The 72,089-nt window shown below is 39.3% G+C and overlaps 2 protein-coding genes and 1 long non-coding RNA gene across 4 annotated transcripts; 1 reads left to right on the top strand and 2 right to left on the bottom strand.

The window, feature by feature from the left end:
* Nucleotides 1-313: 313 nt before the first annotated feature.
* LOC144018112 (uncharacterized) lies at nucleotides 314-2,018 on the bottom strand. The gene is made up of 3 exons (XR_013283338.1): nucleotides 1,530-2,018; nucleotides 583-826; nucleotides 314-482 (listed from the first exon to the last, which is right to left on the bottom strand). It is a non-coding gene; the product is annotated as an uncharacterized LOC144018112 (long non-coding RNA).
* Nucleotides 2,019-40,118: 38,100 nt separating this feature from the next.
* dsc2l (desmocollin 2 like) lies at nucleotides 40,119-62,309 on the bottom strand. 2 transcript variants are annotated; one of them, XM_077520201.1, is made up of 17 exons: nucleotides 62,284-62,309; nucleotides 54,646-54,943; nucleotides 54,469-54,559; nucleotides 54,172-54,368; nucleotides 52,849-52,947; nucleotides 51,851-52,006; nucleotides 49,892-50,036; nucleotides 49,650-49,804; nucleotides 49,431-49,565; nucleotides 48,729-48,914; nucleotides 48,406-48,653; nucleotides 48,179-48,321; nucleotides 46,408-46,632; nucleotides 46,102-46,323; nucleotides 44,374-44,489; nucleotides 44,051-44,296; nucleotides 41,816-42,011 (listed from the first exon to the last, which is right to left on the bottom strand). In XM_077520201.1, the coding sequence occupies exons 2-17, from the start codon at nucleotides 54,682-54,684 to the stop codon at nucleotides 41,964-41,966; spliced, it is 2,451 nt and encodes an 816-aa protein (XP_077376327.1). In that variant the 5' UTR covers nucleotides 54,685-54,943; nucleotides 62,284-62,309; the 3' UTR covers nucleotides 41,816-41,963. The 2 variants fall into 2 exon arrangements, with proteins under 2 accessions (XP_077376318.1, XP_077376327.1); XM_077520192.1 differs by lacking the exon at nucleotides 62,284-62,309 and having other exon boundaries at nucleotides 40,119-41,986; nucleotides 54,646-54,936.
* On the top strand, nucleotides 60,729-70,066 carry LOC144018054 (desmoglein-2-like protein). The gene is made up of 14 exons (XM_077520166.1): nucleotides 60,729-60,917; nucleotides 62,290-62,403; nucleotides 62,852-63,007; nucleotides 63,092-63,233; nucleotides 63,385-63,548; nucleotides 64,141-64,275; nucleotides 64,347-64,532; nucleotides 64,748-65,025; nucleotides 65,110-65,252; nucleotides 65,421-65,642; nucleotides 65,966-66,196; nucleotides 66,292-66,413; nucleotides 66,492-66,806; nucleotides 66,924-70,066. Exons 1-14 carry the CDS (start codon nucleotides 60,867-60,869, stop codon nucleotides 68,007-68,009), a joined length of 3,345 nt encoding a protein of 1,114 aa, XP_077376292.1. The 5' UTR covers nucleotides 60,729-60,866; the 3' UTR covers nucleotides 68,010-70,066.
* The last annotated feature ends 2,023 nt before the right edge of the window (nucleotides 70,067-72,089 follow it).

Here is a 72,089-nt window from a genome sequence, read left to right as displayed (position 1 = left end):
TTACCAATACGCTGTGCATTTCAAAATATGGAAAATAGACATACAGGTTTGGGCCAAAAGTAGTGTTACAGAGCAGGTATGTGTTGTACACAGCTAAAATATCTGATTAACTCAATACCATGATGGTTTTTTTTGTGTGTGTGTGTGTGTGCTGACATTGCCCCCCATTAACATTGCAACATTCCTCAAACTCTCCCGAACACAGTATGATCTGTAACACTACTTTTCGCCTACTCTATGATGTTATTGGGGCAAAATTAAGGAAGGCTTGTCCATTGATTGTGTGAACAGACTGCAGTAAAAATGAAGTCACTTCAATGTTTGCTGGTTTTATTAAGTTTGACATGCTCCTTGACTGCACAAGTACATGTTATGGAGTGAGGGCATGTTCCCACCAACGATGATATCATATTCTTCAAAGGCTTGCTGAGGAAAGTGAGGGAGGAGTCACTCCATGGCTTCAGACACCTGGTCAGCAGGTCCTGTGTAAAACAAGTGGTGCTTGTACATGTGACCATTCCGTATTGCTTCACACAAAAAGTTCATGTAGTGTGCAATGCCGTCCATATGTAAATGACATACCAAGACGTCGGCTGACTTCAGTTTGTTGCAGCTCAGATATGGTAGGTGGAGATACTGGTGGTACAACACCGAAGCCTTCTGGGGTCCTCCATTCAAGTGTCCTCATTCGGGGCATTCCAATATGGCTGCTGACTCTCCCCTTGATATTTTTTTTTCTTGCAGGTCGGTGATGTATTTAAACGGTGCATGAATGCTTGTATACATCAGAATATGGTTCTGGAACCCCTCAAGTTTGGCTGTTGATCTAGTGTGACACAAACAAAAACACAATTATAAAATAAAATAGAATAATTGATGATACTACTATATGTCACCAACTTTCCAACAAAGCCCCCAAAATAGAGGTAAGATCTTTAGTTTTTGGGCCCAAAACATTGTATTAGCTAGATAAAAGTAACTTGACTGCATACTGCATAGAATATGCAAAGGCTGCTTGCTTGTCGAATTTCCGTGGAAAACGTGGCAGCCTGTAAATTCTTGTGCACCCAATTACACAATGGACCAGTACACACTTGAGTGAGAGAGTTCAGACTCTAGCAGTGCTTACGGTACAGCCAGCATTTAAGTCCAGAAAGTTATTCCCTGCCGAAAATTAATTTCGAGAACACTATTTTCACCAACCACAACGAAAATAATTTTCAACTCCTCCACTAATACAGTATGCTTTAGATTCTCTATTGAAGTTATGGGCAAATATACCTCCGAAATCACAGTTACATTACATTACACAATAATTTGCGCATTTACTCTAAATATAACGTGCCAGCGGGAATCTTTTTTTTTTTTCAAAGCAAGTAGCTACATAACGAAATCGTTCGAGTGGTGCGGAGTTGCTAATCAACAGATACAGTGATCGTAAAACAAAGGTACGAACATCGTATTAATTAGTACGGAGTATACTTTTTCTCTCGCTCTCAAAACGTAAACACAAATGTACTCTTACTTACCGGTCAAGTAGAAAGCAGTCGAAGGCACCGGCACGTCCCAAACCTAGTCTGTTCCTCATTTCGCTCCATCTGGCAAATGCGGCTACAATATAAACTCTTGTTTTGTCGCGCTGAAATAAAATAAATTCCCAAAGTAAGTGTGATGCTTGATAATGCTCTCTTCGGGGACCGGAAACTCTTCTTCTTCGTGGACATGCGGTCGCCATACAAACCGGAAGTGCGTTCCAAAAACGCGTTAAGAAATGGAGCGCTGAAATTTGTCTTTGACGGCACCCGTAGCAGAAAGATGGCGGCGAAACATGGCAGACACTAGCAGGCGAGGCGCGGACATGTAAGATAATTTGCGATTTCTAGACTAACCGTTATATTTTAAAAAAGTACGTTTATGCGATACAACATATCTTTTTACATACTACTAACACAAACAATTGTTTTTTTTTTCCGAATGATTTATTATTTCACCACTAGATGCCACTGTATAATACTGAGTGTACCTTTAAAATGTAATTTCATTTTCTCTCATCTTTTTGTTGAAAAACAACCTCATACACAATTACAGTATATCAACAAGTGGCTACTATGGCTCCATGCTATGAGCTAGTAAATTAGGTAGCATTAGTTAGTGGTCAGATTAACGTTATTGTTGGAATGTTACACTGTTGCATTAATGTTACGTTATAAACAACCATCGCTAAAATTATTTCAAAATCATATGATTTTTGTCTTATTGTTGTTCATAAACTAAAATGTCCATCGATTTTAGTCCAGTTTTTATTAAGTGAGCAACATTTTCGTCTCATCTTCATTAGACAAAATGCATACGGATTTAGTCCCAGTTATTGTTTATTAATGGGGGCTTTAGTCTATTCTAATCTAGGTTTCGTCTGGTGAAAAATATTAGTTGACAAAAACACGACAGACACTATAGCCACTAACAGAGATAGACAATGTAGAGACTATACCAGTAACAAACATTTGCAACAAAATTTTGAATTTATTATTGATAGATTAATTGCCAATAGTAGCGGTGGCAAGTGGGTTGGCAAGGCATTTGTTGAACATGGCAGCTGCCACCCCTTGCCCTTGAGTTTCACGTTTTTTGGGTTTTTTTATACGTTACTTCTTGTCAACAAAGTTTTCTTCATTCGCCTCCACGCCCTGTCCTGAACTGTCACCTCACTGCTTGCACACCTGACAAATGAGCGCATCTCATCAGTACCATGAATTCTCACTTTATGACCGCCTCTAATTATCTGCGCTTCACCTTCACTTATGAATCACGTCGCCTTCTCGTCTTGAAAAATGCTCGGTTAATTTACGACGCTTCTCTGAAACACTAAAAGTATAATCTGCTTGGTCTGGAAAGTAACAGTGTTGATTTTGACAAGAAATATTTATTTAGTTATATAGTCTTTTGACTAAAACCAATTAGTTTTAGTCCTAATTTAGTCATCTGATTGTATTTTAGTTTTAAACCAGTTTTAGTCGCCGAAAATAGAACAATTTTAGCCAACGAAAGACGACTAAATTGACAATTTAGTTAACTAAAATTACTCTTTATTGACAATTTAGCGGATGTGTTCCTTCAGCATTAATTTCAATGTTTATACATAAAATTATAAAACACTTATATGTAACTGTAGTTTAACACGCAATACACATTTAACGCAAAGGTGTCTTTATTCAACTTTGTTTCAATGAAACATGTTGAACTGACAATAATATGCCATGTCTAATTGCCTGATATTAATTTTACAGCTGCACAATGAATGGAAGCATGTTTGAACATTACATAAAGTGCAATGAACAGTTTCAGAGTAGTTCTTTTCTCCTACCCGCGTTTCATTCCTTCTTCTGATCGGATTTTGTGAATTTTCGTCACTGTGTTGAGTTTGTTTTAATCCTTGATGAAACTGTCAGTCGATTTCGTTATCGGCATCGTCTCAATTAATGGCTTCTATTTTTATTATTTGTTTCAGTTTCATCTGAAGAAATTTTTTTGTGACAAAATATGACGAAAAATTTTCAGCGACGAAATTATCACTGTATGAAACAATATTAATAAATCCAAAAGATTTTCCACACACATTTGTGGTAGAAAAGAAAATCTTTTTTCGTTCATTTTTAACACATTCACTCCCAGCCCAGAAAACTACATCATTTGACGTCTTTTGCCGTCAATGGCAGTGAATGAGTTAACAGGAGGGATGGTTGTCTAAAATTTTGGAATATTTACAGCAGACTAAATTCCATAGTGTACCGACGTGAACTGTTCCGCTGGTCAAAACAGGCTTTTGGAACCATTCACAACATACAGTATTGTTTCAGTAGCCTGGCAAGCCACACCCACTTTCTTGAAACTCTGTTCGGCCTTGATTCCAAATGAACCGTGCATTCAAATTTGTTTGTTTGCTGGAACGTATTCTTCCTCACTCTTCGGCGCGGAAGTCCATTCAAAATGGTGCGTGGGAGAGAAGATAGTTTGTCTCCTCTTTCATTAAACTCAAGTTTTAAATGGCCAGAAACGCACAGTCATTTAAAAAAAATATCACTGAAAGCATTTATTTCAAAAGAAGTGTCAAGATCACAGATTTATATGAATGGACTTAATGACGCCTACTCGCCGTCATGAGAAGTCAAGCCACCGGTGACCACTTCTCTTCTTGCCACTAGCTAAGGCCGCCTAACTTGGATACATTTGATTTCTCTGTGACGTTTTCACATTATTTTCTGTCTCTACAGGGAAAATGCCACCGATAATACTGGGAGAAGTGCTACATGCACGTTTCAACGGTACAAATATATGTATAATGTTAATGGCTATGTTTCTTGGCTAACTACGGCAAGTTGACTAGGTCAAAATACATTGCAAGTGCCCAGAACACGTAAATTCTGGACTCCGCTGATTGGTGCTTTCCACTGTCTGTTTGGTTAGGTTTTCTCTGCCTCAGAAGTGCACTTGATGTCAACTGTGTCTAGGTACAGCAATAAGTATCAGCCCAGGTATGCGCACTTACATTAGAGTCAACCAATTAGCCATATAGCGTACGTGCTGCTAGTACTTTGAGGAACAGGAATCGATTGCTATTTTCTACAAATATGTTTTTGTCAGGGTTAAAACCAAAACAAAAGAACTGAACCAATCCAAGACCTTTAAAATATGTGTACCTCGAAAATAAATTTGAACAATGAAATTTATGTTACAATTCAAAGTTCCTGCACCCCCAGGTTGATAACACCACACATGCAAACTGCAAAAAATGTGACAAAAGATGACGCAATCAGTGTGAACAAGTGCTTAAAAATCAGTTGACACTGCTGGGGCTTGAAATGGACGAGGTCATCTTAAGAACATTACCGGTTTCTCTCTGGAGATGTGCTCGTTAATTCAAATGAGTCATTACTTTAAGTCTCCATCACTAAATAACAAGTCTTTCCGCAGCTCCTGGCCTCCTCCTCCTTTTTTTTTTTTTTTCTAATTTCTCAATTTCCGCTCACTTGCACGCATGCATGCTTGCTTTCACGAGCCTGTTTTTAGCAGCTAATTACTTTAAATGAAAAAAAAAAAAAAAAAAAATCTCCTTTGGGGCACAAATTTCATCCAGTGTCTGATGAGCAGAAATTACATCTCTAATGGAATGGAAGAGTGGAGTAAATTGAAGAAATGACCCTTTTTTTTTTTTTTTTTTTTTTTTTTTTTTTACGTCACCCCAGAATTAGATTTTAATTTGGCCCGCACGCACTCATAATAGAGTGTGGTAAGCTTTCTTTGGCACCTTTCCTAATGGCCTCTGGCTCGTCTTACGCCTGCAGGGTGCCTGCTGTAGCCATTTTCAGCTCCACTGGACCGTCCTTTTCGGGCGGATCAGGCATGTGACGGAGAAAGTGAGTAAACTCAAACCCAACTGTAAGGATGGAACGACTGTTGTTAAGTCATTGCTTCTTCCCTGCTGGTCTGAGCTTGGAAAGAGAACCTTAGGCTAGTGCAGTTTTGCCATAGAAATAGACAAGTTCATGCATTTTTTTTTATTTTTTTTTTAACGCCTCTGTATTTGCAGAACTTTCTCCACAAATGCCCCTCATGGCCTCAAGGAGATGTACGTGTCACTATTATCTCACAAAAGGAACACGTATTGGTGAAATGTTCATGGACCAGAAATATCTCACAGGAAATTTTACATGGCAAAGGCCATAGGTTAGACTTTCTTTATGTTAGATTTAAAATGACAAATATTATAGGCTTGTCGGAGAGCGAGATAAGCTTGAAGGGGAAGTCAACCTTTTAGATTTTGTGCCAATATGTTACATGTGACCTCACCGGTCTAAAGATGACATTCTGATTAATATTACATTTGTGGAATATGAGTTAAGCAGCAAAACACAGACGTTTTTATCCATCAATCTTACTACTTTGCTTTCTCTTATCCCACAGAGACTCTCTTTTGATGTCATCAGCCTCTGATTTCATCAAACAGCTTGTGACCCCTGACGCGAAACATACTCAGGTGTTTAATCAGTTAATTATTAAGCATGTCAGGAATTTTTAAGGCTTACAAGAAAATGTACCCAACAATACAACAAAATCAATTGTACATTTTTCATAACTTAATGTTGAGGTCAGGTACTTTACAAAAATGTATTTTACCCCTATAAATCTAAACATATCAAATTAAATACAGTCAAACCTCGGTTTTCGAACATAATCCGTTCCAGAACCCTGTTCCAAAAGCGAATTGTTCGAAATCCGAAACAAGTTTTCCCATTACAATTAATGTAAATAATTTTAATCCGTTCCAAGTCTTACAAAAAAAACATTTTCCAAATTGCACTGTATACTGTTTACCATAAATAGAAAAGGGTAGAAATAGACACTGTTTTATCTTAATAGAAGATATCCTATCTAAAATGATTAAGAAAATAAATAAAATGCACTTACAGTAGTTCTTCATACATATGTTCATTGTTTGCAGCTTTTGGTTTAAGTTGTTTGTGTCGGTGTGTGTGTGTGTGTGTGTGAGTTTGAGTGAGAGTGTGTGGTTTCCTAAAGAAAGACAGAAAATAGGCCAATAAGTAAATGTATAAACGTTAAGTTAAGGCACTCACATTAAATTAGCGCAGTTAAACTAGCGACATTTAGAACATCACTTCAGGTATGCGCTCTTATTGTGAAACTAAACGGTGACACTTCCGGTTTCGGGCTTAGCAGGGCAACATCAACTTACGAGTGCTATGTGGTAACGTGCGGATGAGAAAACACAGCCCAAACATTCGTAAAAAAACATTTTAGAAAGAACAAGCTATAGCTGATTCTGGCAAGAAGGTTACAGACAAGAAATAAGGACAACAGGACCCACCAGTCATTGACGCACACCACTGGACAAACTCACGACACGGCACACACGCTAGCGCCAGACTTCCTGCTGCTATCGCTGCTGGCGAAGACTGATTCTGTTCAAGCAGCCACACGCACGAACGCGAGGGTAAGTTGTGTCACGTGAACTCGCTTTCAAAATGAACAGACTATACATTATGCAAATTAGGATTCGTCTTAGTTACGCAGTTAACAAAGTTGACCATATCAGACTTAAAGGGATCGTTCGGCTTTTTTAACATGAATCTCAATTTGATCCTCACCTCCCGTGTGTGCGATCAGCACTGACTTACCCCCGACAGCGTTCTGTGACACGCGTTCTGGTCCGGTGTTGGACGAGAGGGAAATAGTCCAGCAAGCTGGCTGGGGTGTCGGAAATAAAAGCGTTTTTCTTCTAAAAACTATTTGTTTTCAAAAGTGTGATACATTTCCATCACAATACTCCTTTCCTGAAAAAAGTCAGACGCCATTACCGCCAGCCACTACTTTTCTGTTTGTTCGTATCACTGCGCGGCGCCCTGTAGACAGCGAATTGACGCACTGCTGCCAGCTGATCCTTCCGCCTGAAGTTGTTTGCCTTTTCGGCGGAAGTATCATCTAGCTGGCTGCAGTGCGTCGGTTAGCGCTCTACAGGGCGCCGCGCTGTGATACGAACGAACAGAAAAGTAGTGGCTGGCGGTAATGGCGTCTGACTTTATTCAGAAAAGAGTATTGTGGTGGAAATGTATCACGCTTTTGAAAACAAATAGTTTTTAGAAGAAAAACGCTTTATTTCCGAGACCCCAGCCAGCTTGCTGGACTATTTTCCTCTCCTCCAACACCGAACCAGAACTGGTGTCACCGAACGCTGTCAGGGGTAAGTCATTGCTGATCGCACACACGGGAGGTGAGGATCAAATTGAGATTCATGTTAAAAACGAACGATCCCTTTAAGCAGGGCCGGCCCTACATGATTTGGTACCCTAGGCGAAATGTACATGGTAGCCCCCCCAATCCCATTAAAAAAAAACACACGAAAAAATTTTGAGATATATTATATTTAATAGCACACCACACAATAAATACCAAATTCCACAAACAAATAAAAATAAGAAAAATAACAGAAATACAATGCAATGCAACTTTTGATTGCAATTTTTGCAAAATGACAGTATTTAAAACCTCAAAATGTTTTCACTATGTACATTAATAATTGTGTAAGATACAAAAAATAGTAAATGTATCAATATACAAACTTTGATATATCGTAAAACTTTGGCAATAAGGTGATTCACAGATAATGTGAATAGTGTGCAAAAAAACTTCACTAAATAACGTAGGAACATAACGGCAAATACTTAAAATAGTGCACGCCGGGACCTCCTTGCAGCAAAGGCATCAATTGGTGCGTCAAAGGATAGCTGCCTGGATACTTCTTGATTGATGCTGATAAGTGCCAGTCCAGTTAGCCGTTCTTGTGACATGGTAGACCTTAAATAGTTTTTTATTAGTTTAAGCTTGGAAAAGCATCTCTCAGCTGATGCTACAGTCACTGGTATGGTCGCGGCCACTCTGAGTGCTACCCACATGTTGGGATAGATTTCTCTTAAGTTTTTTCTCCTCTAGAAAAACTAAAAGTTCCATGCTTGACATATTGGATTTTGGCCAGGTAAGAAATGACTGCATCTCTGCTAAGAGTTTTTTTTTTTTTTTTTTTTTTTTTTTAAATTTATTAGAGTACATATTGCACAAATAAGTAGACCCCGAGAAAAAGGCTAATTGTTAATTCCAGGCCTAGCAGACATGTTGCTACCCATAACAGTCATGGAGCTCATAGAAAATACGAGATGTAGTCGTTTTTGTTGTGGGTTGCTTTTTTTTTTTTTTTTTTTTTGCATTAGTTAATTTGATTAAATTGAAGATTTTGTAATCTATGCATCCTATTACAACCTTACTTTCATGTTGTGAGTCAAGTGCGTATTCTACAGAAAACATTTTGTCAATATTTTGGAAATTATTCTTATGTTTATTGAGATATTGAACATCCATCCATCCATCCATCCATCCATTTTCTTGACCACTTATTCCTCACAAGGGTCGCGGGGAGATATTGAACAAAATCTTTACATTTTTCAAAGGTGGTATACTCATATATGCTGAGCACTGTACATGATGCAGCAATAGCTGATATAACTGAAATAGTCACCTGGATCTAGAAGATCGAGCTTTGTGTCACTCAAAGTACTGCTGATTGGTGCTTGACTGGCTGTTGCTTCAGCTGTACATTAAACAAAATACATCACTTCAAATTATTTTGGTGTTAAAGCAGGGAAAACAAATCCATTTGCATTATGATAGAATACAATGTCAGAAATTATGGCTGTTTGTATTAAATGCACCATCCATGCACTTACATTCAGTAGCCTTTGGTGAAGATGACACTGAAGGATTGTTTACCACAGCTTCTTTTTGTGTTTGTGTTTTTTAAATTTTCTTTTGTTTTCCTTTCTGCAATTTGGCGCCCCCTCCACAAGATGGCGCCCTAAGGAATAGACAGCTTTGTAGCCTTTTTCACTCCAGCCTTTACACTCGGCTCTTTCTTCTGAGTGAGTCGCGTTCAAGTATGCTCGGCTTTTTTCAGTATGGTCGAGAGCCGATTTTTTGGACGAGTTCTGAGACATAAAATTCTCGAATTTTCTGGTCGAAAACCGATTTGGTCGAGAACAGACGCCGTTCGACAACCGACATTTGACTGTACAAGATATTTTGAGCCCTCTATTTTCCCCATTAAAACCCTGACGAATATGATCTGACACATGCATTGCACGCTTAATCCATTAAAGGGCAATATCACCCATCTGATGGCTTTTCCAGCAACCTTGCAAGATCACCCCAATTGAGAAAGGAGAAAAAACTATACTTATTAAGAGTAGAAAATGTTTTTTTTTGCCTGATTTTTGGAATACTAATACCGGTATTTTTGATATTTATGTTCATTATTATTTTTGACAGTTATAAATGTATGAATTTAAAGCGGTGAAGCGGGGTGGTGAGGAAAGAGTTGAGCCGAAAGGCGAAGCTCTCGATTTACCGGTCGATCTACGTTCCTACCCTCACCTATGGTCACGAGCTGTGGGTCGTGACCGAAAGAACAAGATCCCGGATAAAAGCGACCGAAATGAGTTTCCTCCGCAGGGTGTCCGGGCTTTGCCTTAGAGATAGGGTGAGAAGCTCGGTCACCCGGGAGGGACTCAGAGTCGAGCCGCTGCTCCTCCGCGTTGAGAGGAGCCAGCTGAGGTGGCTCGGGCATCTGGTTCGGATGCCTCCTGGACATCTCTGGGGAGGTGTTCCGGGCATGTCCCACCAGCGGGAGGCTCCAGGGACGACCCAGGACACGCTGGAGAGACTTTGTCTCTCGGCTGGCCTAGGAACGCCTTGGGATCCCGCCGGCGGAGCTGGTTGAAGTGGCTGGGGAGAGGGAAGTTTGGGCTTGCCTGCTTAAGCAGCTGCCCCTGCGACCCGACCTCGGAAAAGCGATAGAAGATGGATGGATGGATGGATGAGTTTAAAGCATTGTGACTGGGTGTAACATATATGATCAATCAAACGTCATATGTGAAAGTTGATTTAAAAAAAAAAAAGTTTTTTCAAAAGGACCAATAAATACTACATTTAAGAATCAGAATTTTCTCTCATATATTTCATGGTTCAGGCTTTATACGGATAAAGAAGTTACCGTATTTTCCGCACTATAAGGCGCACCTAAAATTCTTCAATTTTTTCAAAAGCTGACCATGCGCCTTATAATCCAGTGCGTCTTATATATGGATCAATATTGAGCCGCAACAGGTCTCGCTGTCAAGACGCTATCGGTGACCCTGCACGATCGGTGACGCGCATGCGCAGAATATCCCGCCATCTTTGATCCCTAGCTAATACTAATACTTTACCTCAGAGAAAATAATAAAACAGATGTTTATTCATTTTGGGAGTGAATGGAGTTGTCAGAAAGCTCGTTTGTAATCTATTAATAAAGTTTGACTGACCTATCTGACTGTTTTGTTGACATTCCCTTCAGCGCAGCACCATCTAATGGATGCATAATGTAACCTCAGCCTCTACTGTAGCGCCTTATATATGGAAAAAGTTTGAAAATATGTCATTCATTGAAGGTGCGCCTTATAATGCGGTGCGCCTTATAGTGCGGAAAATAAGGTACACTAAATGAAACAAAAGTAAACCTATTCATTCACAAAATGCTAACAAACAATAAAACAGAGCAGCGAGGGCCCCGGAAAAGGTTATTGGTCATCACTGGTTTCCTTCTGTGGTAGCGAAGTACGATCTAGTGCCGTGTTTTCTGCCATTCTTTGACTGTTATTTGTATGCACTCACAACAGCGAGCAGTAATTGTATTTATTGAACGCCTTTATTGGTAACCTTTAGGATCGTGACTCCTCACCTCACAGTTTGCATGCCAGATTACCTTCAATCAACATGGCTTATCTTTCATCAGATTCAAAGGGGCCTCGTGCTTCATACATACTAAACAATGACCAATTCTGTTTTTGCTTTCATATTGTTTGTGGAAGATTAACGGCATGCAAAGTGTGTCGTTATTGGTGTCTCTTGAAAAGTACAAGATTTCGGCCCGGCGCCAGCGATAATATATATTTTAGTCACCTCTATAGTAGTGCGTTTGACGGGTGTGATAAATCAACATTAGGTTCTGGTTAAAGTCTCATAACAAAGAAAAGGCCACTCTAAAATGTGCAGTTTATCTTTAATATATTTATTATAGATTGAAACTTAGCCTCATGTGTGGCATTTTAGTGCAAAGACATTTTCAGTATCTGACGTGAATACCGTTTTGTACAAGTTGCTGTACTGACAGACACTTTGCTTACCCTTAAGGCAAGGCAAGGCAAGTTTATTTGTATAGCACATTTCATACACAAGGCAACTCAATGTGCTTTACACAAGGAAAGACAACACATAAGCATCAAGAAACAGTAGTTAACATTCAGAGGAAGAAAAATAAATGAAAATAGGTTACAAAATTTACTAAAAAGAACATACAATAACAATCTTAAAACATTATTCAACAAACTTTAAAACATTTAACATAAACAAGTTTAAAAAAAAAAACCAAAACACTTAATTAAAGCTGTATTAAAGTCCCTAATCAAAGGTATAAAAAAAAAAAGTTTTTAACCTGGATTTAAAAGCATTTACACTCGGGGCTGACTTCACTTCTTAAAATGTCTCACTTTAGTTTGACCAGTCCAAGGCATCCATGTGCAAATATCATACTCTTTGATCATCAGACAACAACAAATGTAATACAAAAAATAAAAATTATACTTTTATTTATATATTTTAGGTTTATATAGTGTCTCATGGGCGGCACGGTGAACGAGTGGTTAGTACGTCCGCCTCCCAGTTCTGAGGACTCGGGTTCGAGTCCAGGCTCCGGCCTTCCTGGGTGGAGTTTGCATGTTCTCCCCGTGCCCGCGTGGGTCTTCTCCGGGTACTCCGGTCTCCTCCCACATTCCAAAGACATGCATGGCAGGTTAATTGGGCGCTCCGAATTGTCCCTAGGTGTGCGTGTGAGTGTGGATGGCTGTTCGTCTCTGTGTGCCCTGCGATTGCCTGGCAACCATTCCAGGGTGTCCCCCGCCTACTGCCCAGAGCCAGCTGAGATAGGCGCCAGCACCCCCCGCGACCCTTGTGAGGAATAAGCGGTCAAGAAAATGGATGGATGGATGGATGGATGGATAGTGTCTCATAAACTGTACAGCTAATCTGTTACACATCCTGTACGGGGGTCCTAATAACAAAAATCCAACAGACAAAAATAAACATTTTTCTAAGTGCAGTGTGAAAAGTCCTTAAATGTGTTTCTACGTACTTGGTCAATAAATATGCTTCTTTTAGAAGCTGTTCCCATGCCAGTAGCCTCTTTACAAAGTGACATCGCCATCTACTGTCATGGCATGCATATGACAATATTTCCAAAACTCAAAGGAATAACCTTCCAGTTTTTACTCAAACGTTATAGCCTAAACACGCCCTTAGATTTGGTGTCAAGCATCCCTTCTCGCTTTTTTTGTGAGTGCCTCAGAGTGCTCTCATTTCACTTTAAATCATCTTGGACTTTTCCGTATGACAGACGCTTGCTCAAACTCAAGAGGAACCGCTTAAAAAAAAAAAAAAAAAAAAAAGCCTTGATCTTCACAAGTGGTCATGCAGACTTGTTTGCTTGGAGCGTGCACACTGAGCAGGCTTCACTCCCCGCTGTGCAAGAAGCAATCAGTAGTTGCATAAGAGTTCTTTTAAGAAAAGCCTGCAAGCTCGCTGAGACCGTCCAACTGGAGTTAGCGTTTACATTGACACGCTGTTCTATCTTCAACATGCCTCCGACATATTGTCAACAGTGTTACGCTGCGCGCGTGCTACCGGCCAGGCTGAGCTTAGCGTTTAATAGCGCCGTTCATACGATACAACCGCTTTTCCGAATCTATTTCCACCTGAGCGGGCTTACTGAAATCCTTTCATTGTAAATGTGTGCACCAGAAGAACTTGTTGTGTGGAATGTTTGCCTCCTCCCTTCCGGCTTATCTGTCAGATTCGCCCAAAGACGAAAGCGAAAGAAAGGACAAGGTGCAGCCGCTGACGTTAAAAATAAATAGAAGCGGCGCCCATGGGAGGAGAGTTGCCAAGAGCTTTAGAGTGCGCTTCAAGAGGCCAAAACTAATGGCCCCACAGGTCACGCTTCTGTTTGTGTTTGCAGAGGAAGTTGAAAATGTCAAGCAAATGAGTTTTTTTAAAGCTGCTCAAAATAAATAGACTCTTAGCTATGTCATTTATTATATACGATGTTTATCCTGTGAAGCAGTACAGGGTATCTAGTAGGGGTGTGAATTGCCTAGTACCTGACGATTCGATTCGTATCACGATTCACAGGTCACGATTCGATTCGATACCGATTAATCCCGATACGAATTTATAAGTCGATTGTTGCGATTTTTTTTCATTCAAATTTAGAAAATACTAATCAGTAAGCTTGTAGAGTGTAAGATTTATATGAAAATGTATTATTTATTTATCTGAAATTTCAGTCTTATAGAGGTTGTAATCTGTTTCATGTTTGAACAGCATTAAAATAAAATATTAAGGCTTAATGTTCCGTTCATATAACATTCTTCCATGCTCAAGGTGTGAATCCTAAAAAAAAAAATAAATAAATAAAAAAATAAAAAAAAAAAATAAAAAAAAAAGCTATTCTGCCAATTATTGAATCGATTCGAGAATCGCGCGATGTGGTATCGCGATATATCACCGAATCGATTTTTTTTAACACCCCTAGTATCTAGCAAGGTTACATCGGAGATTCAGATCTCTATTGAGGAAAAGCCCATGTAGAATTTGCATTTTTTTTTTAATCCAAAACAAATCTTGTGGAAGAACATTGAATTGTTCTCTGTCACTAACAACAAACAACATTATTTGTATAAATAATTTTCTGACCAATTAAGTAAAATTGGACAATTTCATAGAGCACACTGCATGGGAATCATTACTCTCAACTGGGTGCATCATGACTCAAAACAAACACATGCTTCAATTTGATACCTCCTTTTATCCGCCTACAGAAAAAAAAGAAAAAGAAAAAAAGGATAGCAAGTACGTAAAGTCGTTCACATACAGACATGAAAGAATGAACTGTTCAGCCCATTTGAAGTCGCTAACGTTAAATGAAGTTCTACTGCATGTCGCACAATATAAAAGAGGCTCTTATAAGCTTTGTGGAGAAGTCGTCTCGAACAACAATAAGCATTTTCCAGTAGACACTCACATGGTTGCTCCACTCTGTTAAGTGCGTCCATTAGGTGTCCATCTCGGTTACTCCTACTTATTTGTATTTTTTCTTACCCTTTTTCTTTTGTTTCAACTCCAGTTTTCACTTAACATAGAGCACAAGCCTAGCGCAAAGTGCTAAAGTGTCTAACTTGGTGCCTGAGTAGAATTTTCTTTCTTTTGTATTTTTGTAGGCAGAAATGGGTTTTTGTGTCGTTGTAGGAGTGAACACAGATGATTTAATTCCCAGACAATTGAAGATTATTCCTTTTAAATTCAGCGCAGGCGAGGTGTGCGGTCCACATGGAGGAAGCATAACGGACTTGCTGGAGTCTGTGCGGGAGATGGGCTCTCACAAAGTGCATCTATAACCCCGGGTTTTCACCGGTTGCGGTTGCGGTGCGGTTGCGGTGCGGTCCGGCGACGCAAGCAATTAGATTCCATTCATTCGAATGGTGCAGTTTACACCGCTTGCGGGTGCGTTGCGTGTCGACTGCGGAAGGCCTGCGGCGTGCCGCAAGCCTTCCGCAAGGATAGACCTATTTTCTATTTTTGCCGGACGCCGCAGCGGTAGGCCTCCGGCAAATGGCAAGCTAGCACAAAACACATCGAGCGGGACAGGAAGAACGAGGCAGTTTCAAAATAAATTTCCGGTTACCTTTCAGAATAAAACACTCGCCAGCTCCTATTTCGCAAGTTTTTCAGCAAAACGTGACGTGGGCGTCGCCGGGCCATGTGCTCATTCACGGTTTAGACACCAGCGAACATGGACGAGGAGAGGTTTATATTGGAGGTGGAAAACCACAAAATAATATATGACACGGCACATCCTTTTTATAAGGACTGTAATGTATTGTGAGTTTGATGTTCGCGATTGCTTGTTGTGCCCGTCTCGCTTGCCGTACTGAGCGGCAGCCGGACGCGGAAGACAGAAATAAAGAGTGGACCCGCACTGACCCGACTCTCGTTATTAATATACTTTACAAGGACAACCAAAAAAAGGATGCTGCATGGAATCTCATAGCAGAAGAAGAAGAAAAGGTTAAATCAAAAGAAGTCCACCTCTCGTTGTGAAATGCCACATGATCGCGCGCGTGCGGTCCCGCGAGACACGTTGGGAAGTGGGCGGCGACGGAGCTGCCGGACCGCAGCTGTGCGGAGCCGGTGTGGATTGACAAAAAAATTGACCCGTCCGGAGCACGCAGTCAAGACGCACCGCACCGCAACCGCATCCGGTGAAAACCCGGGGTAAGGATCTGCAAAAAAAGATTTTCAATTGTTGATGATGTCAAGTTGGCTGTTGCAAAGTGGGCACTTGGAGAGCAACTTCCACCCCCTGATAATGTGTCTGTTTGTGACTTAAAAAAAGTAAATAAATAAAAATGTTTTGATACCTCCTGCACCAGAACTTAGACCTGGTTTCAACTGGTCTGTAATTGGATAGCTTCAGATCAGAATCAGAATCAGAACACCCCCTGTGGAATTATGAACAATTAAAAATGCTACTCAAGACTTGTGTTTTAAATCAACTACTAATCGCCAACAGAAGTCAGTGGAGTACTGTGGAAGTTACCCTCATTTAAATCAATGGGGAGGAGGCGTCGTCTCAGGTCAACCTAACGTAATGTAATCTTTTAATATCTTTTGTCATTGTTTGTTTCAGTGTTGTCGATGCCTGGTTCAGATCCTTGCGGAGTTATTTGCATGCAATAAGTGTGTTTGTGCATGCGGGTTGTTTCAGGTGTTGTTTATGTGAACAGTCATACAAGAGACAGTTCAAAGTAAAAATCAGCTCTAGGCATTAAATGGAAAAAGGGGAAGTTGACCTGCAGTGTAAAGCCAGCCACAGACTTTCAGTTTACACTTCAGACTTAAGCTTTTTATTTCATGGTCATTATGTGCACTGATTCCACATTTCCCACAAGTTGAACGGCTCAGTGTTTTTCCCCCGCAATTTATACTCATAAGCTTCAATTCTGCAGCAGCAAGTCGAGCGTGTTTTTAATCCGAACCTTGGACCAGCCAGTCCACCAAAAGTGATGTATTTTTCTTTAACGACAGCGTTCAGACAGGAACTCCTACGGTGCTGTATCACTTTCTGCATCTGGCATCTCAACCCCAGTGCGAATGTTTTTCAGCTCTAGCAACGGAATGTAAGCCTTTAAATGCCTCCATTAGAGCTACAGACTTACATCTTGCGTTAATACACATTTCAAAACTGGTAAGGTCTTGGCGTCAAACACAACCGTTGATTCTCAGCATGACCCATTCAACCGTCAACAAATGACTTTGTGAGATTATAACTCAAAGCCATACCCTCAAAATCATATTCCAGTGAGTCAGAATTCATCCTGTAATAAGGGCTTATTCCACAATTTACACAATGTGTTTTTTTAAAGGTAAAGTGCTGTGGCTGATTTTTCTGAATAGAGGAATTATTGTGGCACAGGCAGTTACCGCTCATTGTGGGAATCAAACCTTTAGAAATGAAAGAACGCTTGTTAGAGAAGTGTATGCAGAGTACGCTTGTTAGGCACTATCACTTGAATCTTTCAAGATTATAGTGGAAGGTCAACGGTGCGTCATATTTCATATTTTTTACACAGCTAATAATAGAAATTGAAGACACTCACCATCATAAAACCTTTAGAAAATGTTTAAGTCACACATTTTATTAATTTCAACAAAATGAACCTTCACCTTCTGTCATTGTTCCCCTGTTCTGTGAGCAAAAAAACAAGTTTTGCCTCCAGGTAAATGTCATCCTAATGAATAACGTTCTTTAAAGCGATAGAACACTTATAACTATTTTTCCAGTATTGGATTAGGCAATGTATGTACAGAATAAAATTGCAAATATCTCTGGCATCTCCTAATGTGGGCTAAAGCGAGCTTAGCACACATTTCTTTTATTTATTTATTTTTCCTGCTTAGCACACAAAATGTAGCATGGCCTGGCAGAGTAAAAGTCACCCGGATGTTTACCATCCATGTTAGGGGCCATTCACGACTTACGTTTCCAGAGTGAACAATATCAGTGGTGACTTGACTGGTAATTTGAGCCTCTGTAACACACAACTTGCAGACGCTCCCCAATTTCGACTCGGCCGGTTAAATGAGTCCTCCTTATCGGCCAGTTTCATCCTGGCTTTCGGCTGGATACAAATCTTTGGCAAGTGCTTTTGAAGAAGTGCTTTTTTGCTATAAGGCGTAATTCCACCTTTGATGTCCGCCGTGGGACGCAATAATTTCTTGTGTGTGTCTTTGTTGTCACTGGCAGCCATGTCATTCAATGTGAATTTTACGCACGTGATACGTCACGATGATCATGTGACTGTCCAAAATGGCCGATACTGTGTGTGTGTGTGTGTGTATATATATATATATATATATATATATATATATATATATATATATATATATATATATATATATATATATATATATATATATATATATATATATATTAGGCCTGGGACGGTTTTTGAGAATTGTTAAAGGCGTTAAAGGTTCAATAGTTTCGGTTCGGCCCGTCTGCCTTCCGTTCGGTCGTTTCACGCAACTTTTTGTACCACTTCATGAGCGCGAATCCAATATGGCGGCGTCCATGGTTACAGAGCGCGTCATGGCAATGCGTCATATCCTTCCAGCGACGCTGCAGCCAATCATATTGCAGCGGAGCGGGTACAGCCTCGGAACAGCTACAAGCTAGCGTGCTACATCACACCACTCGGCGGCGTGTTTGCAATGTAGGCAATGGACTTCGGAAGGAAAATGTGTGGAGTGGCGTGGAATCATGACAAAATGTATCATTTGTTACAAGCTTTGAAGAAGGTAGAAACTTGATTAATCGCAGAAAATTGTATGATTCATTAGTTTAAAAAAAACTAATTGCTCGACAGCACTAATATATAGGGCCTACAGTGTACAAAGAAGCTAATCACTATCTGGAGTGAGACATTTTTCTTCATTTTGCCAGCACCAACTATTAACCCAATTAACCTCCCCAATATATTGAAAAGCCGTCCACAGTCAAAGGATTGTTGAGCAGAATACATTCAGATGCTTTCGGGACAAAGGGAACGTTACGTTCCAGATACAGCGTCCAATTCGTCGCATTGAGAATTACCTGCAGTAAATGAAAGCTGGGGAAGGGTTGGGGGAGATAAAGTGTGAGTGGGCGAAAATAGAGGAACGCTCCCGCCGCTTGCCGATTTGTTATGCGAAATAACCGTCCATTATCTAGCTGGGCCAGGATGGTTTCGCACTGTGAGAGGAATGCTAAGGCGTGTGTGTGTATGTGTATTTCGTGTGTGCAAGTGTGCGCATCCATTCTCACATGTAATTAACAGATAAAAACTGTTGGTTCATTAGGCGCGTATGTGCTGTTATGCATTCAATATTGCAGTATTGATCACCTGGACATCCCTGCTCACCGGATGTAGTGACTACATCCATCACGCCACCCACCTTCACCATAGTTATAGAATTGTAATTAGCTGTATGTGCAAGCCAACATCATTAGCATTTTTTCCCCTTTTCCACCCTTCCAAACAGCCGTGCGTGGTAGTAACGGTGCTCACAGTTTAAAGCGACGGGTATTTAGAGCAAGGACGGCGCAAGAGAAACACAGCGCAGGAGTAAAGCTTGACAGTTTAAAATGACAAAGAAAAATGGAAACGGCGGAAGAATGAGGGGTTGGCTGAGCACAGTGTAACGTGGAATGCAGGCAATAATGTCACCTTGGAATAATTCCAGTGTGATTAAATGAGCAGCCAAGCCGTTTCTCTGTGATGACAGTATCTGAAAACAGTCAATAAAATGGAATCCCAAGTCCGTACTTGACCACTTGTACATGCTTCAGATAGCTGGTAAATATTTCCTCAAAGGAAAACTGGGAGGAATTGTAAAATCCAAGTGGAGAAAGATTGTGAGGTCACTAATTTCCCTTGTGGATCTGCAGTGCTTAAAGGAGACAAATTATGCACCTTTTCACAATTTAAAACCGTTCCTAGTTGTCTTGATAATATGTATGAGACATGCCAGGGATCAGATATGATACAATTTACATCCTATTTCTTGTCTTGCTGAAATGATTCTGTTTGAGGCAGCCCAGTCTCATGCAAGTGAGTGATTGTACGTATACACCACATACCGGTACATACTGTACATTTTCTGCAAGGCTGATGTTGAGTCAGACTTTCATTAGCTGTTAGCGGTTACCAGTGGTGGAGCTGTGACGTTGCCGCTAGATTGGCCTCGACTTGCGGGAGCAGATCCCAGTGGAGAAAAAGCCAGAAACAACAATACAGTTAAAAGTTATTTTGAAGTGTTTGTTTTGTGTGTGTGTGTTTGGGGTATAGATTTAAATAGATAACACAGTAAACAACCCCCACCATGTATACATATATGTGTGTATATATATATATATATATATATATATATATATATATATATATATATATATATATATATATATATATATATATATATATATATATGTGTGTGTGTGTGTGTGTGTGTGTGTGTGTGTGTGTGTGTATGTATATATATATCATAGCACCTGTTGTGGATTCTGCATGATAGTTTTTCCAACAGTCCAGCAGGTGGACAGTGGCTGACACTTCTTGAAAGTGGCTTTGGATCTTTGCCCAGCCTAGCCTCCAAGTCAGAGAAACCTGGTGTGGGGGGCGGTTGTTGTGTAAATTAGCTCACTCCTCAATTTGGCAAAATATATATATTTTTTTTAATAATGGAGCCAATTTCCATTACATCTTATGAAGAAAACAAATCAAGTTTACCAGTGTCCCGATTGCGTTGGCCCCTTGAGCTTTATTTATCTTGTAGGAAAAAAATGCATCAAATTGACTATACAAAGCTATTGCTTTTTACACCAGCACACTTGGGCTTGTCAGCTGTTCTGTGAGAGAACGCAACACACTCATGCGTTATGCAGGAGAAAGACAAGCGCTATGATGATGATGATGATGATGATGAAGATGAACGTGTTCAGGCTGCATTATTAGCAACAATCCACAACTGTGCGGTGTTTTGTCAGCTATAATGACTCCACGCTCATCTGTTGAGAAGACAGACATGACAGTTCGGGTAAACAGTATGCTTAGTAAGAGTCTGAAACATGCCTGTCAAAACATGCCTGTCAAATCAGAACTTGCATCATCCCATATGACGCAAATGAAGACGGCTTTGTAAGCGTGTAGCATTTAACTATGCTCTTTGTAAGACGTTAAACCGCGTTCTGTATGTTCTCATTCTTCACACAACAGTGACTTGAAGGTGATCTAATTAAGCCAAGGGGTAGATGTAATTGCATGCAACCTTCATCCGCCCTGTTCTCTATTGTTATGGCCACTTGCTGCCTATGGTCAAAGCCATTGTATAATACAGCTGGGAAATAAACACCATTTATATGAATAAACATACAGTATTTGTCAGCCCAAAGCCTATCTTATCTCTCCGTGCGTATGTGTATGTAGATCCCATTAGGGCCTCATCACTTAGTTTGATAATGGAAGGTTATGAAATAATTATTCACATGAATAATGAAACGTCTCCTTGTGTATTTTAGATGAGCAACAATTTCAAGTGGAATTTTCTATTCACTGGCGCTACACGTGCTCTTAATGAAGCTGAAGATTGCTATTCAGGTGAAAACAACCATTTTAGAGCACTCTGGAATGTTCTTCAGAGGTTAAAAGCAGATTATCTCTTCAAGGTTTTACTTACACTTTCCAACAACTTTGCTCTTTAGTATTAGCAGGAAAGCTTTTATGACTGAAAAATGCTTCTTCGAACACAGACTTTGATTTTTTGTTTTGTTTTTGTTTTTTTTATTATCCCACATTTCTTGATTCATATTAGAAGACCTTCGTCCACAATAATGATGATGTTATTCGCTTTTTATGTCTGGCCTGTCAGAACTAGAAATGAATGGATGTAGTCAATATCCTGATCCATTCTGCAATTGGTTCTGAAACAATCCACCAATACCTACTGGTACAAAACGTGCCAGCTCCTGGCATGACTCAGAAGGTCACACCTCTTAACCATCGCAATAAGGGTCAGGTCTATAAATAAACACACTTTTAAAAATATTACCAACATGTTTTAAAGGAAAACTCCAAATTTTCAGTTTTCGTTGATTATGGCGGCGCCATATGGACAAAAGCGGTAGTGTTTTGCCTAAAGGAAAACCACATTTTCCATGAGGACCCGCGCATAGCGTCGTCTTTGAGTTCAGGCCAGTGAGTGAAAGCTGGGGCCAATGCTGTTCCTTTGTCTATCCTTTTATTTGGTAGCCTTACAATTTCTTCTTTTTTTGTCTCCTTAGACAAAACTTTTCATTTCTTTCAGTTGTTTTGCAGCTTCTGCCATGTCAGTAGTAGATATCAGTAATCGCATGTAGACATTCTAATCAACTTCGGTCTTTGTAACGAATGGTCAAATACATAAGTGACTTATGTTGTAAAGCAGTTGGCACATTTGTAGTTTTTTGTGTCAAAGTTGCTTAGTGCCAGTACAAGCAGTGCAGACCCCCTCAAGCCATGAGGTGTATATATCAACTTGTTGTAAGTAATCAGAAGTTATGAAAATATTTGATGAAGGTTGAAAAATTCCTTAGACTTGCTTTAAAACACAACATATTGGGAGACAGCAAGAAAAGAGAAAATTATTGAACAAACTGTTACAGTATACAAATCCTCTTTGTTCACAGTAAACAAATAAAATTTTCCAAACAAACTTCACACAATGTACATCAAAAATCCTACTTAAATATGTACATTATAAAACTAACCCACAGTTATGACTTTATAGGTGTAAAAAGCAGGATTAAGGAGGATCTGACATTCAATAATCTTCAGCAAAAACTAGGCTCAGTTAGAAATACTTCGTTTTCACTCTTCTTCTTTCAAATTTAGTGTCAAATAAAATAGTATTCCATCTAGTGGCCAATGGTGGAATAACACCGAAAATAAGACTGAACAAAAAGATATGTAAACCAACTGTATTTAAAAAAAATAATAAAATAAAATCTGTGGACCTGTGATGAAGCAGGTTTGACTGCATATTTTTGCATTCTCTCTTATGTTATATAATAAATTGCATTTCAAGTAACTTCAATGGGGGAAAGTTATATTAGTTGAATGAGTAAATTGAGGTATGAACTATGAACTTGGTCATGGTGCAAGTTCAACTCCTAAGTCTAGGCACCTGTGTATTTTCAATTATAGTACTGTCCACCAATGGTAATAGCCAACAGTAACTTCTTAAGTGGGTCAGTACCTTAATGCATGTTAACTTTGGACAAACAATCTTACAAAAAATATCACGCTCATATGAATTAGCTCCGAAGGGATCTCACATGCACAAAGAAGCAGTATTTTCTTTTCACTTTTATTGGTCCATTAGTGTGTTTTTTTTCCCTCACTACTTCTGCCTGGACCTGCTAATGGCTGTGTTATTGTAAATTAATAATGTTGTTTACAAACTCGTCAAACCTGGAGAACATGATCGTGGTTTTGGATCAATAGAACAGAGTCTCCTTAGATAGGAGCAACACGCATAGAATATCTTTACACTGGTGTTGTGTGTGACATTTCCACATTTTGTTTACAATTAGTGCTTGACGTGATCGTGGTCTATCTTACTGGTCAGAATTAATGACGTGAAGGTGAAATTTATGTATTCATTCCTTTTTGTTTTTTAATCAGGGAATCAATCATGAATTAACTGTGACTACAGAAAACTTCCAGGAGAGAAGCTCTAAATCAGGACTGTTTGAGTTATGGCAGGGTCCGACGATGGAGGTCACCGATAAGAAATGTTATCACACAAGCTGTCACCCATGGCAGCCATTTGCTGTTCGTAATTAATCACCAGCAGGAGCTAATACATTCATTCCACCTAAAAGGGATTCATCGTGTTGGACCCTCCAAAGGTCAAATTCCGAAAGTGGCTTTGACTTTTGGAGCTCTGTGTTTGTAGGATGTCAATATCAGTTCATCACTATGCAAAGAATCAACCACTTTCTGCCGCAATTGACTAGCTTGAAGATCTTTAAGGTAGTGGTGGGACTTGATTAAAAATTGATTAGAGACTTTGTTTATTAATTGCATTTAATCAAATAAAAACACTGGACACAGGAAGCTATGTTTCTAATTTGGTCAACGAGTAGGTTCTGGAGTCGGATCCCAAGCGCAGAGACAAATTCAGTTTTAACTATTTATTCACATAGAAAGGGGAGAAACGACGAAAGCTGCACAGATGAAGAGGAAGTAATAATCCGGCGCAACACACACACTTCTCAGACTGCACCTACACAGTGAATCGATCTAGTTGGTTGCAAGTAAAAGACTAAAGAACAACATCACAAAGGTCTAACATCACCTAAAGGATTAAAGATTGACATCACATAGCCTAACACTAGTTGAAACTAGATGGTGGTTATATGATAGTTATATCAGTACAAAACAGACACTTGACCTCACAGTCGTGAACCCAACTAAACAGGTCATGACTCAAACTTAACCCTGGCGTGACCCCAGACATGACAGACATAAACGTGATCTTAAACAATAATTGTCAACGTTTCACTTAAAGGGGAAGTCAAGTCAACATTTTTGTTACAACAATATGTTCTACACAAGCATTCTGTTTAATATTGTGTTTGTGGAATGTGAAGTAAGCAGCAGGATCCACTCATTTTCATCTATTTCTGGGAGTGGCCATTTTGTCTTGACAATGACATCACAGTTGCTTAGGGCTCAGGTAACAACCAATGACGGCTTACCCGTTTTATGAGTTTGGTCATGTGACGTTTGCAAGCGTAGTCCTTAGGCGCTGTGAGGTCATTTTCAGTCGACAGCAAGTGAGACCTAAATAAAGTGGCCCTACAAGACAAAATGGCTGCCCCCAGACAGACAAAAACAATAGATTTTTACTGCTTAATTCATATTCCACAAACATTATAACCATGTTTAGACTTGAGGGGACACATAGAACAAATTGTTGTAAACAATTGTTTAGACTTGACTTCTCTTTTAAGTTTACAACGGTTGCTGAATGTCGAAACAAATCAAGAATAAGTCATTTTTAGATGAGTGAGCCTCATGATAAATATAATAATAATAATAATGATAGTAATAATAATAATAATAATCCCATTTGCTTCTCTTAACAGTTTGACTTCATCTGCAACAATGTAATCACTGACTAACGACCCTTATTTCTTCTCCTCGTTCAGCCATTTACTGAGAAACTAGCCTGGCTAATACTAATCAATGCTAATGTTAGCTTGTTTGTATTTGCTGCAACTTATTTTTATATATAAGTAATGTAGGGCTTGAAGTGCTTCTGGAATAAGCCGCCATTGTCTGTGTGACAGGAATTTGAGGCGCTGAGAAAAGTTTGTGGTAAGTTTTTTTGTTCTTTACTTTAAATTAACACATTTAACTCCCAGCCCTACTTTAAAAATACCTCACCAGAACTATTACGATCATACTGTCTAGACATATTTAATGCGTCGGAAAGAGCGATGCTAAGACATGCAGTGATTCATTTCTCGTTGTGGGAATTGGAAATGACATCTCTTTGATTTGACCTCTCCTCGCTGAGGTGAGGATTAAAGGTCAAAGGAGAGGAAAGACTGGAATGTTCATGCATCGATTTCCCTTCCTCCATCACTCCTTTATCTGCCACTCAAGATGGATGGAGAGGGGGTTTGGTGACTGGGACACAGTGTGTCACTCAGTGGAAAAAAAATAGCACAACACAAGAATTTGGAAGGGAGAAGAGGAGGGGGAAAACAAACAAACATTCATACTCTCTCAAGCGCATTTTGGTGAAAAAGCAACATCAGCTGTCTTGGTCTTGTATTCTGACACCACTTTTCCTCAAATGGTGACATTGTGTGTGCATTTTTGCCTTAAAATCTGCACTCCTCTGCAAGCTACCAGGGAGCCTGGGAAACAATATGAATGGCTATATTTTTATAATCGCCCGTGCCTGTTAAAAGTCACACTTGAAATGATAGAAGGACTCACATTCAGTAGTGATTCTTTTGTGTTTATTTACAACTTGACTGTTTTTTTTCATTTGTTTTTTAATGTGAGACCTTTTCCTCTAGTAGTATGCATTATCCAGAGGCTCCCATTCCCAGCTATGATTAACATGGAGATAGTCACAACAAAGCTAACTATAATAATAATTGTCAGAAAGTTAATTCAAGTAACAATAATTAATTATTTGCATTTTTTTTTTCCTCACGATTCGCATCAGGGTTCACTACAGGCTAGTTGCTCAGGATAAGCTTTTAGTGACATCCAATATTTAGGAGAAAATTTCTCATATACGGCCTGATAATAGAATTAACATTTCAAGTGTAGGTGTAGATAATACATGAAATAATACTGCCTATTTCAATAACACAAGCCAAAAGAAAACAAATATTTCCAGTCTACGCACACTGAAGATGACATTTTGGAAGATCGTTTTTTTTTTTTTTTTCCCTGGCCAGAATTTACTGCCAGCTCCATTTTTAGGAACAGACTCCTATCCTTGTATTGTGTTTACATGAATTTTATTTTCTTCGACTTTGCTACAACTTCAGCGTCCTGCAAGCACAAGACTCATAGCAAACCTGCTAATTTATGGAACAGAATGAAATATTTAAATAGAACACATTTCATTTCACCACCATCAAAATGATTTGATTGATTTTGGAAGGTCCGTGTGTCTATCCTATACACGGGTTTGATCCATAGCGGTAGAGTGTGCCGCTGTGAGTCTTTTGTTTCCTATTGATAATTCAATACACCCACTCAGTTGAATCAGATTTTCACTGGCATCTATCACTCGACTGCCAATATTTGGGGAAAACAATCCAAGTGTGCTCGCTGGGACTTGGCTTGGCGCAAGCACGGGTTTTTCAGTGCCAGCTGCATGACATACAGAGGGTCAAAGCCTCTGTTTTCGACAGCTCATATTGTCATTTGCAGTCTATTTGTGTACTGACGGCTGCATTGTGAAGTGCTCAACCTCCTGATAGGAGAGTTGCTGAGCCAAGACTGGCGGTAAATCCATCAATTTTATTTCCACGAGCGATCTTAGAAGCGGTCTTAGAATCTGGGTTTTGAACCTTTGCATCTTAACAACAATATAATGTGCACATAGATCTTGAATTGGTAGCTGTGCAATATTTTAGACGGCATAATGCATATACCAAATAGTTTTTGGGGAAACTGTGGATGTCGCGTCAAAGAAGACAAGAACCATCCAGAGTGTTATGGACGCAAAGTTCAAAAGCCAGCATGTGTGATGGTAATGGGGTGCGTTAGTCCTGAAAGGTGCATGCACGTTTTGGAGAAACTGCCATCCAAACAACGTGTTTTTCCATGGATGCCCTTGCTTATTTCAGCAAGACAATGCCAAACTACATTCTGCACGTTTTGACTTCGGAGCAAAAGAGTGCAGGTTCCTGATTGGCCTGCCTTCAGTCCAGACCCCTCTCCCATTGAAAATGTGTGGCACATTATGAAGCGTAAAATAGAACTATGGAAGATATTGAGGTAGAATCATTCAGAAATAATCAAGGCTTTGGCCACCAGGGGGGTTATGTGTTCATGAAGCTTCACGAGCTGAACCTTCTTGTGAACCAGTTGCATGGAAAGCTTCAGTGGTTTAAAAAGCTTCATCTGCCTATCACTAGAAACTACATTTTACGTTACGAAACTAACTAAAACTACAGTAACTATAATGATACCAAGAATGTCCTTCGCTTTCGTCATTGGTAATTAAATTAAAACATGAGCATTTGAGGTTGGTTTTAAATGTCTTTATTACAGCATTAACTGTAAAGAGGACGTTCGGAAGTGTGTTGCTCAAAAGTGTCATCTGCAAGCAGCCAAAAAAAAAAAAAACTCCAGATGACATTGCTCGTAGGCGACGGTTTTGTGTTTAAATTTTGGCCCTGCCTTTGTCATTTAACTCGGCCCGAAATGCAACACCGGGTAAGAAGAGTGTTCCTTTTTGATTCATATACAAAAAAAAATAAAAAATGTATAGAGCACAGTACACTGTACAACCAGGTTTAATACTTATCAACAGGAACTCAAGCCCCAAATCCACTTTAGAAGTTGGCAACTCGTCAAAGCAGGTGTCCTAGCTTTATTTCATTTGGGCACTGTTATCATTTGAATTCAAAGTCTTTGAATTGTTATACATCATCTGAATTTGATTTGTGGATAGACGGTTGTTTTTAAAATGGTTTTTTTTTTTATATGTTTTTGTTGAATTTTTACTACACAGTACTTACCATGGTGGGTTTTTTTTAAATCTTGCCCACAATATACACATTTTTAAGAAAGAAAACTAATAAAGCCCACAAAATGTAAACTAAAATCAAGCAAAAAAAAACTAAAAAAACTAAACTATGTTTTTAATTAAATAAATGAATACTAAATGAATGAAATGAATCCTTCCCTCTTTCCTCTCTTTAGTTTTTCCTCTGGTCTCTTGAGATCTCCTTAATTTGTTGGAATTTAGAGGTTTCTGGGGTTGGCGTAAGACTGGTTTTGTAACCATGTGGATGGCAGGAGGTGTTTAGTTGGTGCTGGATTTCACTTTGATTTATCTTTCTTTTCTTTGACCTTTCCTCTGGTCTCCTGACCTTCTGAACTTCACAACTCTGGCGAGACTCTGAAGTATCCGGTTAAGGTGAAGGGTAATGGGATTTTTATTAGGTTTTAGGTGAATTAATGAGTATAGAATTACACGTATTTACACGCACGCGCATATGCACGCATGCACACACATACTCGCACTCGCACACGCACACATACGCGCACACACCCGCACGCACACAGACACACACATACACATAAAAAAAAGAGGGGAGCAAAGTTGATAAGATGTTGAATCGGTAAGACCACCGAATGAACAATTCTGAGCTCTCTCCTAATAAAAAAAGAAAAGAAATAAAGAAAAAAAGAATACTAAGCCACTGTGAAAACTAATTCAAGCTATCTAAATTTAAAAATCAAAATTAAAAACGAAATAAGACCCACCTATAATGAAAATTCCAATCAATAAAAATGCTGCTCTGAACTGTACAAACAGTCTTTTCACTCTTCTCTCCGGCTGTGTTGTAATTTACTTTTCTACTTGTTAGTCTGGATGGGATTGTTCACCCAATCACCTTCCGAGTTATTTTCAGCACCTACCCTTTCTTTTTTTCCATTTTTATCAGCTCTTTCCCAGATGGATTTGTAAAACAACCCCCCAATCTGTGAAACCAACCATCTGGTGTGTCGTGTTAGTCAATCGTGGCCTTTTTTGTCCACAATTGTACTCATCTTTTGTTCTGGCAGTCAGGTCCAGGATCTAGACCTCTGCTTCCACCTGCAGCACCATCCCTTATTTTAGCTCCGACTAAGTGGGGAAAACCTTGAATTTTAAATGTGCAAACAGCCAATTAAACCCCACACATAGCCTGTGTGGTTATCCGGCCACGACCCCCGTGTGAGACGACAGGTTGTCGTCTCTCAGCCTCAAAGTGTTGCCAGAGAAGGCAAAGCGGCAAGTCGCGCAGAAGGTGGTCTATAGATCCTCACGGCAGGGGGAACACGCTGAGGCCGGCTGACTCAAAAGCTGACATCGAGCTCCGGATTCAGTTCACAAGCCCACACACCACTTTTTTTTTTTTTTTGCCCTCCCTCCCTTGTTCAGCAGGTGCAAGACACCTTTCATTGAGAGGAAAATATTGGATCTGTTCTTCTGATTCTGACTAGGCACACTGTGAGGCGTTTAGTCTTCGCGCCGCCCTTCCGACATGTCTGTTATTGCCTCTAATCTTTTTGTCAGCTACGCTTTTTGGTTTGAAGTTTGTTTTATAATCCTTCCAGTGCTCTTTTTGAAGTAATTTGAAGTCTTAAGTGCAGTGGTACAATTTACACCAGGGATGGGCAACGGAAATTATACGGGAAGACGCAATTTTCCATCAGCACTACTGGAGAAGCCACAGAGTATCACACACAAAACTGCCGTTTTAAATCTGGACTATATATATATATATATATATATATATATATATATATATATATATATATATATATATATATATATATATATATGCATATATATATATATGCATATATATTGGTACAACCGTACGCCACACACAGAGGTATTTTCACAGTAGGAGAAGAAAATCGTGGAAAATTCAATGTATTCAACTTCCTGTAGGTGTGTCAATGTAAGATGGCCGCCACTGGCTTCACTTCTTGCTTCAGCATTAACAGCTCAGGTTATTTATTTATTTATTTATTTTTTACATCCGTGATGTATGAGCTTGCAAATCCACCTCAGAGTCTGACTTTTTTTTTTTTTTTTTTTTAAGCTTTGAGCCAGGAAATCATGGTAGTGTTTTCATTTAATTTTCTTAACTCAAGAGTTATGGTTGGACACATGCGGCGGCTAGTATCGGGCTTGCATAAAGTTTACAGTGAGTGACTTGAATGACGTATGCGCAATTGATTCGTAAAGCACAGATCTGCGAGTACTGGAGTAAGCGTGCGGATGGTGATGTGTTGAGAGCAGGACTTCCATATATGTGAGTCCTTGGATGAGCGTCGCTTGTCGGAACAGCTTTTGGGGAACGAAACATGGATTGTTAAGCCTACCGCAATGCCGACAGTACGTTCTTTGCATGTTGGGAAGTACCTGAATACTCAAGGGAGGTTTTTAGAAGTGCCAGAGCTCCGTACCGCTGCGTTGCGACCCACTTAAAACACTGTGTCTCCCAGAGAATAGCAAAATTCCATGCGTGATTGAAATAAGAAGACTGAGGGAAAAAAAATTGGGGAAACCAAAAAAAATATTCAAAAAACGCTGAAAACCCCCTATAGACCTATGCATTTTCCACAGAAAAGTGGGTGTTGGCTTCCTCCCTAAAAAAAACACATTTTTTTCTAACTGAAAAAAAAACATTCAAGTCGTACGCTACGTGCATGTCTCATAAGTTTCTGAGTTTTTTTTCTTACAAATCTGCCACTTTATAAACTCGCAAATTTGCCACTTTAAAAATTTGCAAATTTGCCACTTTCTAAACTTGCAAATTTATGAGTTTTTTTCTCTCGCAAATTTGCCACTTCATAAAGCTCAAATTTGGCACTTTATGGATTCGCATATATTTGAGATTTTTTCCTCCGAATATTGCCCTCACCCTTTAAATAAATATATTTCTATGTGGCCCTAATACGTCGTTGTAGAATTCCAGGTTCACTATAGTAGAGGATACATGTCACCAACCCCCCCCCCCCAAAAAAAAATAATAATAATTAGCACTCAAAGTACCACCATAATGACCAACATTAAAATACAGTAGTATAATGTGTTCCAAAAAGCACATTTGTTATATATTAAAGGTGTAAAAAAAAAAAAAACTGGTGCTGAGTGTATTACTTTCAGCAAAGCCTTGGCAAATCAGCAGCCTTCGGCAATAGTCCGCTCTGTGATTTGGTTGGAGGGAAAACCATAGAGTCTCCGCCCAGAAGTGTCCCGGTCAGGTCAAAAGAACAACAAAACGCCAAAATACAGGCGGGGTTTAGATTGAGAACAAAATTATCACCACACTTTAACTGAAACTCACCGGTGTTGATTGAACCAGATTTCATTTGTATCTATCCAGTGGTTATTTAGTAGTGAACTGTACTGGAAAACTAAAAAACGTTATACTTTTTTTGCATTTAATTCAGTGGTTCTTTCGCATACCAGTAGAGTGTTGCCTGTCTGATTAATCAAGGTTTTATGATTGCACAGCCTATTTGACTTAGCCTACATTGTGTCTTTCAGAGGGTCACAATGGCAGCCGTGAAAAAGTAATTACTGCTAAAGATTTTTTTTTTTTTTTATCTCACTATTATTCATCGCATCAGTTTCTTAAATGAATTGCGCTTGTCTGTGTTGTTTGGTACTCCGCTCTAGGAGAAGTTCCAGGAAAGCACTGGAGAAAAAGGGAGTGCGATCTAGGGTTGGTGCCTCACCTTTCATTTTTCTCATGTTAAAACAGCACTGGGTCCAAATCACGCTGCACTGGACTTTAATCGTATCTCTCAGAACATTGCTGCGAGCTGTGGGATCTAAAGTGTACGCCAGCGACAGGGGTGGACCGTAATGAACAGGAAGTGCACCCTGTTGCTCTTTTATAGGTACAAACGGCTAAAAACGCAAGTTTTGGTGTGAACATAGAGATGAATAGCCACAGGACCATAGACCTTTACACCTAATCGTAATAAATGTGCGACATTTACTGTGGTGTGCACTCCATAGTGAGACATGTTTATATGGATCGTGCAGTTTGATCCACGTTAGATCCTCATTAGGAGAAACAAGAAGAAAGTTGTGCTTTCATCCCACTCTTTTTTTATATTTTATTTTTATTTTTTTATTTGTTTTTGTCTTGTCTCCTGCCTTTATTTTGTCATTTGCTGCGTGGAGACAAAACAGGTCAACAAAAGACATCTCTCTTGGTTGGTTCAGTCTCTTATTTTGCAGTCTATTAATCTTTATTTGTGATTTAGTTATATAGCAACCGCCCACTCTGTAACTTCTTGGCAGTGTTTGTGACTTTGGTATAATTCCAGTTGTAGCATAGAAAGAATGGAAATGAATTCTCTCTTGCAAATCAAAACAAAGAAAGCTTCAGTTCAGTGATTTACTTGAGTACTTATGATACATAAAATTTTCAATAAAAACAATGACAAATTGTATTTCTATTTCTATATTCATAAATAAAATATATATATTATAATTATATATATATATATATATATATTAGGGGTGTGAATTGCCTAGTACCTGACGATTCGATTCGTATCACGATTCACAGGTCACGATTCGATTCGATACCGATTAATCCCGATACGAATTTATAAGTCGATTGTTGCGATTTGTTTTCATTCAAATTTAGAAAATACTAATCAGTAAGCTTGTAGAGTGTAAGATTTATATGAAAATGTGTTATTTATTTATCTGAAATTTCAGCCTTATAGAGGTTGTAATCTGTTTCATGTTTGAACAGCATTAAAATAAAATATTAAGGCTTAATGTTCCGTTCATATAACATTCTTCCATGCTCAAGGTGTGAATCCTAAAAAAAAAAAAAAAAAAAAAAAAAAAATCGATTCTGCCGATTATTGAATCGATTCGAGAATCGCGCGATGTAGTATTGCGATATATCGCCGAATCGATTTTTTAACACCCCTAATATATATATATATATATATATATATATATATATATATATATATATATATATATATATATATATATATAGTCATATTTGTCTCAATATAGCATTTTTTTCCCCATAAAGTGACAGTGTGTATAAATGTTTGCCATCTAGTGGTGAACTAATAGAATGCAATGACATACGTTCAAAGCATGTGCGTATGATACCTCAGAGACACCACACTTTGCAAGCCTAACACAAAGCATCAGAACCTCAGAAAAATTCACCACCTTCAAATTTCTGTTCCGGACTGCCTACTCCATCGAATGTTTCCTGCCAGTTTGTCATTCCTATTGCATTGATTTTATACCTTTTTTTTAATTATTATTGTATTTGTTATTTTTTCTCTGCCCACATTTTTTGGGGTTTATTTTAAATTGTCTTAGTTTTCTTTTTTTCCTGTAAAGTGTCCTTGGGTGTCTTGAAAGGCGCTGATAAATTACATTTATTATTATTATTAATTTCTAAGTTCGCTATCCATAGCAGAAAGTTGGCGGTGAAACATGTCGGCATTTTGTCAGGTGAGGCATGACCCATGTGATATAATTAGCAATTACTAGACCTAAGATTTATTTATTTTTTTTAAATGTACATTGATGTTATAGAAAATATCCATCCGTCCATCCATTTTCTTGACCGCTTACTCCTCACAAGGGTCGGGGGGTGCTGGAGCCTATCCCAGAAGGCTTCCACCACCCTGAACTGGTTGCCAGCCAATCACAGGGCACACAGAGACAAACTACCATCGACACTCACAAGCACACCTAGGGACAATTCGGAGCGCCCAATTGACCTGCCATGCATGTCTTTGGAATGTGGGAGGAGACCGGAGTACCCGGAGAAGACCCACGCAGGCACGGGGAGAACATGCAAACTCCACCCAGGAAGGCCGGAGCCTGGACTCGAACCAGAGTCCTCAGAACTGGGAGGCGGACATGCTAACCAGTCAACCACTGTGCCGTCCTATAGAAAATATATTTTTTTTCATATTATTGAGATTGATAATGAGTTTTTAACATAAACATTTAAAAATGCAAAATTTTGAGACACTGTTTAAAATTGCACGAAATTAATGGCAATGTTCTATTCTTCTCATATCTAATTTCTGGTTCCTGATCATAAAACGGCCACACGATACCAGTAGTAATCACCATCGGAAATACTGATACCTTGAAAAAAAAGTCCTGATACTAATACCTGGTGTCAGTACGCACCCATTCCTAATCTGGATTTTGAGTCTTTGCCATATCAGGATGATTGACAGCTTTTAGTCAAACTCATTTGTTTATTTTTTAGTACTCACTCACTCACACAAACATGGTCTCCCAGGTGGGGAAGTGAACCAACACTAACCTGCACCAAAAGCAAGTGCACTTCGCCACCTAGAGCCTAGCTTTGTATTAGGTATAGCCAAAAAATTGAATGTGTTATCAATCATCACGAGTCAAGAGCAAATCTAATCATGTTCACAAAAAGCTGGTCAATTGGCCCATCAATGGGACAAAACATGAAGTAAAATACACACGCAACACCCGCTGGGGGCGGCATGGCTCAGTGATAGAGTGATTGATTCACAACCCAGAAGTTTTGGGTTCAACCTCATCCCATTGTGAACGCGTCGAAGTATCCTTGAGCAAGATACTGAACCTCCAGTTGCTCCTGATGCTGTCATCAGTAGGTGAATCAGTAGTCCTTGTAAGGTGGAAAAGTGCTATATAAATGAAGCACCATTTAAGAAAGACAAAAAATCTACTGAACAAATCTTTACAGAATACACAACGCTTACATTTAAGTCTTAAATAGGCTCATTTAGGACTTTACTCTAGTCTCCACTCTGGTGAAGTGGTGCCACAGTCTATTCTCACATTTAAATGAGTTGCAGAATCCTTACTCCTTATTGGTGCCACAGTTGTGTGCTGTTACAATATTGATGCTTTCTATAATTGTGACACACTAGATTAAGAGGTGGATTTAAGGCTCCGAAATCCCCACTAAAGACCAAACAAGATACCAAACACACGGGTCGCCACAGCATTCAATGTGGTGTTTTCGCAGTACAGTTCATATGCCATCATCATATATCTTTTGAAATATTCTTACTGCATTGCAGAAAGACCTTCTACAAGCTTCCATTCTTCAGTTGTATGCTGTAGAAGTCACCCGACTTCAATCAAGTAACTTCAAAGCATGTGTGGAACATCGTCATCGAGCAGTCTCTTGGGACTTTTAATGAGCCAGCAGGTGTGTGTGCGCGCGCTGGTGGAAAAAAACAAAAAACAAAAGAAAAGCTGAAATGTTGTCAGACATGTGACAGCTAATGCCTAATTGAAGTGCTGTCAGGTGGTTGCTTGCCTCAGAAGTTCTTTCAAAACTCAGACAGCGCGCCTTGCACGAAAATGAGAGGTAAAGGCTGCCATCTAGTGTACATCATAGGGATAGCACAGCTTGGATCCAAAACAGCCCTTTTGTGACGAAAGTGCTAAGTGAAGAATTAAGAGTACCTATGCCTCTTTATTTGTGTCCTGTGTCCCGACTTAAATTCCATATTTCTTATCTAGTTACAAGAAATGGGGGTCTTATATTATTAATATAATTATCTGACTTCATTAATCTTTAGACGTCACACGTTTGAAGACCAGATAAAAGGTGACTTGACTTGACAAACCTGTGACTTAGTGGGAGTGGGGGGGGCATTTGGTACCTGGTTCCTTCAGTCGGGACTTAATGCCCCCCCCCCCCAAAAAAGAGAGATTGTAAGAATTTATTTTATGTTTTTTAACAAGCTAGAAAAGTGTCAAAACCATACAGTACTGGGTAGAAACGTAATATTTTATCAACAAAACTACAATACCCCCCTTTGTTCGAAAAATGGTTTGATCCACCTGCTTCCACCTGAGACAAGCGATACGCTAAATTGTACAACCTTTCTTATCTTCTTGCGTTAAACAAAGGTATGTATTATGTGATATATTTCTTAACTTCTACCCCTCATCATCAACACATTATCATTACCATGCCTATTTCTTCTGTAATGTATATTACCATTTATGTTTATTGGACTGAAAATTAATTTGTTTGTTTGTTTGTTTGTTTTTGTTTGTTTGTTTTTTGTTGTTGTTGTTTTTAAGCTAGTAAACATTATACAGATAGTCAAGATAGTATCACTCTCCTTTATTTAATTGCAGTGAGAGAAGCTCACTTTTGGCATGCTAATGTTTCAATGCTAAATCTGGCATGCTACTGACTAGCACTAGCTAATTGACCGGAGGCCCATTATATTTTGTGTGTGTCCTATCGGATGTGCTCTAGTGTTGAAACTGTCAGCAGAACACCTAAACTTCTGGTCCTAGAATTGCCCCCGATACTATTAATAAATAAATAAATACATAAATAAATAAAAACAATAATAATAATAATGATAATAATGATAATTAAAAATTAAAGCAATATAACAGTACGAAGTAGGCGGGAATAAGTTTTGCTTGGACCAGCCAATCAATCAGCAGGTGGAAAACGCTGATGTCATTGATGTCATTGTGACCAATGCTGTGACTTAACTTGCCCGTGCGACCAATCTCTGCTCGTTACCATGAAGAGATAACAAAAAGTATCACATGAATCACAACATTGTACATCACACATGTCATCTAAATAGAAGTCAGTTTTCGGCAGCTGGGTGGCGTCAATCCAAGTCATGTCCTTTGAGGTGAAGGGGGGAAAGAATCCTATCTGAAGATTGTTTTCACACCGGGTTGCAATCTCATTAACAAGCAATAAATTAATTTCACGCTACTGCTTTGGAACTAATTGCATCTTAGCAGAAGTAGCTCTGATAAGGATGGACACGACGCTGTCGATGTAAATGACGCGCTTTTATCAGACAGGCCTTGACTTGATGCACTTGATGATCTTTGAGGCAAATATCTGTTCGCTTTTAGTTTTGAAGTCTTTGAGTCATCAGACAGTACGGAAGATGACAACAGGCAGCCTCCTCTCGATTTGCAAAGTTCAGGCTCCACCCCTGGTCGTCATGGTAACAAAAGCAGATCACCCCATTGGCCCAGCAGTGCACATGGCAGAATGAGGACGGTCTCGATTGAATTATTTCAGCAAAACACGAATTGGGTGTGTAAAGTGTGATGGAATTCATGAGCCTTTTGTCAAGTCGCACAAAGAAAAATATTTATCTAAAATAAAAGAACAAGTTTATAATTTGCCAAATGCTTGGAGAGATTTCTTTCATTATTCAGGTTAACTGCTTATTTTGATTATTTTGACTTCAAGATTCTCTTAATTGGCCTCATTGGGGATTTGGGATTGATGTTTACATCTCGACCACATGCTGACAGTGTTTTTATAATCCCTAATGATAATATTGTATTTTTTTAAACAAACCCCCACTTTTGTAATATATCACACTGAAGCATGATGCGCACACTTTCCAAACAATAGTCTTCGGACTCATTGTTTACTGCATGTGCACGCAAAATCATCTATGAATTAATAATCTCTGTGTCTTCATTTAAGGCGAATTTCAATTTGGTTTTTAATTCATTTTTCATAGTGTATCACTTATTTATGGTGGTCGGTGCATAATGTAGATACGCTTGTTATCTACAGAATCTCCCCTATTTTAAATATGCTGTGAATTATTCATTCAGAGAGGATGTTGATTACATGCTACCATGCTTTTTCTTATACTTTTTTTTTTTTTTTTTTTTTTAATCATGTCTGTTGAGTATGACTTGCTGGCAAACTATTTTTGTACCAAGGGACAGTCACATGCACAACAATAGAGGGGAAGCCTTTCCTTACCATTGTGCGATGTTGATGCATTTCTAAAATTAATATTCAAAAGTATTGCAATTTATGTCAAGTAAAACTGTTTAAAATGCTGAGCCCGACCCCGGATAATCAAAAGAAAATGGATGGATCAAAGGAAGTCCAAGTGAGAAATGCATTGAAATGTGCAGATCGTTGCCAGTTTCCGGAACCAATCACAGGTGCGTTTGATGCAGACGCCACACTTTAATTCAGCCGAAAGACTGTCTTACGTGCTCATGTAGTGCCCAGTGCTGATGTTCGAGTTAGCAATATATGGGCTCAACGGTTAACTCACTGAATATAGATTTAATTTGTAATATCAGCATTAACCGCTAGATGGCAAACATGGCTTTGTTGCAGTTACACTTGGTCTTAAAGGCCTTTTTTTAGCACCTCAATAATATTGAAAATTGTAGTTGATTTATGGAGAGAGAAAAAAAGTACAACATGCATTATTGCCCTTGAATTTTGTGCCACCTAGCCCTTGAGGCAAAAAAATAATAAAATAAAAAATACCCCACATACGGTATTTTGTACAAAATGTGTATACTCATTGTAAATGTGATAACTAAGTCATTTATGAATATTCTTATACCTTCCACCACTCAAAATGTTCACTGGCATCAGACCGATCCAAACATACATACTTTTTTATTTTGTTTTATTTATTTTTGATAGCCTCTATGGACAATAACAGCAATATTGTGCAATGAGTACAACGAACAATGATGTGTATATATACTTAAAAAAAAAAAAAAAAAAAAAAAATACCAATCAGAGCAACTCATTGCCTAAAAGTAAAAAAGGATGCTGATTTTTGCAGATCTTACCATTCACCAAAACTCACTGACCTTGACACACTCATCACACCTCGCAAAATAAATAAATAAATCCACATGTAAAGTTTTATTATGCCATTTTCAAAACAAATCTGCTTCCAATGTGCCAGTACCCCAACGTGCAAGTACCCGAAAGTGGCCCTTTATAGCTGCTCGCAGCTCTAGTTATTGTTATTATGCTCCACAAACAATCACATTTTTGGGGACATAAACATTTACGAAAACTCACCAAACTTTGCACACTCTTTGGGCTTGGCGAAAAATTTGATATTATGAAGTTGTCATAATGACATGGCTCCATAACACCCCCTACAGGACAAAAATAAAAACCAATTCCAGCACATTTGACCTAGAGCTCCAAAAATTGGCAGGCACGTGTAGCACCCTGAGACTCACAAAAAATAAATTAATTAATTAATAAAAAAATAAAAAAAAAGTCTATTGGGACCATGTGCTAAAAATGTACAGATATGAATTTTTGAATGTCCAATTTTGGTCCTTTTTTTTTTTTTTTTCTTGCACATTCTCTGCAGTCATACTTCGTACCTCAGTTTGGTGCTGAGCTGTTTCGTGCTGTCCTTTTTTGAGCAAGAGAGGCCTTCAGATTATTGGATGTGGATAATTATATATATATATATATATATATATATATATATATATATATATATATATATATATATATATATATATATTTTGCTTCAAACCCTTTGTTACTGCATTAAGATACTGGATCTTTTATACATGATTTGAAAAAAGTTTTAGGAAAATTATTAGGAAAATTATATATGTTACGAGCACGTCTTGCACGCGTTTTGTCAATATTTAAAGTGGCATTTTTGTCGTACATCTGTTTAGGAAGTTGTGTGGTCCTACGTGGCCTCCCCAGACCCATGATGAAAAACTGTTCCACTCCAGCATTTAAGTTGCTCATCCCTGGCTATAGGTTGTTGTGCTACTAGTGCGCGTAAACTCATGTGGTATGTGGACCTTAATCTGGATATCTGGATATAGATGTCAACTATTTCAGTTTTGCCTGACTAATTAACGTAGTTGTCAGACTTGTATTCTAAAGTTTTCCCACGAGTGTGTAGAAACATTGTTGATTAGTGGCGAAAGGTGTGGTCAGTTGACGACAAGTGAAGAGCGAACTAGGCCAACATGCGCCTCGATTTGAATTTCACGTCTATGAATAATTGCTCAAACGGCTTTCCATACTTGTACAGGGTTGTACTATGCACTGTAACTCGATCCATCGAGACAGGGTTGGGCGCTTTGTAGCAGCAGGTGTCCCACTGCATGCTTGAAATAACGCACGCACGCACGCCGGGGCTGCCACACCCAGTAAATCATTCACACGGGCCGCGCCAGCACAATGAGCATATTCCTCCTCCCACAGAAAACAAATAAAGTCATACAAGAGAGCCTTTTATTATTTTACAGTCGCACACAATGCAGATGTTACAGTGAAAAGACATTCAGCCTTTTGAAGTCAAGTGTTCAATAAGTTAAGCCTGATCTACTTTTGCGCATTCTTCATGAGAGATGATTAGAATGTTCAAAGACAGCAGCAACCGAGAGCAGAACGCGGAAATGCCAGATTCCCCGTCGTCTTAGCTCTTCGATTTGACTTCTGTTTCGCCGATGTCAGTCTTGTGTCAGTCGTACGTCGGTCGCCAAGGTGACGCCCGTGTGCAGACTTTCACATGCTTGGCAGAATGTCGCAATAACCGCTGCAGCCGCACCCGCTTCACGTTCGACAATCGCGACCGCCGTTGGAATGCGCGTGCAGAGATCTCGTGCAGTTCCAAAATAATTTAAAGAAGGGAAGGGCAAGAAAATGTTTCCTTGATCAATCAATTCATTCTTAAATTACTTGAACATCATTTGATTGCTATGAGAAAAAACGCTCAAACACATGTTGAAGAAAAAATTAGAATCGCTGTCATCATGCTGAACTTGGTTTGACAGCAATTCTACATGCAAAAACTGGCAGTGATTGTTGCCTTCAACTAGAGTTCGCCGATTTACCCTCACCTGCAACTAGGGCTGTGCAATTAATCGAAATTCAATTACAATTTCAATTATCACACTCCACAATTACAAAATTGGCAAACAGAAATAAAATATTAATACTAATTTTGAGTCATTTAAATGTATATATTTGCACGTTCTTTATTTTAAAATAACAAATTTAATAAATCTTGTTTCGTCCAAAAGAAACTTATAGTGTTTCATCAAAATGTATTTGTCTTAATATTTTTATGTTTAAATATTTTGTTTTGCACCAAAAAAAAAAAAAAATTAGCATCCTAATCGTGATTTCAATTATTCCATCCATCCATTTTCTTGACCGCTTATTCCTCACAAGGGTCGCGGGGGCTGCTGGCGCCTATCTCAGCTGGCTCTGGGCAGTAGGCGGTGGACACCCTGGACTGGTTGCCAACCAATCGCAGGGCGATTTCAATTATTACCAAATTAATTGTGATTCATATTTTCTCCTGCAATCCATCAACAATCTAATTCTTATCATGCTCAACCCTCCTTTAAAGTCTGCACTTCAATGTCTCTTAGGCAACTGTATAATTATCAGTTCATATTATTTCATTATAGAAAAATATCAAAACTCTTTAAAAAAAAAAAAAAAAAAAAAAGCAACTGGGGAACCATTCAAACATAACCAACCGCACTTTGCACAACGTATGTCATTTACTATCAACAAACGGAATTAGTAAACACCCCAAATACCTTAAATGGTTACTAAATTATTACCAAAAAATAACCAAAGCCAGGTACTGCACATCAGCGACTAGCAACCTGCAAAACCGAGAATGCAAAAAAAAAGCGCAACGCATCAGGTATGTACAAATGACAGTGTCTGCGAGGTTATCAGTGCTTGAGACTAAGGACAAGGCAGCAGAGATTTAAAAAAAAAAAAAAAAAGCTTCCAGCAAAAGTGACAAACACGTGACTCCCCTTTTGTCTCCCCTTTCACTCATCGTGTTCAGGCGGCACGATGGGGGGGGCCCTGCATCCTGTGCACCGAAAAGCCAAAACTGTTAATCTCCGACTTCGTTGTTCATGTCTTTTTGCAGACGCCTGCCAGATTTTTGAACTTGGGTCCCAGTGTGTTGAGGAAGTCGAGGTTGTCGTTGTTGCCGGCGTCATCGCTGCAGCACCCGACCGAGCCGGCCGCCGAGCCCACCCCCTCGAAACCGTACTGGTGGATGATGTCGTCAGCGTACCGCCCGTCCTCCTCACCTCCGAAATAGGCGAGCTTCTGTGAAAGGCAAGTTGCCAACATCCTTTACAAAACATTAAACACACATGAGTTACTTTGTGTATGAAATGGTGTGATATAAATCAAGCTTCCTTGCCAAAATGCAGCCATATTTCATGACACTTTGAATTGCTGACGGCATGAAGGTATCCTCCTGACTACCAGGAAAAAAAAAATATTGTCCAATCATGTTTATCCACAATCTTTGTGAAGTAACTGGAATACTGCAAAAGAAATTTTTCGGGGAAAAAAAAAATATATATTTTTAAGCTATGATGTGTCCACTACAGAGGACATTTTTAAAACTTAAATGCTAGGCTCAAATACAGTTCAAATAATTCAAACAATACTTTGTGTTCTTAAGAGTCTTATCGAAAGCCTGCTAACAACATTAAAGCCTAAATTTGTTCAATAAAAAGTGTTATGCACTTACTTTTCCTCTTCCCTAAAAAGTGCTTGCACTGAGGGAAGCCATTTTCTTTTATGATGCAATCAAAGGTAGCAAAGCCCCACCCCTACACATTTTGTATCATTGGAAAGCTCTGAATGTCCTTTATAGAGCACAAAAGGAGTTAATTCAATTGTATGCACTGGGTGGGAGATATTCAGGTTTAAAAAGGTCCACTACAGAGGACAAATTTGAATTGCTGGTAGTTAGGAGGATACAAAATCAAAATTGTGCATTTAAACCTACTGTGTAAATCCAGCTACGCTACTATGGCTGTGCAATTAATCGAAATTCAATTATAATTTCAATTGTTACATTCCACAATTACAAATCATAATAATAATTGTAAACATAAATAAAAGATTATTAATACAAATTTTGAGTTGTTTACATGCATAGATTTGCACTTTTTTTTTTAAATGACTAATTTAATAAAACTTGTTTGGTCCAAAAGGAACTTGCATAATTATAGTGTTTCAAATAAATTTATTTTATAAATATTTTTTTACATATTTAAACATTTTCTTATTTTGTATAATAAAACAAATGATTGTCCTAATCATGATTTCAATTATTACCAAATAAATCATGATTAATGTTTAGTGCTGTCACTATCGAAATGTTTTTGCATTAAAGTGTATTACAAAAGCACCCAACCCCAACCCAATTACTGTTCACTAACCAGTAAATGGTGTTTATTTTGTACTTCATAGTCGTATAGTGATTAAAATTAAGGGGGATTGATATTGTACTATGCTAACGGTTCAGTCATTGTTATCCAGAGTAAAAACAGATGTTGACAAAAGTCTTATTAAACACAGAAGATAATCAGTCTTCTTTCATGAAGGACGACAGATATCAGTCAACAATTACTGTTGGTATGCTGAAAGCACAGGATTTTGGACAATTTTAACAAAAAAAAAAAAAAAACATGGCTCCAAACGATTACTCGATTATTAAAATTGTCGATTAACTCATTTGCTCCCAAAAATGTATAAATACGTTCTATTTTAAATATTACCATGCTCCCAAAGACGTATTTATACGTTGTTGTTTATACGGCTTTGATGAAGCTTCTGAACTGAAAAGAATGGTAATGGCAATGGTAGTTATAACAAAAACGGCCAGCAGGTGGCAGCAGAGTATAAGAGATCAAACAGGGCCATGTTGCAACGAAGCTGTTTAACCCACAGTTTTAAAGCAATTTGTAAATAATGATGAAACTTAGCTATATTCTCATGCTAATACCTGCAAAACGGAAACAGATAGAAATGTTTTTGTTTTTTTCCTGATGAAAAATCTTTCTTTTGGTAGGTTCCATGTTGTTATAGCAAGAGAACACCATATTCTGTGGGCCTTGCAAAATCGGTCAAAATGCAGTAAAACAGCCGGGAGCGAAGGGGCTTGCTTCTGTGAAAATGGCTGCGAGTTAATTTCATAATTGATCACTTGTCGATTAATTAATTTTGACAAGTGTATTCATATTTTCTTCATAATCGAGCAGCCCTATATACTACTCTCACAGCTTAACAGACTTTCTGCCCTCTGACATATGTATATTTTTTGCTACTAACCAACAAACAAAGCAGAACTGTCATAAGGCAGTGAAACATTACCTGATGCAAATAGCGTCCGTTTGTTTGCCAGGTGCCGAGAAAGTTGGCGTCGTAATTCATCTGCTGAGCTCCATACTGGCTGTCGTAATGTCCGGTGAAGAATTCCGTTTCCGTGTTGCCAAAGCCGCTCTTATAGAGGGCGGTGTCTTGGCGTCCAATGGTGGAGCCCTTCGTTTGCCATTCCTGGTTCGCCATTGAGCTCTTGATTTCGGAACCGGGGACGGGGACCTTGATGAGACTCGCGTCCTGTCGATCACACGCGTGTGTTTGAAAACGAGACTGAAACGTACTTCAAGGACGCAAACGCTTTTCTTCCTTCTTACCACTTCTTCCCCGGGGGCTTCTGTGTTTGACTTGATCAGGATTCCGCCGCTGTCGGTTGTGTCCTCCAAGATCTGCAAGTCTGGCTTTGTCGTGCAGAAGCAGGCGAGCAACAAGACTGGAAGGACAAAATGGCTTCACGTGAGATGAAATTGTCAGGATTCACAGACGATCAAATCTTGTATGTGCTCAGGGGCCACAATTGATTTTCACCATCAGACAGATGGGTCAGGTAATTATAGATGAGGCAAAAAAAAAAAAAAAAACTCAAATAAAAGATACTGAATATTGCTATGTTATTTATCATTAATTTAAAGGCAGGGTCTTCCGTTTTCACTCAGGAAATTCCTTCTCAATCGACACCTCTGGTCTTCTGTTAATGTGTGGTGGTGATTTTTTCCTAAACCCCCGCTCCCCCCAGCCTGTATTTTTCCATTTTGTGTTTGTTTTGTAAACAGCGGGACGTTTCTGTGGCCAGAGAGTTGTTTAACCATCCAGCCAATCGCAAAGCGGGGGTGGCAGGGGGCGTGTCGCAAACGGGGCCGGGCGAATTTATCGGCTGCATGACGTCACTCCCGCGGCAACTTGACAGCATGCACGGATTTTTTTTTCACTCAGTCAAGTTTGTGAGTGAGTGAGTGAGTGAGTGAGTGAGTGAGTGAGTGAGTGAGTGAGTGAGTGAATAAAAAAAATAATAAATCTGTGCGTGCTGTCAAGTCATACAGCCGACAAATTCGCACGGCTCCGTCTGCCGACAGTGAGTGACACCCCCACACCCCCCCTGCTCTGTGATTGGCTGGAGGGTTAAACAACTGTCTGTCCACAGAAACGTCCCGCTGTTGACAAAACTAACACGAAATGGCCAAATACAGGCTGGGGGGGTTGGGAGTTTAGGGAAAAAAAAATCACCACCACACATTAACAGAAGCCCAGTGGTGTCATTGAGAAGGAATTCATTGCTATACATCCTGTTTTTATAAAGTGCATTTTTCTGAGTGAAAACAGAAGACACCGCCTTTAATTATAATTAAGCAATTATAAATTAATTACATGTATATGTAAAACTGTTATTTCCAATATTCCAACCACGTAATTAGGTGAACAAATAATGCATTTAAACTAACCGTATTTAGTGGAAAAACAGCTACATTAGTACAACAAATAATGTAAATGCTTTGTAGACCGGATTAAAGAACAGAGCATGCCATGCGTGTGAATTTATGTGCTAAACGCATTATGTAAAGAACCCATGACTAGTTTGGGTATTGATAAATTGATAATGAGGAAAATGGTGCTGATTTCACTTCGTTTCATCATTCTTTCCTTTGATCCTTCCTCTGGTCTCCTGACAACTTCAGCAATCACTACAAGTATTGCACGCTGTAATATCACGATATATTGCCAAATCGATTTTTCTTAACACCCTTAGTTTTTATCCATCTCCGAGGGCGGCCATTTTGCCACTTGCCGTCCACTGAAAATGACATCAGCGTCCAAGGGCTAAGGTAACGACCAATCATGGCTCATCTTACGAACGTCACATGAAGGTGAGCCCTGATTGGATGTCACTTCAGCCCTATGACGTCATTTTAAGATGACAAAGTGGACCAGTTAAGAAAAAATCTTCACAAATATTAGATATTTTGATTATAATATGCTATACAATAACTATGTTTCAATCCATTACATTGTTTATGTGGGCTAAGTAAGCAAGTAAGAGAGGAACTGACGTAGCAGCAGGAGGAGGAGCAACGGCAGGAGCAACGCCAGCCAACCCATCGGGCCGAGCGAGGCCGACCACGGCTTGGTCTGGCAGGCGCCGTTCCTGCACTGGCAGATCCGGACGTTCACCGTCTGGATTTTTCCGTTGCCCTGCAGATCCTTCACCTCCACGGGAACTTTGTGTATCTTCAGGGGAAGGTCCTTGACCTGGCGCAGCGTCGCTGCAGTGTCTACGAGGGAAGCAGACAGTCAGTCCGTTTAGGGCATGACGGAAAGTACGGATGAACCATCCAGGAAGCAAAGCCAGCACTGACCGTTGAATCTGGTCACAGACCATTTGCCTTCATCGTTATCTGGCAGAGTAAAGGTGAAGGGGCCTTTAAAGGGCGGATCGTCCGCATCTTCGGCCACAAGCAGCACGGACCCGAGTTCCCCTTCCTTCTCGCACACCACCCTCTCACCAGGCGGGAGGATCATTGGCACGTTGTCATTCACGTCTTCCACCTGAATTATCACCGTTCCCGTGCCGGTCTTGGCAGCTGAAACATAAACCAAAGAAATTGGAGTGATACTAAAGATCATCCTCGTTGATCTGGAATGGTTCATTTCGAACAAACGATTAAGCCAGCTTTTACTGTGAGTCACTTGTAAATCAGGTCAGACCAAGCCACGACGGGTGTAGCTCAGGCAGATACTGCCGAGGAGAGGGCGGAGTCGATGCGCATCATCACTTCGGCCAGCGACAACGCAGACAAAATGAGCAGAGTGCAAACGTCGTCTGCTGTGACTTAACATGGAGATAGATGCCGTCCCATAATGCACTTGCCTGACAGTGATTATTTGCCACATTTCATTACAAGCAATTTAGGGAGGCAAACAATAGACGTTTAAGGTGTTGCACTATTTTGTGTATTGGGAAAGATCAATTAGAGCTGTTGAAATAAATGAATGAATTGTGAATTTCAACACTTTATTAGAAAATGGCAAATTTTGCAAATAGTCATAATTGTTGGACATGTGCAGTTGAAAAGTCTTGATTAAGCCAAATGAAGTAGTGCTGTCACTATCAAATATTTTTAGAATTGATTAATCTATCGATTATTTAATCAACTAATCGGATTCATTTTAATTTTGCAGTAAAGTATATTACAAAAGCATTTTTTCCCTGATTACCGGTACTGTTTATTTATTAACCAGAGATTGATGTTTATTTCATTCTTTGTATTCGAAAAGTGCACAATAAAAAGGGGGATTGATCTTGTACTATGTTATCCTTTCGTTTTCCAAAGTAAAAACAGATGTTTGCAAATGTCTTACTTTGATTAAAAACAGAAGATAATCATAATCATCTTCTTTCATTAGGGATTTACGGAAATCAGTGAACAATTACTGTTAATATGCAGAAGTCAGAGGATTTGGACAATTTAAATTTTAAAAAATCTCTCCAAATGATTACTCAATGATTATAATAGTTGTCAATTAATTTGATTCAGTGGGTTTCAGGTTTATCTTGAAATTCACCAAAAGTTGAATATCGCTAACTTTTTATGAATACAGTAAATTCTGTACAGTAAATTTGACTCTAAACTGACGCTATTTGGTTCCACTCTAAATAGAGTAAAATTTGCACTTGGAAGAGAGTAAAATATTCAGAGTAAATTTTACTCAAAGTATTTTTTAGTGTGTATGAGAGAATTTAAAAAAATATATATATATCTGAATGATTTTTCACTCAGAAATTCTAAGTAAATTTTGCCATTTGACTAGTTTATTTAATAATACTAATTAAAAAAAAGTTACACAAGGGTTGAGGAACAAACAAACTCACGACCTTCAGCTTGGGAGACTCTACCACCTGAGCTATACCACTCCTACTGTTTGCTTACATCCAAGAGGGGATTCCAGCTGACACAAGCGAGTAGATTGGCTGTGTACCAACCTGAAGTCTTGGGTTTGTTTGTTTTTTGTTTTTTTTGTTTTGTTTTTTAACTCTGTTCCAAGTGTACATTTTACGATAATAGCACCAAATGGACTGAGTTTCGAGTCAAATTGACTCTACAGAATTGACTGTGCGAAGCGACGTACTTGCGTCGACGGCTCTCATGGTGATGTTGTAAATGCCGTCCTTGACAAAGTGAGACTCTCTATCGATTGTGTTTGCCACCCTCAACTCTCCCGTGTTCCGATCCACATTGATCCAGGCGGCAGGGTCCGTGACCTTGTAATATCTGCAAGATGGGCAAAAAATAAAAATAAAAAAATCCTCGTCAGTCTCACATTGTTTAGCAAGTACCGTCAAGTGCGCCGCTTACTTGATGCCATCGCTGCTCTTGGTTTCCGGATCGATGGCTTTGTAAGTTCCAATGGTTGTGCCGTTTGGCGTGTTCTCTTTGACGGTGAAGCGAATGGTCGGCGCCATGAATTCGGGGCCTTCGTCAAGGTCGCCGACCGTCAAGTCCACGGGGACGATCTCCCACTGGGCCGTGGTGCCGGTCAGTTCGGCTTCGTTGCGAGCCATGACTTCCAGCCTCATTTTTTGGGCCTTCTCGAAATTTAATGGCTGGAAAGACGAAACCAATCTTTACTTGAAGATCACTACAACTCCTCGTTGCTCCAAAAATGAAAATCAACTCACCTTTGAGACGTACAGAAGCCCGTCATTTGTCTTGGGGTCCGTCTCTATCCGGAAATTTCCGTTTTCATTTCCCTTAGTGATAATGAATTTAGATTTCCAGTTGGCTGTGTCTTTTAAATCCTTATCTTCAACAGGAAGTCGGAGAATAAGTTTGTTGATTTCATTCTCATTTGCGGTGGCTTGATACTGCAAGATGTAAAAAAATAAATAATAATGGGTTAATTAATAATGGAAAGAATGGAAGCTGATATGAAACCAGCTCCATATTTTCCACCATTTTAAAGGGATACTTGACTCATTGAGACATTTTCAGCAGTAAAACATTAATATTTTGTCTATAATTAATGTGGTAACTTCATAATTTTTCATGTAATATTAACTCATTCACTCCCAGCCATTTTCACAGAAACCATCCCCTTCGCTCCTGGCTCTTTTACTGGATTTGGACTGATTTTGCAAGGCCCACAGAATATTGTGTTCTATTGCTATCTTCAACACTTGAGTGACTTTTTTTTTTTTTTTTTTAAACTCTCTTCGAAGTGTACATTTCGGTATCGGCCCTGAAAAAAAAACATATCGGTCTATCTCTATTATCAAATTCATTCTGCACAAAATATTAACTTTTCACTGCTAAAAATTGTTCAATACTTTCCCCCACATGCTAGACTACTAAAAGGCTGTTATAATTCCTGAATCAATTACCAATTTCTTTGTGAAGGTCGGCGGGTTGTCGTTGATGTCACCCAGGGTGATGGTTGCCGTGCCCGTGGTGAACAAACCGTTGGCCGCGCCGTCCATATCTTTGATTTGCACGATCACGTTATACTTGTCTTTAATCTGATGAGGGAAGATTCCATATTCATCATACATGCTCGAAGTAAATTGAGTCCAAATTGAGTCGTGCACTCCACCGGTCCTCACCTCTCTGTCTAATGTGCCGGTAGCCGTGGTGAAGACGCCTGTCGTTGGGTTGATGGCAAATTTGTCCAATTCGCTCAGAAGGGAATAGCGGATCTTCACGTGATCGGTGCCTTGCTGGTCCCTGTCGGTGGCGTTCACATTCCCCATTATTGTCCCTATGATGTCAAATGATGATCATGTTATAGGGTGTTGTCGACACATAGCAATGAAAAAGCCACAGTGGCGTGTGTCATGTTCCTCACCCGCTTTGCTTTTTTCTAGCACAGAAAATTGCATTTGGCCGGAGAACTGTGGTGCATTGTCATTCTGATCGTCCACGTACACGAAGATGCCCAAAGGATCGTCAGTTTCCTGCCGCGTTGTACTGTCGAAAACCTGGGCTATTAACTGTGAAGAAGAAGGTCCAACTGAAACAATTGTTTGGTTGTGCTAGCCAAAGTTCCAAACTCATTCATATATAATAATAGTCTGTTCCAAAACAAATGTGACAGGAGGGGAAGTCGACAGTAATATGTTGTATGCGCTCCCACTAGTCTAAACACAACATTGTCATTAATATTGTGTTTGTGGATTATGAATTAAGCAGCAAAATTTCAGGGGGCGGCCATTTTGCCACTTGCTGTCAACTGAAGATGACGTCACAGTTGCTCAGGGCTTCGACGACCTTTTTCTGAGTTTGGTCATGTGACGTTCGCAAGCTGAGCCGTGATTGGTCATTACCTGAGCCCTGGGAAAATGTGATGTCATTTTCTGTCGACACGGGGCAAAATGGGCGCCCCCTGAGATGCATAAAACCGGGTGGATTTTAGGGATGTAATGATATCTGAACATCACGTTACGATATTATCACGATATGAAGGTCACGATACGATAATTATCACAATATTGTGGGGGGATTGCCGATATTTAAAAAAGATCACAATATTTCAAAATATTTAAAAAGAGCTCATTCTAAAAAAAGCACAATATTGTGCTTTTGTACATAACAGCAATGCATATAAAACACCTACAATCTCTAATAACAATATTGATACACTTACTTCCTAATGCAAGCACACATTGATCGCTTCACAAGCAAATTGGGTTCCCCTTCATCTGTCAATTAGCATAGATTTTAAACATAGAAGGCCAAAACATCCCTAATGAAAATTACATTGCACTAATAAACTAGCCACTACAGGGTGCTAGAACGGCACAAATGGAAATCAACCTGACTTTTTTAACAGATGTGTTCCTTTTAAATATTGTGAACATGACGACGACGATATTGTGACAGTTTTAATATCATGATATTGCCTTTATCGTAACATCCCTATATCCCTAGTGGATTTTGTGGCTTAACTCATATTCCACAAATGTAATATTCATCAGACTGTCAGTTCAGACAAGTGAGGTCAAATATAACGAATTTCTTTGGGGGGGTTGACTTCCTCTTTATTTCATATACCATAAAAGCAATATTACTCGGAATACCGTGTTTAGACTAGTGGGGGCGCATGGGACATATTATTGTAAAGAAAATGTTTTTACTTGACTTCCACTTTAAAATTACAACTTGTCTGGATGTTTTTCCTAAAAATATGTATGCATGGAACATTTAGGCTTTTAAACAATTTGGTTTTATCCTAAAAGAAATGCAACTTTATCCGCCTAGGAGTATGACTTTTACTTTTTAAAAAGTACATTTTTTTTTTTTTTTTTTGTCTGGCCCCGATTCGCCTTTGTAGTACAACATAAGTCTGGTGGTTTAAATTAGATCAGTTTCAGTAGACTTTCACATCAAGATCTTTGAAAATGTCTCCATCTTTGGCTGCATAATCCTCAATTCATAATCCTCAAACACAATATTCATTAGATTATCGTGTTTATAGACTAGTGGGGCTGCATAGAGCATATCATTGAAAAAAAAACGTTTTAGGTTGACCTCCCGTTTAAACACAAAGTTTAATGTTGGTTTAATGAGAAGACATTTTGTGTGTTGAAATGCTCAAACACAAACAAGCGTGTATAATTTTGTTTATGAAGATTCAATAAAAATTCAGGCAAAAAGTATTTTGTTGTGAAATTTAAAAAAATACAAATAAAAGTTCAACATGAAGAGAATTTCATTAATTTCAAATGATGTTTTGTATATAAAATGTAGTTCAAATGAAAGACATTTTAGTTGGGAAGGATCTGAACAAGGAAAACTGCCAACTCACGGCAAACTGTGGGAACTCCTCACGATCGACTGCCTTGAGTACAGTCAACATTCCAGTTTGGCTGTTGAACCTGAACACTCCCTCTGGGTACTTGTCGTAACCGGGCCCCGTCAGAGTGTAGTACACCCGATGCACTGCTTCAGTGTCCGACACAAGCTGCGGCACAAGCACAATCATATAACTTCCGCCGAGGCAAACTGTCTGGCCATTCATGTACATTTTCAAATCAAGTCACACTTTTTGGCAACATTAGAAACAAAACGGAGATTCAGAATTTGATTCACGCATATATCAGGTAAATGTCCTGTAAATATTATATTCTGTTGTACTGTGTTGTAAATGAACCCCATGGCAGCTCATTCCAAACCTGAATACCCGTTTTATTAACATATGGAGTACAACATAATTACATCATGTTACTCTGTTATATTATGTAATTGTCGTAATTGTGTGTGTGTAAAGCTTATAAATGAAAGCGCTTCCCTTTTTATCTCATGGCTGTTGGGACAATCTTTTTTTATTTTACAGTTGTTGGCACACACCCACACACACACGCATACACACCCGTACATGTGTACATTATGTGTGAGTCACTTGCTGTTAAAATAATTGTCCCAAGTGGCCATGAGGAATGGGGAACCGTTTTATGGCACTAATGTGTTACATAAGAAATGTAATCATGTGCGTTGTTTATCGCTCATTTTGTCCACATAAACATTATCAGAATTTACAAAGACAACATGGCTGACTTGAATGTGTCTGTGGGGGAGGGGGTGCAGTTTACCAATACTGTTTATTTAGGGTAGTGTGGCGGATTATGGTGTATTATACACAAACAAATGACAAAGAACACATCAAATTGGATTACTACAATAAGCCGACATTATGTGCCTAGTTAGGATCAATAAGCAATATTTTACTTATTATTATTGATTGTGTATATTGGATGGTATCATGGCTAAAATGCTTGGTGTGTGATGCGTGTTTAAATACATTACCCTTTCAATGTCTCTTGGGTAGGGGCCGGGGTCATTCTCCAGGATATTGAAGGGTGGGGGGCTCCAGCGTCTTTTGTACCGTCTCAGCACCTCATTGGGCTTCACACATTCACAATACAGTCAGTTAATATTTCAGTCAATTATAGTGGTAGGAACTAATTCAAAATGGATACTTTGTCATTGTGCTTAAATAGATTTTTCAAGTAGAGTATTTATTTTCTGGCAATTTGTTGCTCTTACTCATAACATTTGAGAACAGAGATCTGGATTTTTTACTCCTTACTTAAAACTGTTCTTTTTTTTTTGTTTGTTTACCTTAAACAGAGAATTAACATCAACTGCAGTTGATATTTTTGATTGATTGATTGATTGATTGATTGATTATCAACTTGGAGCCTAAAGTCAGAAAGGACAGCAACAGCATGGCGGAACACAGACAAGCTAGCATTAATAAGTTACAGAAACATTTTTTCTGATATTTCCGCAATGCAGATGCTTCTTTTACATGGTGTAAGCAAACAGTGTATTATATTACTTTTGCCTGTGACTAGCATACAAACCAGGCAGATTATTATAGTAGTCATCGCATTTTGAAATCAAAATAATCCTCACAAATCAAATGTCAACAAAGTCCAATGCTTTTCAATGAGCGGAGAGCTTCCTTACACCGAGTTGAGCGCCATTTTGACTTGTGACGTAAGATTGGAATTGTCAATCCACAGCCTAATTTAGAATAATTTTTTGTTGTTGTCGGCTACAAGAATGATACATGGCTAATGTGTTGCCTGGCTTTCAAATGTTTTCAGTTTAATCTGTAATAAATAAATAAATCACAGATAATTTAAGTAGTATAATATAAGTAGTAGTAGTGCAGTAGTAGTAGTGTAATATACCATAAGTAGTCATCATGAGCTAATTTAGCATTTTTGTGAGTCATTTAGCAATAGTGCAATGGGAACATGTTTTGACAATCAGTCTAGCCAATATGCTAGCTAGTGCTCAAACATGTTCCCTGTTCTCTCTCTCTCTCTCTCTCTCTCTCTCTCTCTCTCTCTCTCTCTCTCTCTCTCTCTCTCTCTCTCTCTCTCTCTCTCTCTCTCTCTCTCTCTCTCCCCTTGTCAGTATGAACACCACGTCATTTAATTCAAGAAGAAAATTTGTGTACTTTATTTCATGGTGACAAGTTATTGACAGTAAAATGTCCCTTTTTTATTTGGAGTATTTCAGGGTATATCTATTTTTACTAAAAGTACTTGTAGCCTACTACTTTTACTCAAATATATGTGTACTATTGCAAGTGTGAAAGGTATCTTGCTTCTCTACCTGTCTGCTCATTTGGGCGCTGGCGATGAGGTTGACGTCCATCTGCATCTGCGGCCCGTCGCTGTGTTGAGCCCACACGGAGAAAGTTCTGCCTTTGGACGACACCTCGACGCTCTTTGTGGCCGTTACCGAACCGTTGGGCCAAACGGCGAAAGCACGGTCGTTGGAAGTGACGCTCTCGCAGCTCGCCACATTGACTAAAACACGGAAGAACAACGGTGAGTGATTTTTTTAAATTTATTTTTCTCCCCCTGCATAAATACAGGGCCTATTAGTTTATGAATTGAAAAGAAATACCTCTCGTTATCTCGTATCCTGCCGGGATACTTTGCGGTACCGGGACGTAAAGGAAGCTCGGGACGAAGCACGACTCGACTCCGGCCAGGATCTAAAGTTACATAGCGTTTAGTGTCAAATATCACACTCGACTCGAATGTTCCTCTTTGTCCATAAAAACACATATGTTGGACTCACCAGCGCCAGGCACACGTTGAAAATGACAGCGTTCGCCATCTTTTTTGGACACGAATTTGCACTTTGCCCCGAGCAGAAAGCAGTCCTCTCGCAGCAGGCAAAATTGAGGAAAAAGTTTTATGCGATCAGGTGTTGATTTGGGAGCAGTATTCGCGGAGAAGAAAGGAATCCTGCTGCTTCCCCTACGCCTCCATGGCACCTTTTGCGCTTGTTCTCTCTCTCTCGTTGCTGGCGATGTGTCAATAATCCGGACACACCTTGAACGCCCCACCCAAAGGCTGAGCCTCCCCAGCAGGCTCTGCAACAGGGAGGAGGACCTGAGTGCACCAAACACTCCTGAAAACACTTCCAAACTTTACAGATTTTAATTTCCTCCAGCAGGAGGAGCCGTTTCCCCAATACGTTTATTTCATTTATTTATTAGACTAATTTGGGATTTTTATTCATAGGATGTTTTCATAATACTTTAATACATATAATGGCTTGTCAAGGTTTATGTCAGCACAAAGCAGCACCTTATATCAATATTACACTAATGATGCTGTAAAAGTTGTGCATGCCTCCAAGGGAAAGCATGCAAGTGCTGTGTGCACCTACTCTTGACACAATTGTCTCGCCTTCTTGTTTTTCTAGTGTATCCGGTCTGTGGAAGCTCTCCCAAGTCTGCACAGATGAATGACCTCTGCATGCCCCTCCTCTTTCCTTAACACAGCCTAGGCTCCTTGCTTAGAGCTGCAGGAATGTGCACTAAATGAAGCCTGGCAAGGAGGGGGAGGCTGTCCTCCCACTCACTATCTCAAAAAAGTGTTTGCAAAGAAGAGAGAGGGGGAAAGCGGTCACCAGCCAATGTCCTCGAGTGTGAACTTTGCAGAGAGAGAAAGTGAGAAATAAAGTAGAAATGAAATCAGACTTTATGCGCAGACAGGAAAGGTGAGAAAAATATCAGGAAGATTGCAGTGAGTGAGTCATGGGCGTGGACGCAAGTAAACCGCCCAGGGCTGGGAGCCATAACAGTAAACACAAAACAGACTCAGCAAATAGTGCTGTCACTCCCAGAAAGATAGTGACTTATTATGAGCCACGGTCAAGCTGGGATGTGTGCGTGGCCACACGCAGTTTTCAACCCCCTCTCCCAACACCAGTCATTGAACTCTTCACTTTCAGTGATAAACCAAAAATTAGTCATTTTTGCTGTGAATTTCAGTGTTTCAGTAATGTGGAACTTGTGAGAAACTGTAAGAACGATGTACAAAGGAGGCTTCTTGGCAGTTTGTAATCATTTGCATGTTGTACTCCCGAGGGCACAAACTTTGTTAAATAAAATTAAAACATGGATAGAAGTGTGTGTATATATACAGTGCTGCTAAAAGCTTTGTGAACCTCTTGAGCTTTTTCGTTTTTTTTCAATTGTTTCAACCTGATTTTGTTGTTCAATCTGAACCATTACATTTTATATGAAATGGCAGGGCTAGGTTTATCAATTCAATGCGTTGTTCTTCTTTTTTTAATCAATTGTGTAGTCAAAAATAAATTAAAAAGATTTTTTGGTCAATTCATGTCAGGGGTTAGGGTTAGGGTTGTGCATGCTTCAACAGAAGCAGAAAGAAAGAATGAAATCGACAAGGCTTTCGTGGAAGGCTTGCTCGGTAGAAGGCTCTGCTCACAAAAAAGATCAATGTTTGTCCATCTCAACTTTGCCAGAGAGCACCTGGACAAACCGGAAGCCTTTTGAAAGTCCCTTCTGTGGACAGATGAGTCCAAAATGGAACTGTTTGGTCACAACTAAAACAGTCATGTTTGGTGAAAATTCAACACTGCATAGCAGCAAAAGAACCTTCATCCTACAGTGAAGCATGGTGGGGAGAATGTGAAGTTCTGGGATGGCTTTTCATCCTCAGAACCTGGACAACTCCACATAGTCTAGGAAATCATGAATTCAGAGGAATATTGTGAAATCCTGGAACATAACCTGAAGCCGTCCTTTGTGAAGTTAAAGCTTGGCAGAAGATTGATCATGCAACATGATAATAAGCCAAAGCATTCCAGCAATACAACCAAGAAATGGCTGAAGAACAACAAGATCCATGTTCTGGATGTGGCCAGTCAAAATTCTGACTTAAATTCTTTCAAAATGCTGACCTGAAGCGGGCAGTTTGTGCTAGAGGGCCATCCAACCTCTCAATTGGCTGCATTTTGCCAGGAAGAGTGGCAAAAATTCCCCAAACTAGATGTGAAAGACTGAAAAGTCACTAAAAAAAAAAAACGTTATCATTGCAGAAGCAGGTCCAATGTCCTATTAAGTGAGAGGTTCACATACTTTTGCACCCATGAAATCGGAGTTTTTCTTAAATCAACAACTTTTGTTCAATAATGAATGTCAATGTTTTCATTCTTTTTGTTCAAGTCCATTATTTTCAATGTCAACATTGTAGATTGGGGTATAACTAAACATTTAACAAAGTTATTTTAATATTTTTTACGAAAAGCTGACCATCCTTGCAGGGTTCACAAACTTTTGAGCAGCACTGTATATATATATTTTTAAAAATCTCGAGTGTCTGTGGTGAGAAAATGTGTCACAACTTTAAGATTAAGGATTTGAATGGTGGCAATGAAAATAGAGCCCTTTGTGTTTGCTTGTTTTTGCATCTTAATACTTTACTAACACAGATGAACATATTTTTACTCAAGAAATGCAGTGAGGAAGGTTCTTAGCCTAAAAACTGCAAAACTCGTCTCACTCAAGCATCTCATTACAGAGCTTTCAACCTGGGTTTCAGTTTAATCGAAGCATCTGTACCTAAACAATCAGCACGTGTCCAAACTGAACGCACCTTCAGCGCCATTGTGCTTTTAATCTCATCACAAAGGTCACATCAATGTCACAAGATTGTACGCGTGTGGCTGAATGGACTGTCGACCTACGAGGTGCACCTTATGTAACGTTCTCTCTGGGCGTGTGCGTAGCATAGTGGCGACTCCAGTGGGTGCGTCACGTGCGTTTTGGTAGTGCTTCCGGCGAGACACGTTGCCTGGCAAACACACGCCCTGATATTTAGCTTTGTGATAATGAGATAAAAGATTTGAGTGAAATTCATGGGAACACTCGTGGCAGACTTTTTATTGATTGTACTGTAAAGTCAAGGGCACTATGACCTTATGATATCATTTGTGTTAGTCGCTAGCATAGATGCTATTGTTATTATTCATAGTTATGTACAAAGATTGTACAAACTGCCACACACTAAAACGATTAGACAACGTGGCAAGTTAGGTGTATCTATATTTTAGTTAGAGTAACAGTATGTAACTAAAAAATACTTTTAAAATAAATAGACCCTTCAAAATAATGTTGATGGTACATTAGCCTGTTGTAAGGGAGAATAGCATCTTCTCATTCTTTTTATACATTCTATAATATTGGTAAGCCAAACTCTGATGTGGCGTTAGTGCTAGCATGGATGCTAACACCAGACATGATATAACACATGCAGTTACTGTATGTTAGCGTTTAGCATATTAGCTTGACTTAATTAGCTACTCACTACTTCTCAATCGCTTAATTGGTTTCGTCTTGTGTTGTTTGGCTTCCTCAACCACTCTTAGATCATGTATACTAATACTAATTCCTCAATCAGTATTAGTATCTGATGACATGATAATTCACCACTGTAACTCAAGTGTACATGTGACTTCCTTACTCCAAGGGGAGCCAGGGAGTTCAACGAAATTCTGTCTGCCGTGTTTGGTCCGTTGTAGAAAATAAAATCTAATGTAAAAAAAAAAAAATCTTATGGAAAAAGTGACCTTCATGCTACTTCAGTTCGCAGGGTGTTGGCCGGGATAGGCTCTAGTTTACCATGCTCAGGACTAGTGGAAGATGGGTGGATGGACAATTTTGATCAATAGTACACAAATAACTATGAATAAAAACCACCCAGATTAAAACATATGCAGAGTACTGTATAGTATATTGGCCTGCCTTGAGACTGATGTGTTCTCACATGAATGTAAAAGTTGCCCCATGGCTGTGACATTCCGTGGGAGCACACCTTTGGCACCGTGTAGCATTCCCTCTGACTTTTTAGAGTGCGTGTTTGTTTAATGCAGTCACTGGGGGAGGCGGGCAGGAACAGATAAAGAAAGAGGCGCACATTGGCTGACAGTGTTGTCTCGATGCAAAGTGCAGTTGGGGAGTGGTGGAAAGGAAGTTATCTGACATAATAACACTTTACACAGAAATCTTGTCTGTGTGTTTTTCTGGGATTGACACACCAAAAAAATTGCATCATTTACAGTTGGAGTGATACAAAAGGGAGAATCGATGGTTTTAGCGATAAAAAGGCTATGACGAGTACATGATAAAAATCCTCCCATTGTGCAAAAGGTCCATCCGTATTCAGGCGATTGTGAGACTCTCACGTTAAAAATTAGTCATTGTCTGATGTTTATACGGTGTGGATGTGTCAGCATGCGTGTCCGGCCACTTTTGTGAGTGCATGTACAGGACACAAGCGTCAGACGCACAATATTGCAACAGAGAGTGCGTAGCAATTTAGCAAATATTAATGCCTCACTCAAAAAAGTCAAAACAAGGTCAATTTAAAGCAAACAAGTTTAAATAATGTGTATTTCCTTTTCCTTCTTATTTAATTATCATTAAATAATTGATTTATTGTAAGTCAAAAATAATATTTTGTATATCACAGTCCCCCCAAAATAGTCACTTTTCAGGAGACCCCCAAAACAGCATGTTGATGTTTGTTCAAACATTAACATTACATTATCAAGCCATTTTCAACACTTTAGATTGAGCAAAAATTTGTTTAAAAATAATAATAATAATAATAATAATAATAATAACGCACGTGTTTTGGACTGACCAACAGAACAGATTTTTTTTTTTTTAAATAAATAAATATATATATTTTTTTACGAAACTCTGACTCGAAGTTTCGGCCCAATGCCATCGATATTAATTTTTATTTTTTTATTTTTTTATTATTTAAATTAAAAATTGACATATTGTTGATCTTTTAAAATAAAATAAAAACAAAAATGATTTACATACATATACTAGGGCTGTCTCAGAAAATTAGAATATTGTGATAAAGTTCTTTATTTTCTGTAATGCAATTAAATAAGCAAAAATGCCATATACTGTATCTGGATTCATTCCAAATCAACTGAAATATTGCAAGCCTTTTCTTTCTTTTTTTTTTAATATTGCTGATTATGGCTTACAGCTTAAGAAAACTCAAATATTCTATCTCAAAATATTTTGAATATTTCCTCAGACCAAGTAAAAGAAAAAAAAAAAAAAAAAGCCATAATCAGCAATATTAAAACAATAAAAGGCTTGCAATATTTCAGTTGATTTGTAATGAATCCAGAATTTATGGCTTTTTTGCTTATTTAATTGCGTTACAGAAAATAATGGACTTTATCACAATATTCTAATTTTCTGAGACAGTCCTGTATGTAGGCCAACATATAAATATTTGAACTATGCCTAATTTAGATAGATAAACTCTAAAAAGAGAATTGTTGAACCAATTTAAGATTACAAACTGAATGGTGGACCGATTTTGGATTAACATAATTCAAGTGAATGTTGAATAAAATAATAATTAATTAATCTTAATATATTCACTTTGGGTTAACTTAATTCACCAGTAAGAAGTTAATATTTTCAGTTAGTATAATTAATTTGATAACTTCAGTATTTTCCATGTACAATGAATACCTTTTAAAAATAAATGTCACTTGTCGACTGAAAATGGCACCTCAGGTGGTCAGAGCTCAGGTAACGACCAATCAGGGCTCCGTTTGCCAACGTCACATGACCAAACTATAAACCAGAAGATCTGAAGGGCAAACATCATAAAGGATTCATTAATTAGTTTAACTTGAGCAATTCCCCCTTTTAAGTTGCAGTAGTTTGTATTTCTTTAGCATCCACCCCAAAGCTGTGGTCGGTACTGCATGCAAGAAATATGTCAGCTATGCACAAAGTGGATGACCACCAGTGCACCTCCTTTCTCCGCCCGTTATCAGCAGTAGCAACGGGAGGGAGGGACCAGCGCGTCCACCCGCAGTTGCACTACATGTTCTTCCTCCTCGCCCCGCGAAGGGTCAAAGTTTGTCTGCAACAATAGGCGGAAATTAACGTCCAAAAAAGTGGAGGATTAACAAGTGGAATTTTCATCCAATCAATACAAATGGCTCCGCTGTTGAGATGCGCCGTTTTGGGTCTACTTTGCTGCTTGACGGTGAGTGTGGAGCGCTTGAAAGTAGTTCGAGATCATGGCGAGTAACGGACTTTCCTCAGGTGGGGCTTCAGGCTTTGCTTGTCAGGACAGTGCCTGAAGTGCGAGTGGAATTCATCGCGTTTGGGCCGCAAGAAAAGTCAAACGCGTGAAGCTTTCGTGTCGATGTCAGCAAGACGATTTTTGATGGCATTGTTGTGATTTTTACTTCTGCTACCAGATTGTCCTGTCTGAAAGGGGAAAGTTGAACCAGAATGACGAATTTTATAGTAAATGACACGATCTAATGAGATATAATAATAATAATAATAACAATAATAATAATAATATAATGATAACTATATTATATATATATATATATATATATATATATATATATATATATATATATATATATATATATATATTATATATATTACATATTATATTATTATATTATATTATTATTATATATTATTATTATATTCATAGTCATAAATGCATTCTATCAAACATACAGATTTTTGTGGTATATAATTGACTAGGGTAGAAAAATGACATGTTACAATATTTATTAACATTAAACTGAAATGTCAGTTATTTTAATTATAGTAGGCTATATTGTCAGTTTTTAATTATTACATTTTTAATAAAGTGAATTTATTACTTGACATAATTGGACTGCATATTTTTCAATATAGACATATATGGCTTTCAATAGTTTAGCTCTCAAAACGTTTGTTTATATGATAACTAAATCAATTTGTAATTAAATTAGTAAGTCAAATGTATTGTGTAAAAACCTTTACTTGATAGTGATAACTGTGGAAATATAAATATATTGTACACAGAATATTAATTTATTTTTTTTATTTAAATATTTGAGTCTGAGTCAAAAATCCATTTTAAAATATTATTTCTTCATGTACACAACTTTAATGAATCTACAAACGTGCACTGGTGCTCATATTATGGTACTTAAGACCGAGACTAATGAACTATGTTTATATGTGGAAAAAAAAAAAGAAATTACCATTATATATTTACATTTTATTTCATCGTAATAATATCCATGTATTTTGTTAAATTTTATTTATTTATTTATTTATTTATTTATTGGTTTATTATTTAAGTTTGAGAACAATGAAATATGTATGAACATGCAACACAACGTGAATATATTGAACTTGAAAGTCAAACAATTAAAATTTTTGTCTCTAATTAGATTATGCAAGTAGTAGATTATGTTTTTGGATTCCAATGTGATTCATCTGTAGCCAGGCATTCGACTTGATTTTGAGAAACACCACATTTGTGTACGGTTGTGACACTCTTCTCATGACATGAATTTCAATCCCACCCCCATCCCGTATCCCTTCCTTGTGCATACCTGCAGCTTGTTCCTGTTCGGGCAGAAGGAAATGGGCTGCACAGGCAGAAAAGAGATTGGATTCGTCATCCCAGGCAGCTGAAGGAGAATCACGACTACTCCGGAATAAACATTGGCAGAGTGTGTGCTCTTTCCCATATGTGTCATTAACAACATTGAGAACAGGCAAAAACAGTGTGATAGTGATATTATGACGTTGAACCAGGCTGGTCACGTCATGTCAAGTTTATTTATATAGCCCTTAATCACACAAAAGTCTCAAAGGGCTTCACCAACAACTCAAAGACTCTGTGGAAACACAATTATAAATTCCCCGCTGAACTTTTACAACTAAGAACTCCCTTTACCCAGAACTCAAAGATCCTGGGCTTGTTGGTGGAAAAGCAGTTATTGTCTGTGGTAGCTAGCTTTGTTGCTAATGTTTCTTTTCAGTCGTGCACCCAAAAAAGGATCCATCATTTGGAACAACTGGCTCACATTTGTTCATATCAATGAGAATAATCATATTCTCGAGTGTGCTATTATGGTTGTGTGTGTTTGACAAATCCCTTTTGTGTTTGTGTTCCAGATTCGCTCTGATAAAGAGAACTTCACCACGGTACTGTATTCGCTCAGGGGGCCCGGTGCTGACGAGCCTCCCATTGGCGTATTTGGGGTGGACCAAATAACTGGCTTTTTGAAAGCGTATAAAGTTTTGGACCGAGAGGAGATTGCCTTTTATGATGTAAGATCAATTACGCCTACGTACACATTAAAGCCAAACATGACACATTGTAAAGCCTGACGTTTCTTTGTTTTTGGGTTTTAGTTAAAAGGAGTGGCAAAATATGTAGACGGGACACGTGCCGAGAAGGATGTTGACATCAGAATAACTGTGATTGATGAGAATGACAATATACCCGTAATTAAAGTAGGCCAAGTGGGGTCTGTAAAGGAATCATGCGCCGCAGGTATTGGGCAACATCTGCTTGGTTACAGTTATCATAAATTATGTATATGTACAGCACTTTGTATACAGCAATGCCTGTTCTTAAAGCGCTTTATAAATAAAGTTGAGTTGAGTATATTTATTTTTTTTAACCACTGATGGTTGGTCCACAGGCACGATTGTCATGAGTGTAATCGCCACTGACGCAGATCAAGAGGGCACCATCAACTCCCAGATCTATTACAGCATCGTGGAGACGACCAGCAGTGCCGGCTTGTTTTCCATCCACTCTCAGACCGGAGATGTCTCGGTTTTGCGAAACACACTGGACAGGGAGGTGAGACACGTCACTGGAAACTCGCCAGTGGGTTTTTGGCTGACTTTGTTTCTTTTGTTACCAGCATAACGAATGACCTCAGCTCATTCAAGCCAGTATTCACAAACGGACATTAAAGAGTTAGCTGCTGAGCCCATTTCAAGTGCCTTGGTAACCAAAACTGGAGCATAAAAGCAGTGAAACAATTTTAGTGTGTGGGTAGGGGGGTAAGGCCTGGGTTCTGTTCAAGTTTTCTTTATAAGACGAAAATTTTTGCTTGTCTCCATTGCCAAGTGCTTGCTCATGTGGGGTCAACAACACTACGTCTACAAGAGTGATGGACGCTAAGGAATGGAAAAGCCATAGTCATGGGAGTGCAGACCTCCACCAAGGAAGGAATTTTCACACATTCATATTTTTTAATGGTCTCTCACCATCAGTGTATAAAAACCGTCACTCTGTCCACCATGACTGTGCTTCTGTCGTTTAATTCTGTGAAACATTTTGGATGTCCCAAAGAAACCAAACAACGGAAGGGTTAAATACTTCCTAATCTAATGGGGACAACTGGGTTTGCAGGAGGATTATTCGTGAATGTAATTTATTCTTTCAGACAAAAGATACATACAAGGTGGTCGTCAAAGCTTCGGATTTGAATGGACAAGCTGGAGGAAACATAGGAATGGGCGAAATTGAGATCAAAATCCTGGACATAAATGACAACATCCCCACTCTGGAGAAAGAATCGGTACGTCAAGACAACATGACTATCATTTTTAAACAATCCCTTCGGTGTACTTTAGCTCCAGTTGTGTACAGTATGAAGGCAGTGTGGAGGAGAACACCATCAACGTGGAAGTGCTGAGGATGCAGGCCATCGACTTGGACCTTAAATACTCGGACAACTGGCTGGCGGTCTTTCAAATCATCTCAGGAAACGAAGGAGGCTATTTTACCATCACGACCGATGCTAAGACCAACCAGGGGATCATTATGATTCAAAAGGTAAACAATTTGAAAATCATGTGAATTTTTGTCTTGTCTATGTAGACTCTCTGACTGACTGGCCACCAGTCTTTGATGTTCCCAGCTTTTCACCCAATGTCGGTCTTAGTTGGCGCTAACTCACCTGCGACCTTAACAGGATGAACGGTTAAGAAAATGGATGAATGAATGTAAATAGTAAAAACCGACCCTGTACTTGTGCTTGTCCTGCACAGGAGCTAGACTACGAGGAGATAAAGTCACTCAATTTGGCGGTGGTCGTTTCGAACAAGGCCAAGTATGATTTCGGAAGCTCCTCGACCTCCACTTCCATAATCTCCAAGTCATACTCGGTGAAGATCAATGTGGTCAATCAGAAGGAAGGCCCTCGGTTCCAGCCGTCTGTCAAAGTGGTGACCCTGTCTGAGGATCACACGTCTATCTCCATCAACACAGTCATCACCACCTACACCGCCATTGACAGCGACACGCACCAGACTGCTACCAACGTCAGGTCTGATATTTTTCTGTCCGAATGCTTTTCACACATATTAGTTAGCGTATGACTAACATTCAAAACTTGTTCTGATTCTTCAAGGTATGTTAAATACCGTGACGATGACAACTGGTTGATCGTTGATGGAAAAACTGCAGAAATTAGGCTGAATAAACTACCGGACCGAGAGTCCAAGTTTTTGATCAATGGAACGTACTACGCCCAAATCATATGCATCAGCGAGGGTGAGTTCTATACAAATAGGTTGCTTTTTTCATTCATGTTTTGAGTGGCAACACGATGAGCTAGCGATTAGCGTGAATGCCTCACAGTTCTAACCCTCCTACTTGGAGTTCCCCTGTGCTAGCTTTGTTTTTCTTAACTGAAGTCTCAAAATTGTCCGTCGGTTTTAGAAGTGTCTTCAAAGACTGCCACGGGGACCATCGCCATTCAGGTGGAAGACTTCAACGATCACTGTCCCAAAGTGACCGCCACTAGTCACACCATGTGCTACGGCGAAAATGTCATCTACGTCACGGCCGTCGATAAAGACGAGTTCCCCAATTCGTCCCCGTTTGAATATAATGTGATCTCAACAAAGAGCCAAGGGAAGTGGTCGGTGGAGCATCTCAATGGTAAGACTGAAGACACGCTTTGGCACTACAAGGTCCTAGTCTGTAGTGCTCAGCTCATTGATACAACACATTCATCATGATCGCCGAACATACATGATAACGTTAGCTTACCCTCTGATAATCTATTGTCTCTACTTTGCTGCACCAGTCTGATCTCTTGCTGCTCAGTCTTAAAACCTTCTTCTCATTCTCATCCGCTGTTGTTGTTTGTGAAGACCATTTTTATTTTTTTTTTTAGTGTTCCTTCACTGACAAACGTCTTGTCTTTGGACAACCACTACATTTTTCCCATTTTAAAACGTGTTAGCTGTCTTTGATTCCAGGGACGACTGCAATCCTGCGAGATCAAGAGCATTTGTGGCCGGGCATGTACAAAGTAGCTGTCGAGATCAAGGACCAGCAAGGAGTGTCGTGCGCTGACATTCAAATGCTCGACGTGGTTGTGTGCACGTGTGAGGAAAACACTAGAACATGTGTGGCCCACATCGAAAGGCATTCAGAATTTGGTGTTTCGGGAATTTTACTTTTGCTGTTTGGACTACTGTTGCTGCTCTGTGAGTGTGTTTCACCTTTTTTATGTTCTTCACTCATGGACTTTGGATGGACTGGACTGGATTTTATGTTCTGACCTGTTGTTGTGTTGTCTTAGTGGTGCCCCTTCTTCTGTTATTCTGCCTGTGTGGAGGAACTGCAGGAGATTTCAAAGCCATTCCGTTTGATACCAAACAACAGCTGATCTCATACCACACCGAGTGCCAAGGAGAAGACAGGGTACTTTTTTCTGGTTGGTCAACATCCACAAGAAAAGAAATCTTAATGTCTGATAAGTTTTGGCCTTTTATTCCATAGGAAGTCCCTCCCCTCCACATAACAGATGTTGAACAGGTGACTGTTTCCAAGGACATCAACACCTTAGGAGGAAAGGGCTACCTTGGGGGACTGGTTGAAGGCGATGGAAGAGTCATCTCTGGCAATGAACACTCCATCTTAACTACAGACAACGTGCACTTATACAACCAGTACCACCGATTTTCTGGCCGAGGAGGGATGAGCGGCATTGTTGGCGGGATGATGACAGGACAGGGTCACATCTCCCAGTACAGAGGCGGGGCCTTTGATGACTTGGCGGTGTCTGATCACTTCCTGGAGGAATACTATTCCAGTGTGAGTACCAGGCAAACTCAGGAAGTGCAACCTTTGTCCTCTGAGGGCCATACCAAAGATTTGACAAACCACTTAGTTGAACTCAACTCAATAAGTGATTGTTCCATTTTCTTGCAGAAGTCCAACCATGCTGCCCAGCAGTTCCAGGAGAAGGATGCCTTACTAGTCTATGACTATGAGGGCGGGGAGTCTCTGTCAGGTTCTGTGGGGTGCTGCAGCCTCCTCGAAAACGACAACGACCTCTCATTCCTCGATGACTTGGACCCAAAATTCAAAACCTTGGCTGAGATTTGCAAGGGGTCATCTCAGGTGGATGCGGGCATATGTATCCATCCAACAGCCAGACCAGTGTCTCCAGTCAGGACCTCCACTCAGAAGCATGTCCAGACTCACACTGAAACCGTTAGAGACAGGAATCGCGTCCATGTCGACACTCTCCAAACGTCCAAAGTAACGTCCGGAACGTCCACAATTGTCCAAGAGGGATCATCCACACTCTCCAAGGTGCACGTCCAAGACAACGTCGTGATTCCCAGTCAAACGCTGCTCATGCAACAACCTGCCTTGTACTACGCCACCGCGCCCATGTATGTCGTTGAGCCCCAGCCCCAGATGGTGCTTGTTGCAGGAGGCGCCCAGCAGGCAGTGGGGCAGGCGGGGCAGGTTGGGATGACACAAGGCCTGGTTCAAGTCAGTCAACAGGGAGTGGGTCAGGTTGGGATGACACAAGGCCTGGTTCAAGTCAGCGGCCTCCAAGGATCTCAGGGCATGGTGCTTGTGGATGGCCAAGTAGGGCGGGTGGCGCAAGGAACCTTACCAAGACAAGTAGTGGTGGTGGAGAATGGGTCTACAGGTGGGGGACATGGTGCACAGGTGGCCCTTGTCCAGACCGGTCAGGGATCTAGTGAGCAAGCAACCTTATCTAGACAAGTTGTGGTAGTGGAGAAGGGGTCTTCAGGCGGGGGTGCACACGTAGCCCTAGTCCAGACAGGTCGGGGATGGAGTGAGCAAGCATTGGACGTCAGGGGTCAAAGTGTGCGGGCTAAGAGTTTCTCACTGGCTTCTCAAGATTCTACAGGGTCAAAGGAGGACTTTGTCCTGAAAACCACACCCAAGTCGCAAGTCAGCCAGAGAGTTGTGCTGGAGCAGCGCAAGAAGGTCTCGGTTACAGAGAGGAATATAGACTCTTCGTCTAGAGCTTAAAGTATTGTTTGCTATCGGCCTATCCACTGGAAAAATTGCCTTCACTGTGTTCATTAATGTACCACCTGCTGGACATGTCAGTCCATGTCCTCCATTCTTGATGGTTAGAAATTAATTCACAAAATGAACATGCACACAGGCTGATACCTGTTATGCCATTGCAGTGTTCATATTGTTGGTTGTGGGTCTTGAACCGAGTTCTTACAGACCGCTATTGAAATAGTTTAGGATGATTTGGTTGAATGGACTTTTACATATTTTGTTTACTTGAGAAAACTGTAAAACTAAGCCAACGTAGGGTAGGGATAGGAATTATATGACAAAATCTTATCAAGATCAATAATTTCACAATACATTGATTAAAAACAATACATATATTGGAATAAACCATATACAAAACATCTGTAACTACTGAATATGGGGAAAATGTATAGATTTTTATTTTTTATTTTTGCACCTCAGCTAAAAGAAATCAGCTCTCTCTTATTTTAAGCTGACCAGACCGGGACAATCCTGGCTTTGAGCCTTGTGGCCCGAATACCCGCGGATTCCAACTGCCCCATTGTTTTGTCCCACTACCATTATATAGGTCTCGTCCCTGCGCTCATTTATCAAAGCCAATTGGTTGCACCATGTGCATGTCAATCACACAGCTAGTTGTCATAGCGATTCATACACTAAACCAATTAAAAAGGAATTTAACTGTTAAATTGCTAGCAGGCATGTTTTCGTCATACCAGAACTAGAGCTACTAGATAGTCCTACTAATGCTGCTGTCGGCGCTCAGACCCAATGCAAGCTGCGCTTTTCTGGCGACATTCCCAATGTTACAATGTGGGACCGGCATAAGGTAAACGGCTTCCAATAGCTGCCGGGGCCGAGCATAAAAGGTTGGATAATGATGAGTGCTTTGACTTAGTGCTGTTTAACTGTCAACCTAGATTTAGCATTAGCTAACATAACACAACCAGACTGACTAGCAATCAAATTTGTTTGAAATAGTTCCTGGTGAGAATTTATCGTACATTTGATTTTTATCTAAATTTTAGTGTCCTGATTTTTAAGTTTGAAAATCTGGTCACCCTAGTATATTTTAAAGCAAAAGTAGCTAGCTAGCTAACTGGCTAGCTAACGCATCAAATCGACACCTCCTCTTTCCTAAAATGGTAATAGTATTTATTATGAGTACAGTAATTATGATCATCTCAGTTTATCAGAGATACACTTTTTCCACGCACAGACTTCAACAATTGGTTTTAAGCTCCAGTTTCACTCAATGTACATTCTAACATAATGTTGTTTAATATTATTCCAAAAATGCCTGTACATATATGTCTACAGTACAGAGTGAATATACGGTGCTGGTGTATCGATACTTTATCCTAACAGAGAATGGGGAAATCAATATAATTTTTAAGCCAATTTACAACAGAGCAGTAAGAAGAAAATCGAAGGCTTCAGTTTTTTTGTTTTTTTTTGTTTTGTTTTTTTAAGCATTGAGGCAGAATGGCCCTTCATCAGCAGCTTGAAATAAAAACCTCTTGAGTGCCTTCATGCACTCGCAGTTCAGAATATGTTTGGTGTTATTCTGAAAAGTGACCAGTTAGTAATAGTTTAACTTTAGGCGTGCCTGGCGTTGACCTTGCAAGTATTGAGCTTTCGTTATAGTGCAACTAATCAGGGGCTGTTTATTTGGGTTCTTGCTGTAAAATAGATCTACTGAAATAACACATTCAAAGCACTTTTGCAAAAAACAAAAAAACAAAAAATGAAACACTTTTTAAATGCTGCAATTAAAACTCAATAATGAATGCAGTACATTTCGTTTTCTTTTGCACTCCATTCTAGTTTTACGAAAATGCTGTTCAAAGTTGTGTACGTGTGTGTATGTACGTGTACTATGTGTTGTAATTAATTGCTTTTCCAGGAGATGTATTCAAAGTTGTTCTCGCTTTGCTTTTGATACGCAAATATTTCGTACAAGTCCTAACATTCTGAATGTAAATATCATTTAAAGACTGCAATGTCTGTCATTTAATAAAAAGGACTATACAGTAGGTTGTTGTCTTGGCATATCACTTACAATGAGGGAATACGCAGCAATGGCTAATGCTGAAAAGTGGAAATGTGAAATATGAAAAACTGCTTCCCTGTCAAGTGTACACACTGTCACGCATCCTTACCAGGAACAAAAGAAAAGTAAAACCTGTTGAACTCATGTTTCCTTATGGTTTAGTTGCTAGAGCAACACTTTGCAAAGAGCTCTGGAGTTGTTCTAGACTAAATCTGACCTGACGGAAGAAACTATCAACAAGTCAGAGTTTATTGCACTACTCTATGCGTTCTTAATTTTTTTAAGTACCACAAACACACATCGTGTGTTAGTTGACATCAGGTGTTCATTTCACAAAACATATTTCAACAAACCCTGAAAAGCGAGTTGACATACACTGAGGGAGGAAACTGCGTTTTCAGGACATCTGATTTGAGGTAGTTTTAGCAAGGCAGTTACCATCCATCCATCCATCCATCAATTTTCTTAACCGCTATTCCTCACTAGGGTCACGTGGGTGCTGGAGCCTATCCCAGCTGGCTTCAGGCAGTAGGCGGGCTACACCCTGAACTGGTCGCCAGCCAATCGCAGGGCACACAGAGACGAACAACCATCCACACTCACAAGCACACCTAAGGACAATTCGGAGCGCCCAATTAACCTGCCATGCATGTCTTTGGAATGTGGGAGAGCGGAGTACCCGGAGAAGACTCACACAGGCACGGGGAGAACATGCAAACTCCACCCAGGAAGGCCGGAGCCCGGACTCGAACCCGAGCCTCAGTACTGGGAGGCGGACGTGCTAACCAGTCATAGTACCAGTCAAAATAGTCATTTTAAAAAAAGAAAGATGCAAATATATACATTTAAACAACTCAAAAGTAGTATTAATAATCTTTTTTTTATGTTTACGATTATGCCAATTTTGTAATTGCGGAGTGTAATAATTGAAATTGTAATTGAATTTCGATTAATTACCTTCTTGTGTTGTGGGAACACATTTTACATTGCTGCTCAAACCACTTAATTGTGCAGCATTTTAAACCTCAAAACCTTGTATGATGATGTCATCAACTGAGGACACTTTGTATGACTGTAATGTTGGCAGACAATTAGGACAGAAATAAGCTTATTACACTGCATAACATTGTAATAACACTGTAATAACTATATACTGAGGGTACTCAGTTCATGAGGGGAAATGACATAAAAAAAAATAGTCTATCACAATCTACACTCACACAATTTCATTGTTACAGAAAATACTGTCTATACCAACTTGTGTGACGTCATCTGTGTTCCACTGTACTTCAAATCACAACAAGGCCCACCAATACGCACTCCTACTTTCTCGTCTACTCTAAAGCAATGGTGAGAAGCAGAAGTGACTCATAGTCCCTTTAATCAGCTCTCAAGATTCCAGTGAAATGAAGTGTTACTCAATCGTATGCTGAGTATAATGCATCATATTGTGTGGTGGAGTAGTATTTGTTTTTGTTCGCACTTCCTTTTGACGAGATTTGCTTATTATGAGACCTAAAACATAAAAACACTCGTATGTTACCCCTATACAGATCTACGCGTGTGCGTGTGAGGTCATCAGTCATGTCAATGCAGATGTTTCCATAATGAGGCATTCGTGCCTGACAGACAGACGAGACCGGGTGTGGTCGCATTTAAAGAAACAGTGTCCGCAGTCGCCACGTCTGCCGATACTGCTGATGGAGCAGTTGCGTGCTTGTCAGTGATTCATAACACTTCATAAGGCTCTCTTCGCAGTTTCATGTCAATGTTATGATGACCTATTCACTAAACAAAAATAGGGTTATTATTGGGCTATCTGTGGTTACTTCACATTCATCTCAATTAGCACATACACATACGTATCACTGCAGTTTCTAATTTTTATTTGTATTTTATTTTGTATACTATGCATTATTTTGTCAACTGTTTCATGGTGTTTTATTATTTAATGTTTGTTTTTTTATTTTGGTTTTTAGACTTTGGCTTTAATATGTTAGTTACAG

Source organism: Festucalex cinctus, chromosome 1, assembly GCF_051991245.1.
Source record: "Festucalex cinctus isolate MCC-2025b chromosome 1, RoL_Fcin_1.0, whole genome shotgun sequence".
NCBI classification, from domain to species: Eukaryota; Metazoa; Chordata; class Actinopteri; order Syngnathiformes; family Syngnathidae; genus Festucalex; species Festucalex cinctus.
The sequence above is the reverse complement of the archived record's forward strand: the minus strand, read 5'-3'. Positions and strand labels throughout refer to the sequence as shown.

What these genes read in the sequence shown, in the direction of transcription:
- dsc2l (XM_077520192.1), bottom strand. Translation starts at nt 54,684, where the DNA reads ATGGCGAACGCTGTCATTTTCAACGTGTGCCTGGCGCTG. An exon ending in TCAACGTGTGCCTGGCGCTG is followed by an intron (nt 54,560 to 54,645) that starts GTGAGTCCAACA and finishes ATGTAACTTTAG; the next exon opens with ATCCTGGCCGGAGTCGAGTC. An exon ending in GGCTTCTGTACGTCTCAAAG is followed by an intron (nt 48,654 to 48,728) that starts GTGAGTTGATTT and finishes TCGTCTTTCCAG; the next exon opens with CCATTAAATTTCGAGAAGGC.
- LOC144018054 (XM_077520166.1), top strand. Translation starts at nt 60,867, where the DNA reads ATGGCTCCGCTGTTGAGATGCGCCGTTTTGGGTCTACTTTGCTGCTTG. An exon ending in GTCGGTGGAGCATCTCAATG is followed by an intron (nt 65,643 to 65,965) that starts GTAAGACTGAAG and finishes CTTTGATTCCAG; the next exon opens with GGACGACTGCAATCCTGCGA. An exon ending in TGGAGGAATACTATTCCAGT is followed by an intron (nt 66,807 to 66,923) that starts GTGAGTACCAGG and finishes ATTTTCTTGCAG; the next exon opens with AAGTCCAACCATGCTGCCCA.